The sequence below is a fragment of the Hemitrygon akajei genome, chromosome 2 (assembly GCF_048418815.1).
Source record: "Hemitrygon akajei chromosome 2, sHemAka1.3, whole genome shotgun sequence".
Lineage (NCBI taxonomy): Eukaryota > Metazoa > Chordata > Chondrichthyes > Myliobatiformes > Dasyatidae > Hemitrygon > Hemitrygon akajei.
The window spans coordinates 203,452,028-203,524,116 of NC_133125.1; the positions used below are offsets into that span (position 1 = coordinate 203,452,028).

Consider the following 72,089-nt stretch of genomic DNA (forward strand, 5'->3'; position numbering starts at 1 on the left):
CCTTCTACTGCTATCCAAATGTGTCGTAATTTCCTCTTTCATAATTGACTCCAGCATCTTTCCCACCACTGACGTCAGGCTAACCGGTCTATAATTCCCTGTTTTCTCCCTCCCTCCTTACTTGAAAAGTGGGACAACATCAGCCACCCTCCAATCAGCAGGAACTGTTCCTGAATCTATAGAACATTGGAAAATGATTACCAAATGCATCCACGATTTCTAGAGCCACCTCTTTAAATACCCTGGGATGCAGACCATCAGGTCCCAGGGACTTATCAGCCTTCAGACTCAACAGTCTATCCAACACCGTTTCTTGCCTAGTATAAATTTCCTTCAGTTCATCCTTTACCCTAATTCCTTTGGCCACTATTACATCTGGGAGATTGTTTCTGTCTTCCCTAGTGAAGACAGATCCAAATTACCTGTTCAACTCATCTGCCATTTCCTTGTTCCCCATAATAAATTCACACGTTTCTGTCTTCAATGGCCTAATTTTGGTCTTAACTATTTTTTTGCTATTCACATACCTAAAGAAGCTTTTACTATCCTCCTTTATATTCTTGGCTAGTTTACCTTCCTACCTCATTTTTTCTTGGCGTATTGCCTTTTTTGTTATCTTCTGTTGCTCTTTAAAAGCTTCCCAGTCCTCCAGTTTCCCGCTCATCTTTGCTATGTAATACTTCTCTTTTATTTTTATACTGCCCTTTACTTCCCTCGTCAGCCACGGCCGCCCCTTACTAAGCAACTTATTCTTCTGACCTGGAAGTCTACTACTCCACCTACCCTTGCACACTGGCTCAGGGAGATGTTGTCTAATATACAGATGGAAAGGCTGCGGCTGACAAACCCAATACACAAAATACATTTGAGAGAATACGGGGACCTTTCTTGGCTCAGTGTCATATTACCTCACATACAGAGTGACCTTGACCTGTCTAGTCTCATGAGTGGGTGTGGTGCCTAACCGGATTCCTTCACTCATTTTATTTTATATTGCTTCCGTGATACCACTGTTGTGTCAACTCTTTTTTTGAAAGTCTATTTACGTAATCTTGTAAATTGTCTGGCAGCCTTTTTGTTTTTGATTTGTTTTGTCTGTGCTCCACCTGGGGCTACATTTCCTTTGCATTGTTTTGTACGTCTTCAATATTGATTGAGGAAGACATAGCTGACCAAATTTGCTTGCCACCCGTTCCCTTTTGGCTTTTGCCAGAACCAGAAATAGACCTATTCCTCCTTTTACTGCTTCAAGGAAACAGAGCAATTTCAACAGCGTCGATCGTAAATGAATATTTAAATAATAAATGGGGATCATATCTGAAGATTTTTACTGATGGCTCAGTGGACCCAGACAGCAGTGAGGCATGATTTGGGATGTACACATATCAACTTGGAGTCAAGATTGGTCACCGGGTTTCAGATGGTATTTCTGTCTTTACAACAGAATTATTAGCAAACCTCTGGGCCTTATGGTGGATAGAAGACTCTCGACCATGCAGGGTTATCATCTGTTCAGATTCTGCATATTGTTCAAGAGGCTGTCTGACTTAAATGTATTTTGTTTTTCTATTAAATCTTTGTTCGTCCATCAAGAGAACCACCATCTGATTGAAGAATTTATTATTCAGTTTATATGTGCGACTAGTTTATATTCGAGAATCTGAGTTTCCTGAAATGATATAATTAATTATACATCCTGCAGAGGGCAGTAATACGCCCCGACGCGTAAACTGACGGAAATAGAAGAAGAAATGTCTGTGTGTGGAGCCATGGGAGGTTGGTGAGTTTTGATAACTTTCCTGTGTTTAAAGTGAAGATGGGTGTGGAAGCTGGGGAATTTGTTGAATTTTCAAACATCTACATTTCCGTCCTGACTGATGTTCTGCTGATTTGTAAAACCGTCGTTCATCGTTGTTAATATCCTGAATTCAGTGCTCTGCCAATCCAGATGGTAAGATGTGAGAAAATTCAATTTACAGCACTGACGTTATCAATGTACGGATAGGGATAGCGAACAGACTGAATATCTCCTTCGCGATTCCCCATTCCCTTTTCCCTCTCCACCTCATCTCCTTGCCTGCCCATCGCATCCTTCACCGCCTTATTTTTTCCCATGGCCTTCTGTCCTCTTCTACCAGACTCCCCGTCTCCAGCCCATGGCCTTCTGTCCTCTTCTACCAGACTCCCCGTCTCCAGCCCATGGCCTTCTGTCCTCTTCTACCAGACTCCCCGTCTCCAGCCCATGGCCTTCTGTCCTCTTCTACCAGACTCCCCGTCTCCAGCCCTGTGTCTTCTTCACTAAACATCTTCCCAGCGCTCTGCTTGATCCCTGCCCCTCTCGGTTTCTGTGACCTCGTGTTTCTCTCCCCCCTCCTCACACACCTTTTAACTCTACTCCTCATCCTGCCAAAGGGTCTCGGCGCGAACTGTCGACTGGGCTCTGCCCGGCCTGCTGAGTTTCTCCAGTATTTTGTGTGGGTTACGCAGATATCCAGCAAATGCACATTTTCTCTTGTTTGAGCCTGAATATCTGTCAGTTTCACGACACACTACCGCCACCCGCCGCTGTAAACCGGTACTGCAGGAAGGGCAGAAACAAAATACTGTACTGAAACTTTCAGCTGGAGCAAACTCAAAGTGATTTATTATCAAAGTACGCATGTGTCAAGATGAACAACAATGAAATTCATTTTCTTGGCAGCGTTTACAGCAAATCCAATAGAAATTTGGAAAGATAACAATAAACTAAAACAAGTAATTAATGTGCAAAAGGGGACAATTTCTGCCAATAGGCCTCGAATTATAGAGCACTACAATACAGAAACAAACCCTTCGGCCCATCTGTTCCAAAGTCTCATTCTGTCTCATTCTATCAACCTGCACCTGGACAATACCCCACCCATGCATGTACTTTTCCAAACTGAAACATCGACACTGAACCACTTCTGCAAGAAGCTTTTCTCCACTCGCACCACTCTCTCAGTGAACACGTTCCCCTTCGATATTTCACCCTTCACCTATGAACTCTACTTGTAGTCCCATCAAACACAGTGGGAAAGCCTGCATGTATTTCCCCTATATATACTGTACCACTCATAATTGTGTCTATCTCTATCAAATCGTGCCTCACTCACCGAAGCTCCAGGGAATTATGCCTCTAACTCAGGTCCTCAAATTCCTTCTGAATTTTCTCTGTACTCTTTCAATCTTACTTACGTCTTTCCTGCAAGTGGGAGACCAGAACCGCACACAATACTCCAAATTAGTCCTCACCAATGTTTTATCCCTCTGTTGTTCTGCACTCCTCAGACCACTGACATTCACCGTGTAAATCCTACCCTGGGTTGTCCTCCAGAATGTGCAGCACCTCACCTGTCTGGAATAAATTCCATCTGCCATTTTCACAACATTTTACCAGCTGAATGCTTGGAAGTTCTGCCTTGCTGTCCACTACGCTCAGAACTTGTCAGCTGCAAATTTGCTGATTCCGTTTACCAGAGTATCATCCAAATCGTTGAAATTGAAGACAAACAATGGACCCAGCATCGATCCCTGCAGCACACCACCAGTCACGGGCGTCCAATCAGAGAGGCAACCAAACGGCAAAGAAATAAATTGCAGAGTCCTTGAAAGCTGGTCTTTCACTTGTGGAATCAGTTCAGAGTTGAGGTGAGTGAAGTTATCCATGCTGATTCAGGAGGCAGAGTAAATTTATCATCAAAATATGAAGAGCAGGAGTAAGAATGTATTGTTTACGCAATGTGAACATTGAAAGCAGGACCAACATTGTCTGCCCACTAACTTTCCTTGAAAAGGTTGAAATGATCGACTCCAGCTGCTGCAGTCCGAGTGGTGTCATGCACTTAAATCAGTTCCTTAACAATGACATTGAATAGTCAGTATTCTATTAACAGAGGAAGTGATTGGATAATGAACACTACCGTTAAATGGTGCAATTTAATATTCCAACTTACACCCAATCAATGTGAAAAGCACCATTTCATCAGCTTGCTCCCTCTCCTGTCCCTTTCCCTCAGAATCCTGGATTTTGCTCCTGTCTCCGCTCCTCTCAGGTCAGTGAAGGGATCTAACATCGGAATCTGTTCACTTCCTCTGCTCCAATTTCCCTTTATCCCGGAAAACATTTCCAGCTGGTTAATAGTTCGGCCGTTCCTTCATGGTCGTGGAGTGCAAATCTCGCTGCCCAGCAACAATTTGGGACCTCCTTCACTATACAGTAAATGTTCATCTCCTGGCGCTGCCGAGATTCTGTCAACAATAACTTTTTGGCGCAAACACGAGGATATCTGCAGATGCTGGAAATTCAAGCAACTCACACAAAGTGCTGGTGGAACGCAGCAAGCCAGCAGAATCTATCGGAAGAAGTCAACGTTTCGGGCCGAGACCCTTCGTCAGGACTAACTGAAAGATAGTAAGAGATTTGAAAGTAGGAGGGGGAGGGGGAAATGCAAAATGATAAAAGAAGACCTGAGGGGATGGGGTGAAAAAGAGCTGGAAAGGTGATTGGCAAAAGGGATACAAGGCTGGAGAAGGGAAAGGATCATGGGACGGGAGGCCTCGGGAGAAAGAAAGGGGGAGGGGAGCAGCAGAGGGAGATGGAGAACAGGCAAAGAGTGATGGGCAGAGAGAGTAAAAAGAGGAGGGGGGAAAATAAATCAGGGATGGGGTAAGAAAGGGAGGAGGGTCTTTAATGGAAGTTAGAGAAGTCAATGTTCATGCCATCAGGTTGGAGGCTACCCAGCCGGTATATAAGGTGTTGTTCCTCCAACCTGAGTGTGGCTTCATCTTGACAGTGGAGGAGGCCATGGATAGACATATCAGAATGGGAATGGGTCGTGGAATTAAAATGTGTAGCCACTGGGAGATCCTGCTTTCTCTGGTAGACAGAGCATAGGTGTTCAGCGAAACGGTCTCTCAGTCTGCGTTGGGTCTCACCAATATATAAAAGGCCACACCGGGAGCACTGGATGCAGAGGACACCAGCCGACTCATAGGTGAAGTGTCGCCTCACCTGGAAGGACTGTCTGGGGCCCTGAATGGTGGTGAGGGGGGAAGTGTAAGGGCAGGTGTAGCACTTGTTCTGTTTACAAGGATAAGTGCCAGGAGGGAGATCGGTGGGAAGGGATGGGGGGGGGTGGGTGTCCAATGGACAAGGGATTCGCGTAGGGAGCGATCCCTGCAGAAAGCAGAAAGGAGGGGGGAAGGAAAGATGTGCTTGGTAGTGGGATCCCGTTGGAGGTGGCGGAATTATACGTTGGACCCGGAGGCTAGTGGGCTGTTAGCTGAGGACAAGTGGAACACTATCCAGAGTGGGGTGGTGGACGGATGGGGTCAGAGCAGATGTGCGGGAAATGGGAGAGATGTGTTTGAGAGCAGAGTTGATGGTGGAGGAAGGGAAGCCCCTTTGTTGAAAAAAGGAAGACATCTCCTTCATCCTAGAATGAAAAGCCTGAGAGCAGATGCGGCAGAGACGGAGGAATTGTGAGGAGGAGATGTTCCTCACCTACCACCCCACCAGCCTCAGGGTCCAACGAATAATTCCTCGTAACTTACGCCACCTCCAACGGGCATCCGCTTCTCGAATTCCTCCATCTCCATCGGCTGGTTGAAAGCCGCGTTACAACGAACTGAACGTTCATCCATCAGCCGGACTGGCGGAGTCATGAATCCAGGAGTGAAATTTAAACTGCTGGAAGAACTCAGCGGGTCAAACTGCACCAGTGGGGGAAAAGGGATGGGTTTGACCCTATTTCAGGAGGAAATTAGGCTTGACTGATGGATTCCAGCATCTACAGCTCCAGTCTCTCGGATTCGGGGCAGTAACAACGATGAACCAGAAGTAATAATAAAAAAGATTAGCTTCATCCACATCGGGATATCGAAACAAAACGGCCCCGTTCTGAGTGAACGACCGATGCAGTCCGACCGACGATTGTGCAGAGACACCCCGCAAGGGTCGGTATGCTTCCGGCGCCAAAATACCGTGCCCACAATTCACCAATCCTAACTGTCGGAAGATGGGAGGATACCAGTGAACACAAATGAAACGTTGTCCACTCCTCCCTCAACAATGACCTCCCACCTGCCACTCATTCCTGCTCCACCAGCCCCTACACCTCATCCCTCACCACTGTTCAGGTACCCATAGTCCTTCCAGGTGAGCCAACACTTCACCTGCGGGTCTGTCGGGGTCATCCACTGTATCCTGTGCTCCCGGGCCGGTCTCCACATCGCTGAGTGCCGACGTAGACTGCGGGAACACTCGGTTCCTTCCGCCTCGGAAAGCGATTTCTCGGTGGCCAGCCATTCCAATTCGACTTTTCATTCCCATTCTGACACGTCAGTCCAGAACTTCCTCTGCTGCTGTGACGAGACACACTCGGGAGGAGCAACACCTCATTCCGTTTGGGTCACATCCGACCTGATAATAGGAGCATCGGTTTCCCAAATGCTGATCGTTTATCCGGCTTCTCTCTTTATCCATTCCCATTCCAGCTCCCCTGTCAGGATTTTCCTTCCCCTCAACTGCCTAGTATGTACCTCTGGTACCCCTCCTCCTTCCCTTTCTACCCCTGTCCTCCCCCACCAGATTCCTTCTCCAGCTATCACCTCCCAGCTTCCCTCATTATTCCCCTCCCCATCTCCTATCACCTGCAAGCTTCCCTCATCCCTCCCCACCCCCTCTATCACCTCCCAGCTTCCCTCATCCCTCCCCACCCCCTCTATCACCTCCCAGCTTCCCTCATCCATCCATTCCCTCTCTCCTATCACATCCCAGCTTACCTCATCCATCCACCCCTCTCCTATCACCTCGCACCTTCCCTCATTCATCACTCTCCCTCTCCTATCATCTACCAGCTTCCCTCTTCCATCACTCCCCTCTCCTATCACCTCCCAGCTTCCCTCATCCATCACTCCCCCTGTCCTATCACTTCCCAGCTTCCCTCATCCATCACTCCCCGCTCCTATCACCTCCCAGCTTCCCTCATCCATCACTCCCCCTGTCCTATCACTTCCCAGCTTCCCTCATCCATCCCGCCCCCTCTCCTATCACCTCCCAGCTTCCCTCATCCATCACTCCCCTCTCCCATCACCTCCCAGCTTCCCTCATCCATCCAATCACCCTCTTATCACCTCCTAACTTCCCTCATCCATCACTCCCCCTCCCTATCACCTGCCAGCTTCCCTCATCCATCACTCCCCCTCTCCTATCACCTCCCAGCTTCCCTCATCCATCACTCCTCCTCTCCTATCATCTTCGCAGTGTTTCTGTTCCGTTGACGGATGCGGTGAACGAGTTAAAATTAATGCATCGATAATTCTCACATCGTGTTTATTTCACTCTCCGCACATTTATATTTACACTGACTTAGTCCTGACGCCGGTCACGGGACCCGACCCGTTTACAGACCCGGAGCGGAACCGGAGCAGATTCTCAGCCACTCGTTTTCATATCCAGTCCAGAAGAAAGGATAAAGTTTCTCCGTGAATTTATTCCCAGTGAAGGTGTGGAGATGGGACTTGGTCTCCGCGTTGTAAAATGAAACTGTCCCGGACTCGTAACTGAGATAAACTCCCACCCTCCCGGGGATGGGACGGGCAGGGAGACGGGGCTCAGGGGAGGTGTAAACCCGCATCACGTCATCAATCCGCGCGATGGTCCAGAATCCGTTCTCCGGACTCCGTGTGACCCGTCCCTTCCTCTTCACAGACTCTGCGGCGACTCCCAGACCCCACCACCGATTCCCCGTCACCTCCACCTCCCAGTAATGTCTCCCCGATGTGAATCCCTCCGATCCCAGCACACAAAACCAGTCTGTGAACCTCTTCCCGATGTCAGGGAGATTCCTCCGGGTCTCGGTCCGTCTCACACTCTTCCGATCCTCAGACACCTCGAGTTCCGGATGCGCCGTTTCCACATCCAGGGTGACAGAGACTGGGGGGAGAAGCAGAGAATTAGAGAGTCCCCGGGGATCGGGGGGAGACTCGGGCAGCGCGGCCCCGGGGATCGGGGGGAAACTCGGGCAGCGCGGCCCCGGGATCGGGGGGAGACTCGGGCAGCGCGGCCCCGGGGATCGGGGGAGACTCGGGCAGCGCGGCCCCCGGGATCGGGGGAAACTCGGGCAGCGCGGCCCCGGGATCGGGGGGGAGACTCGGGCAGCGCGACCCCCGGGATCGGGGGGAGACTCGGACAGCGCGGCCCCGGGATCGGGGAGACTCGGGCAGCGCGGCCCCGGGGATCGGGGGGAGACTCGGGCAGCGCGGCCCGGGGGATCGGGGGGAGACTCGGGCAGCGCGTCCCCGGGACCGGGGGATCGGGGGGGAGACTCGGGCAGCGCGGCCCCGGGGATCGGGGGGAGAGACTCGGGCAGCGCGGCCCCGGGATCGGGGAGACTCGGGCAGCGCGGCCCCGGGATCGGGGAGACTCGGGCAGCGCGGCCCCGGGGATCGGGGGGAGACTCGGACAGCGCGTCCCTGGGACCGGGGGGGCGGGGGAGACTCGGGCAGCTGGGCGACAGGACCCTTTCCCGGGGTTTTACCCAAACACAGCGGATGGACAACCGGCATCTTCCCGAGGTTTTTCCACCGGGATAAAGAGCGGAGTTCTCCCGAATAACACACACACAATTCTGTAGGAATTTAACGGATCGAGCAGCACGTTTGGAGGGATGTGGCCAGGCCACGTTTCAAGTCCCGATCTTTCCTCAAGAATGGAAAAAACCGGTGTGGGCAAGCGGTGGAAAACAACTCGATCCAGATGGGCAAACACGACGAAATCTGCAGATGCTGGAAATTCAAACAACACTCACAAAATGCTGTTGGAACACAGCAGGCCAGGCAGCATCTATAGGTAGAAGCATTGTCGACGTTTCGCCAGCATTTTGTGTGTGTTGTTTGATCCAGATGGGGATTGGGTGAGTGAATACTGGAAGGGTTTAAACAGGAGGTCAGGGAGCCTCTTCGGCCCAACACGTTTGTGCTAACCAACTTGCTTTAATGACCTAGTCCCATTTGCTGGGCATCTTCCTAGTTTGTGCGAGTTTATTACAACGTCACTGCTTTTTCAGTTCGGAGTTCAGTTCCGGTGTTGTCTGGAAGGGGTTTTCTATGACCCCCACCCACCACCGTGACTGTGTGTGTTTCCCCCAGATGCTCTGGTTTCCTCCAAAGGCGTACCAGTTACCAGGTTACTGAGATTATTGTGAACTGTCTTGTGATTAGGCTAATGATAAATTCTTGGGTTGCTCTACCCACCTCTACAGCTTCTTCTGGCAACCTCTTCAGTTCCAGAGAGAAGGACCCATCCTGTCCAGCGTCTCCTTATAATCCAAGCTCTCCAGCCTCCGTAACATCCTTGTAAATCTGTTTACACCCTCTCCAGCTGAGTTACATCCCAAGGTGACCAGAACAGTACACACTGCTCCAAATGTGGCCGGACCAACGACTTGTACACACATATCAGGAAGTCCCAGCTCCTGTACTCAGAATTCTGACTGATGAAGGCAAGCATGCTAAACTGTGTCACAGTGTTGAAGGAACTTTGTACCTGTGCCACTTGCTCTTTCTGTTTGACAACATCCTCCAGAGTGGTACAATTGCTGTGTCAGTCCTGTCCTGGTTTGATTTCCCAAAATACAACACCCCACATTTCCCTGAATTAAACTCCACCTGCCATTCCTCGGCCCACTGGCCCAGTTGATCGAGGGCCCGTTGTAAACTTAGATCACCCTCTTCACTGTCCACTCTACCACGAATTTTAGTATCATTCATAAACCTACTAACTCTGTCCCTACATTCTCATCCAAATCATTAATATGAACGACAAACAACCGCGGACCCAGCAGTGACACTTGCAGGTCACAGGCCTCCAGTCCACTGCGTTTAAGGTTCAATTGGACAGATATTTCAATAGACAAGGCACAGAAGGCGTGTCACCTAATACCAGCCACTGGGATGAGTGTAGATGGGTAAATAGGTCAGTACACAGATGATGGGATGATAGGCCCATTTATGTGCTGTACAAAGATGACTTTGTGACCTTAAATCAATGGAATGACTGAGACCCCACATCCCTCCGGTGCAGAGAACTCCAAAGATGCACCATCCTCTCGAGGGTACAACCACCCTGAGGCAGTGACCTCTGACCCTCGACTGCTTGACAGGGGAAACATCCTCCCTGCATCCTGTCCGTTGAGCCTGGGAAGAGTTTCGTGTTTCCCTGAGATCCCCTCTCATTCTTCTAAACAGGGAACAGACAACATGGAACAGTACACCACAGGAACAGGCCCTTCATTCAATGTGACAGAGACTGATCAATAACGGCATCCTTCCTCTTCTATGTCGGATCGCCAAAACCATCAATTCCCCAATCTTTCAAAAATTTCTCTGCCTCCGCCTTAAATATATCCAATAATCAGGCCTCACACAAACTGCTGGAGGAACTCACTGGGTCAAGCAGCATCTGTGGGAGGAACGGGGTGGGGGAGTCTGGGGACACTGGGAGGTGAATGATAGATGGAGATTGACACAGGGAAAAGTGAGAGGAAGATGGAGTGAGGTTGCAGGGGTGGGTGATGGAGAAGGGGAAGATCCTTGGAGCAGTGTGTATAGATGATTCTACAAGGTGGAGGGAATGAAGATGGCTGACGAGGATCTCTTTGTCTTCTTGCCTACGATCCCAACCCCACAGCCCCTCATGAGAACACGGATGAATTTGCAGAGACCCTGGCAGACATATTTGCTTGACAATTCACCACAGGTGAGTTGCTGGAAGACTGGAGGGGGCTCAGGTGATAGGAAGGAATCGATGAGCAAGCCGGGGAACTCCAGGCCACTGAGCCTAATATCAGTAGAGATAAAGTTTCTGAAAGACAGGATTGACAGCACGTGGAAAGGCAAGGACAGTCAGCACGGCATTGTGCATGAAAAAAATCATGGCTCACAAATCTGATTAGGTATATTAGATCAAATTTTCACTCTAAAGACAGTAATGCGGAAATTATTTGATGAGGAAATGTGAGATTGAAGAGGAGGAGTCTAGGCCTCGGCCTACAGACAATTTTCATAAGCTGAAGGATGAGGAACTACAATCTTCTGAGTCATTTCACGACCCTAATGCAACAAGGGACACAAAAAAGTCCGTCTTTACAATGAAAGCTACTCATCAATTGGTTTTACACGGACTGGTGATCCATTGAGTCTAATCTGTGGCAAACCACCCACAAATGTAGCAATGGCTCAAGCATAATTGAAAAGGCACTTAACTATAAATCAGTCACATGACACGTAAAAGAGTTGATTATTTTAAACGGCTACTGGAATATCAAAAGACACAGAGTAAAGCTTTTGTTAATAAAGTCACAGTCAGTGAGAGGATCCAGGACACAAGTTATTTGGTAGCAGAACTTATTACCCAGAAAGGGAAAAGTCACACAGTTGCTGAGAGCCTAATAATGCCAGCATGGCAGCGGAGTGAGAGACAGATAGGGCGGTAACGGGACAAGGCGAGGAAGGAAGTATGTGTGTGAGGCCAGTTTTCTGTGCTCAGTGTCAGATGTGGGAGGACCTGGAGTCTCCCAGACTCCCGCACCACCACATCTGCACCAGGTGTGTCGAGCTGCAGCTCCTCAGGGACTGAGTTAGGGAACTGGAGATGCAGCTCGATGGCCTTCGCCTAGTCAGAGAGAGCAAGGAGGTGATAGGGAGGAGTTCTAGGCAGGTGGTCACACCGGGGCCACGGAAGACAGACAAGAGGGTCACAGTCAGGAGGGGGAAGGGGAAGAGTCAGGTACTAGAGAGTACCCCTGTGGCTGTACCCCTTGACAATAAGTGCTCCTGTTTGAGTACTGTTGGGGGGGGGGGCATCCAACCTGGGGGAAGTGACAGTGGCCGTGCCTCTGGCACAGAGTCCGGCCCTGTGGCTCAGAAGGGTAGGGAAGGGAAGAGGAAGAAAGTAGTGATAGGGGACTCTATAGTCAGGGGGTCAGACAGGCGATTCTGTGGATGCAGGAAAGAAACTGGGATGGTAGTTTGCCTCCCAGGTGCCAGGGTCCGGGATGTTTCTGATCGCGTCCTAGATATTCTGCAGCGGGAGGGAGAACAGCCAGTGGTCATGGTACATATTGGTACCAATGACATAGGTAGAAAAAGGGAAGAGGTCCTGAAAAAATACTACAGTGAGTTAGGAAAGAAGTTGAGAAACAAGACAGCAAAGGTAGTAATATCGGGATTACTGCCTGTGCTACGAGACAGTGAGAATAGGAATAGGATGAGGTGGAGGATAAATGCGTGGTTGAGGGGTTGGAGCAGGGAGCAGGGATTAAAATTTCTGGATCACTGGAACCTCTTTTAGGGCAGCTGTGACCTGTACAAAAAGGACAGGTTGCACTTGAATCCTAGGGGGACCAATATCCTGGCAGAGAGGTTTGCTAAGGCTACTGGGGAAAGTTCAAACTGAAATTGTTGGGGGGTGGGAACCAAATTGAAGAGACTGGGGAAGAGGAGGTTAGCTCACAAATAGAGAAAGCTTGTAGACAGTGCGAGAGGGAGGATAGGCCGGTGATAGAGAAGGGAAATTTCTGAGGATGTGACTAAACACATTGATGAAGGAAGAGCAGTAGATGTAGTGTACATGGATTTCCTCAAGACATTTGATGAGGTACCCCATGCAAGGCTGATTGAGAAAGTAAGGAGGCATGGGATCCAAGGGGACATTGTGGATCCAGAACTGGCTTGCCCACAGAAGGCAAAGAGTGGTTGCAGACGAGTCATATTCTGCATGGAGGTCGGTCACCAGTGGAGTGCCTCAGGGATCTGTTCTGGGACCCTTACTCTTCGTGATATTTATAAATGACCTGGATGAGGAAGTGGAGGGATGGGTGAGAAAGTTTGCTGATGACACAAAGGTTGGAGGTGTTGTGGATAGTGTGCAGGGCTGTCAGAGATTACAGTGGAACATTGATAGGATGCAAAACTGGGCTGAGAAGTGGCAGATGGAGTTCAACCCAGATAAGTGTCAAGTATTAATGGTAAGACTCTTGGCAGTGTGGAGGATCAGAGGGATCTTGGGGTCCGAGTCCATAGGACACTTAAAGCAGCTGTGCAGGTTGACTCTGTGATTAAGAAGGCATATGGTGTATTGGCCTTCATCAATCATGGAATTGAATTTAGGAGCTGAGAGGTAATGTTGCAGCTATACAGGACCCTGGTCAGACCCCACTTGGAGTACTGTTATCAATTCTGGTCACCTCACTACAGGAAGGATGTGGAAGCCATAGAAAGGGTGCAGAGGAGATTTACAAGGATGTTGCCTGGATTGGGGAGCATGCCTTATGAAAACAGGTTGAGTGAACTCAGCCTTTTCTCCTTGGAACGACAGAGCATGAGAGGTGACCTGATAGATGTGTATAAAATGATGAGAGGCATTGATAGTCAGAGGCTTTTTCCCAGGGCTGAAATGGTTGCCACAAGAGGACACAGATTTACGGTGCTGGGGAGTAGGTACAGAGGAGATGTCGGGGTAAGTTTTTTTACTCAGAGAGTGGTGAGTGCATGAAATGGGTGGTAAAGACGGATACAATAGGGTCTTTTAAGAGGCTTTTGGAGAGGTGCATGGTGCTTAGTGAAATAGAGGGCTATAGGTAAGCCTAGTAATTTCTAAGGTAGGGACGTCTTTGGCACAACATTGTGGGCCGAAGGGCCTGTATTGTGCTGTAGGTTTTCTATGTTTTCCTATGGGTTTTTTCTATGTACAACTATTGTGGGTAAAATGCTAGGACAAGAATTTGAAGATGTTTCACTTTCAAACAGTCGACATACTGATGACACGTCACAGGATACTGAAAAGGTTTTGTGTGATAAACCGAAAAACAACAGCTTCTCTATCCAGGTTGATGAGTCCACAGATTTCACCAATAAATGTCATGTTGTAGCATTTGTAAGATTTGTAAATGATGGTGAAATTCAAAAATATTTCTTCGATTGCAAAGCGCTGCCTGAAAGAAGCAAAGGCCAAGATATATATATATCTACTGTTTTGTTTCATAGCTGAAAACAAAAGGTCTGTCTTGGAGGGACTGTGTTGATATCTGTGCTGAGGTGCCCCATCAATGGTTGGCTCCATGAGAAGTTTTGTTTCTCCTGTTAAGGAAAACCCTGATGTTGTCACAACACACTGCTCTCTTCACAGAGAGGTGCTGATGTCAAAAACGCTTGGTTGATGAAATGAAAAAAGTTCTGGATGATGCTACAAAAATGATTAACTTTATTAAGCAAAGACCAGTTCACCCGAGAATGTCTAAAAAACTGTGTGAAGACCTGGACAAAGTGCACATACAGAAATCCGGTGGCTTAGCGGAGGAAGATTTCTCAACAGGGTATTTGAGCTGAACGGTGAATTGCAGGAGGGCTATGGAGAAAATAGTAGGACAGATTTTGCTGAGTGCTTTGAAGATGAAGAATGGCTGCAGAAACTAGGCTACTTCAGACATTTTTCATCATACGAACAAGTCTCTGCAAGGCCATGAAGAATATGTTTTGACTTCAAGTGACAAGATTCTTGGATTTAAAAAAAAAGAGAATCTTTGGAAAAATCATATTGCAAAAGGAAATCTTGAAATGTTTCCACTGCTACTTGGACTTGAGAGTCTCATAAGAAACCACCTCGAAGAATTGCAGAACCAGTTATTTAACAGAAATTTATTATGTTTGCCTTCTGAGTTTTTTAAATTTATGAAAGGGAAAGAAAGGGATTAATTTCAAGAAATTGAAGCTAATCTTCACTACCTGTTCTTTTTTTTTCAAGAATGGTTGGCTACAAATTGATTCTCTACTTAAAACAATGCTGACAATTATTTTTAGATTATTATATCTGCAACTTACTGATTAAGTTAACGTACCATGAGCTACAGATATAATATTTTTTACACAGGTTCCTTGAGACCTGAAAATTATTTCAAGGGTTGGTCCAGGGCAAAATGGTGAGAAAGGATGATCTTGTCTGAGTCTGTGTCCTCTGGTCCTTGACTCACCCACTATATGAAATATCCTCCCTAAGTTGACTCTATCCACACCTTTCAATATTCAATAGGTTTCAGTGCAATCCTCCCTCACTCTTCTAAACTCCAGTGAGGACAGGATTAGAGTCATCAAACACTCCTCACATGTTAAACCTTTCATTTCTGGGATCAATCTTGTGAAACTCCTCTGGACCCTCTCCAATGCCAGCACATCCTTTCTTAGTTATCGGACTCAAAACTGCTCACAATACTCCCAGTGCAGCCAGAGCAATGTCTTATAAAGCCCTGATGTTATATCCATCCCTCTGAAAGTGAATGCTGACATTGCATTTGTCCTCCTTACCAACCCAACCGGCAAGTTAACCTTTAGGGAATCTTTCACAGGGTCTCCCAAATCCCCTTGCACCCTGACTTTTGAATTTTCTCCCCATTTAGAAAATAGTCTACACATTTCTTCTTTCAACCAAAGTGCACGATCATACATCTACCTACACGATTTTCTATATGCCAAATTTTCCCGATCAGACTTTCTGCTAATTTTTGCAATGTTGTATGCCCTCTCCTTTGCTTTCATGCTGTCCTTCATTTCCCTTGTTGGCTCTGGTTGCCTCAACGTCCCTTTAGCAAACTTCTTTTTCTTTGGGATTTATCTAAACTGCACCTTCCGAATTGCTTCCAGAAACCTCAGCTTTTGCTGCTCTGCTGTCATCCCTGCCAGTATCCACTTCCAATCAACTTTGCCATCTCCTCTCCCATGCCTCTGTAATTCCCTTTAGTTCACTGTAATACTGACACATCTGGTTTTATCTTATCCCTCTCAAACTGGGGGGTCAATTATATCACTGGCCCCTAAGGGCCACGAGTGGGCTCAACCACAAGGGGCTCTATAAAGCCATCTCATTGGCATTCTGCAATTGTGTATCACAAAGAAGGACAAATGAATCTTCGTAAGTCTTACCTTGATTAATGGCATCAAGTGTTTCTCTCAATGCTGTGTTCAACAAATAGGGGTGATAGAATCTTTCATCTGGCAGGGCTCCATCTGTCACTGACAATTCCTGGTCATCGTCACTAATCCTGTAAATATTAAACCAATGGTCACATTCTGCAATTTTGAATTATTTCACAAATCCATTAAGGGTTTCAGTAAAGAGCATGTCCTACCTCCTCTTCCGACGAGCTTGCTCCTGGAATAAATGAAACACAAATTGAGAAGATTTAGGCTCACTGTCCACATCCTGAATTTCAGCCAGGTCATTACAAGGTGTCGCAAGTTCCCACTCCCACAGTCACTCACACACACAAACAGTTCAGAACCACAGGGAAAATTACAAAGACTGTTTTTGAAAATTATGCCACAAATGAATGGATGCAACTGACAGGAAAGGCTGGACAGGTGGTGTATTTTTATCTGGATATGATGGCAGGATGATAAGATGGAGGAATTTAAAATGAGTGACAGATTAGATTGGAGAAACCATCTCTATTTCTGGGAGACCTTAAATTAAACATAAAATGCCAGGTGGTTTGGCAAGAGAACGTGGAACTCACAGCCACAGGAGTGGTTGAAGTGGAACAGCAGAGATTGATTGTAATGGGGAAGTTGGATAAACACATGAGGGACCATGGAGTTCGGGGCACTGTTGCTGGGTGTGGTGAGGAGGTGGGAGGAGGCTTGTGAAGCAGGGAAATTGATGGGAGAGAATGGACTGAAAGACCTGTCTATGATGTAAATTGGGATATAATCCGAAGAAGAATATATCTGAAAAGGAAAACAGACAGTGCAAAATTCTCTAAAACAGTGAATCTGATGCAATCTCGATATAGATGGTAAGTCTGATGTGTGGGTCACATTCTGCAATTCAACCTCAGTTCCCACTGATCGACAGAGAGACCCTCACACCCACCACACCAGACACACTCACAGCCTGTGACTGTAACTGGGTGTTACTCTGAGTCTCAGGGGATATTATACGTGGGAATCACAGAAACGATCACCAGCTCAGTGCTCTGATCAGAGTAACTCATTCCCGAGAAGGTTGCAGACTGTCCTGTGATGTACAGATGTTGTGGGAGGCCGGTTTGGGGACAACAACAATCTGGAACAGTCAAAACATCTGTCTGGTTTAAATCAGTTTACAGCTGCAATATTTGTAAAGACCACATTGATCAAAATACATTATTCTTTCACTGTGCCCTCTACAGAAACCAACTCAAATTTCGCACCATGAGAAACATCACATTTTCTTGTTGCTCCATCTGTTCCTGTAACTTTGTGATTTCCTCGTAGATGGAATTTAAATTCTCTTGAATCTCTCGAAGATTTTTCTCCATTGGATTTAGAATCCTCTCCTCTTCTTCCCTGAGATCTCGGAGTGTGTGCTGCTCTTTCTCGGAGATAATCCGGCGCAGTTCAGCAAACTGGGATGTGATGTGGGACTGAACACTGTGTGACTGTTCCTGTCGAATGAAAGGAGAGGCTGGTTTATTATTTGGCTGTGAAGTATTTCCTTATGACATGGACAGTGACCATTCAGTCCATTAAATTATTATGCTGGTTCTCAAGAGCTTCAACCCCACTCCCTCACTTTCCCTGAAACCCACTGTTCCTCACTGACCCATTCATTTACACTTGATTTACAGACCACCCACCTTCACAGGGTTAATTACGGTAGTGAATTAAACATTCAACCAGGATTTATGGCAATATCGGCCCATCGTGTTCACAAGGAGTACATGCTAACTCCCCACAGACAGCACAAAAGGCCAGGATCGAAAATGATCACCAAAGCTGATATTCTGCATTAAAGGGAACAAAACTACACAACGATTTATATTTAACTATGGATCATTGGAATAATGAAATATATAGTTGTATTCCACCTGAAAAAATTACATACAATCTAAGAAACGAATATGATATATTTTTGAAAATTTGGCTCCCATACCTACAAAATATAGGATTAAATACATAGGTCCTTTGAAGATAAAATTATAAAGTAATTGGGGAAAGTAAAAATCAAAATTAAAATTATTTTGAACTCCATGGAGCATGTGGGGATCCTCTGATATCCAGGCAATCTTTCTCTTCTTTCTTTCTTTTTTTCTTTCTTTAGACAAGGGTTAAGGGGGGAGGGTTAATATTATTTTTTCTCTCTCTTACTATTTTATCATTACATTTATTCTTTGTAATTTTCTAAAAATTTAATAAATAAATAAAAACTACACAACGACATTGGAAATTCTCCTCAAGAAGTCTCACCCGAACTCCGGAAATCTTCTCTTTCTGTTCCCACTCCATTTCCTCGAGCTTGGATTTCTTTTCTGTGAGAGAGTCTAACGCAGATTTAACCCGGTCCTGGGAAGCAGAGAGTGAAGGAATTAGACAATAAAGATGCAGTGCCGATTCAGGCAGTTTATTGTCATATACACCAGGGATTTAACCTTTGAGGCGGAGAGGGAAGAGGTAAAAGAAGCTAGGAGAGAAGCTGTTTTTTTAACTGATGGGGCAAAGAGGCTAGACTGCGCAGGCACGTGAAAATCAGCCTCTTAGATCAGCGGGGGAATTTTAAAAGTGAGCAGAGGCTGAGGACGAGCTTCACTCCAGGTGAGGTAAGGCCAGGTAAGCTCCTTAAATTAATCTAATTAGCTTAGGAGTAGGTAATGGAGGCAGCAGTTAGGGCAGTTGAGTGCTCCGTTTGCAGTATGTGGGAAGTCAGGGCGAGCACAGCTGTCCCTGATGACTACACCTGCAAAAGGTGCATCCAGCTGCACCTCCGGACAAACCGAGTTAGGGAACTGGAGCTGGATGAACTTCGGATCATTCGGGAGGCAGAGGCAGAAATAGACAGGAGTTTCAGGCAGATAGTCACCCCCAGGAGTTAGGAGACAGGTGACTGTCAGGAGAAGGAAGGGGAATAGACAGGAAGAGCAGAGCACCCCTGTGGCCGTTCCCATCAACAATAAGTATACATTTTGGATACTGGTGGTGGGGACGACCTACCAGGGACAAGTTGCAGTGGTTGAGTCTCTGGCACTGAGACTGGACCCTCAGCTCAGAAGGGAAGGAGAGAAAAGAGGAGAGCAGTAGTGATAGGGGATTCAATAGTTAGGGGGATAGATAGGAAGTTCTGTGGAATAGATCGGGAATCCCGGATGGTCTGTTGCCTCCCTGGTGCCAGGGTCCGCGATATCTCAGATCGAGTTCTCAGTATTCTCAAGAGGGAGGGTGAGCAGCCGGATGTCGTGGTCCATGTAGGGACCAATGATGTGGGTAGGAAGAGTGAGGCGGTCCTGAAAGGTGAGTTTCGGGAGCTAGGTGCCAAGTTGAAGGACAGGACCTCCAGGATAATCTCAGGATTGCTACCAGTGCCACGTGCAGGCGGGTTTAGAAATAATAAGATAGTGCAGATCAACATGTGGCTGAAGACATGGTGCAGGAGGGAGGGCTTCAGATTTATAGATAATTGGGCAGTTTTCCAGGGAAGGTGGGACCTGTTCCGGCAGGACGGTTTACATCTGAATTGGAGGGGGACAAGTATTCTTGCAGGTAGGTTTGCTAGAGAGGTTCCAGTGGATTTAAACTAGACACCAGGAGGGAGGGGAACCAGAGTGTAGGAACAGATGTATGGGAGAAGGAAGAAAAAGAAGACAGTAAAGTTCTTTGTACTGTTAGAGATAAACAGAGAGGAAGAGGTGGAGAATTTCTTAAATGCATCTATTTTAATGCTAGGAGCATTGTAAGAAAGGTGGATGAGCTTAAAGCATGGATTGATACCTGGAAATATGATGTTGTAGCTATTAGTGAAACATGGTTGCAGGAGGGGTGTGATTGGCAACTAAATATTCCTGGATTTCGTTGCTTCAGGTGTGATAGAATCGGAGGGACAAGAGGTGGAGGTGTTGCATTGCTTGTCCGAGAAAATATTACAGCAGTGCTTTGGCAGGATAGATTAGAGGGCTCACCTTGGGAGTCTATTTGGGTGGAATTATGGAATGGGAAAGGTGTAGTAACACTTATAAGGGTGTATTATAGACCACCAAATGGGGAGCAAGAATTGGAGGAGCAAATTTGCAAGGAGATATCAGATATTTGTAGTAAGCACAGGGTTGTGATTGTGGGAGATTTTAATTTTCCACACATAGACTGGGAAGCCCATACTGTAAAAGGGATGGATGGTTTGGAATTTGCAAAATGTGTGCAGGATACTTTTTTGCAGCAATACATAGAGGTTCCAACTAGAGAAGGGGCAGTGTTGGATCTTCTGTTAGGGAATGAAATAGGTCAGGTGATGGAGGTATGTGTTGGGGAGCACTTCGGGTCCAGTGATCACAATGCCATTAGTTTCAATATACCTAAGGAGAAGGATAGGACTGGACCCAGGGTTGATATTTTTGATTGGAGAAAGGCTAACTTTGAGGAGATGTGAAAGGATTTAGAAGGAGTGGATTGGGACCATTTGTTTTATGGGAAGGATGTAATAGAGAAATGAAAGTCATTTAAAGGTGAAATTTTGAGGGTACAGAATCTTTATGTTCCTGTTAGGTTGAAAGGAAAGGTTAAAAGTTTGAGAGAGTCATGGTTTTCAAGGGATATTGGAAACTTGGTTAGGAAAAAGAGAGATCTACAATAAATATAGGAGCTTGGAGTAAATGAGGTGCTCGAGGAGTATAAAGAATGCAGGAAGAATCTCAAGAAAGAAATTAGAAAAGCTAAAAGATACGAGGTTGCTTTGGCAAGTAAGGTGAAAATAAATCCGAAGGGTTTCTACAGGTATATTAATAGCCAAAGGATAGTGAGGGATAAAATTGCTCCCTTAGAAAATCAGGGAGGACAGCTATGTGTGGAGCCGAAAGAGATGGGGGAGATATTGAACAATTTCTTTTCTTCGATATTCACTAAGGAGAAGGATGTTGAATTGTGTAAGGTAAGGGAAACAAGTAGGGAAGTTATGGAAACTATGACGATTAAAGTGGAGGAAGTACTGGCGCTTTTAAGGAATATAAAAGTGGATAAATCTCCGGGTCCTGACAGGATATTCCGTAGGACCTTGAGGGAGGTTAGTGTAGAAATAGCAGGGGCTCTGACAGAAATATTTCAAATGTCATTAGTAACGGAGATGGTGCTGGAGGATTGGCGTATTGCTCAAGTGGTTTCATTGTATAAAAAGGGTTCTAAGAGTAAACCTAGCAATTATAGCCTGTCAGTTTGAAGTCAGTGGTGGGCAAATTAATGGAAAGTATTCTCAGAGATGGTATATATAATAATCTGGATAGACAGGGTCTGATTAGGAACAGTCAGCATGGATTTGTGCGTGGAAGGTCATGTTTGACAAACCTTATTGAATTTTTTGAAGAGGTTACAAGGAAAGTTGACGAGGATAAAGCAGTGGATGTTGTCTATATGGACTTCAGTAAGGCCTTTGACAAGGTTCCGCACGGAAGGTTAGTTAGGAAGGTTCAATCGTTAGGTATTAATATTGAAGTAGTAAAATGGATTCAACAGTGGCTGGATGGGAGATGCCAGAGAGTAGTGGTGGATAACTGTTTGTCAGGTTGGAGGCCAGTGACTAGTGGTGTGCCTCAGGGATCAGTACTGGGTCCAATGTTGTTTGTCATATACATTAATGATCTGGATAATGGGGTGGTAAATTGGATTAGTAACTATGCAGATGATACTACGGTAGGTGGTGTTGTGGATAATGAAGTAGGTTTTCAAAGCTTGCAGAGAGATTTAGGCCAGTTAGAAGAGTGGGCTGAACGATGGCAGATGGAGTTTAATACTGATAAGTGTGAGGTGCTACATTTTGGTAGGAATAATCTAAATAGGACATACATGGTAAATGGTAGGGCATTGAAGAATGCAGTAGAACAGAGTGATCGAGGAATAATGGTGCATAGTTCCCTGAGGGTGGAATCTCATGTGGATAGGGTGGTGAAGAAAGCTTTTGGTATGCTGGCCTTTATAAATCAGGGCATTGAGCATAGGAGTTGGGATGTAATGTTAAAATTGATCAAGGCCGAATTTGGAGTATTGTGTACAATTCTGGTCACCGAATTATAGGAAAGATGTCAACAAAATATAGAGAGTACAGAAAAGATTTACTAGAATGTTACCTGGGTTTCAGCAGCTTAGTTACAGGGAAAGGTTGAACAAGTTAGGTCTTTATTCTTTGGAGCGTAGAAGGTTGAGGGGGGGACTTGATAGAGGTATTTAAAATTATGAGGGGGATAGATAGAGTTGACGGATAGGCTTTTTCCATTGAGAGAAGGGGAGATTCAAACAAGTGGACATGAGTTGAGAGTTAGGGGGCAAAAGTTTAATGGTAACAGGAGGGGGAATTTCTTTACTCAGAGAGTGGTAGCTGTGTGGAACGAGCTTCCAGTAGAAGTGGTAGAGGCAGGTTCGGTATTGTCATTTAAAGTAATATTGGATAGGTATATGGACAGGAAAGGAATGGAGGGTTATGGGCTGAGTGCGGGCCAATGGGACTAGTAAGCGTTCGGCACGGACTAGAAGGGTACGGGTTAGAAAACAAAAATGCAATGAAAAAATACCAGGTGATCAATATCGATTTGTTTTACCCTATATACTTCAACGGCTTCTTTAATCGGCAGGAAGTTGTGAGACTTGTGCTCCCGCGTATCTCTGCAGATCACACAGAGCAGTTTCTTGTCGTTTTCACAAAACAGCTTCAGTTCTTCCTCGTGTTCCTCGCAGTGAAGTTTACTTTCCTTCCCTTTCGGATTCAGGTTTAGTTTTCGAGCTTTCTCAGACAGATTAGCTAAGGCCCGATTGACCCTGAGGGTGCGGTCTGCAAACTCCTCTCTACATTCCGGGCAGGAGTTTCTCTCCTCCCTTTCCCAACACCGTGTGATACAGGAGCGGCAGAAGTTGTGTCCACACTCCAGTATAACCGGATCGCTGAAGAAATCCAGGCAAATGGGACAAATTGCCTCGTCGGTCCAACTCTCGACCTGTCCTTTCGTAGCCATGTTAACTCCCGGTACTTCCGGGTTCAGGATCCTTTCACTTTCGGGGAGCTACTGAACCCTGCGGTACCGCGATTTTCCACTAGGGGCGCTGCGGTCTCGTGAATGACGGTTCTATTCCTACGAGTGTTCAAAGGGCCATTTCCACAACAAGGTGGGATCAGGAACACATTAAACAGGTGGGAACATAACGAAAGCCTCAGCCATGGACAGCCCCATGCCCGGCTGCGAAAAGAAGAGTGTTGTGCATGGGTTAACCCCGTCCTGCAAAACCGCAGTCTGACAGATGCATTAACTGAATGTCCACAGGCTCACCCCCGGGATAGGCAGGACCTTCGCCTGGAAGGTGATTGGATCGTCTGCTGTAAGGAGAAGCCAGACGGCAACACTCCACTGCAGCAGGGGCTTCCATCCACCACGGGATCGAGGCCTGTTGTCTGCTGCTGCCTCCTAAACCCACCACCTGCTGCTGGGTGATGGAGGCAGCGCCGCAGTGGCTGAAGGCCAAGGGAGAAGGCGGCACAAAGGTCGGACGTGGTCAGCTGTGACGTCCAGTGCCCCTGGAAGCAAAAGCTGCAACCCACGGAAAGCGAGGGAGGGTGAAGTCCCTCTGATGGTCCACTACTTCTCGGTTGGATTTTCCATTCACAGGCTTTGATGGTTCCATACCAGGCCATCACGTAACCCCTCCATATACTCTCCACCACACATCTGTGGAAGTTTGGTGAGGATTTAGATGTCTCGCTGAATCTCCACAAACTTTCGAGATATTAGAGACACAGACTTGCTCTCGTCACAATCGCACTTGTGTACCAGGCCCAGGACACATCCTCGGAAATGATAACATGGAGGAATTTAAGGTCGCTGGCCCTCTCCACCTTTGATTTCCCGATGAGGACTGGCTCATGGACCCCCTGAAGTCACTAATCAGCTCCTTGCTCCTGCTGGCATTGAATGAGGGGTTGTTATTGTGACAAGGCTCAGCCAGGTTTTCAGCCTCCCTCCTATATGCAGATTCGTCACCACCTTTAATGCGGCCAGCAGCAGTGGTATCCTCAACAAATGTAAATATGGCATTGGAGCTGTGCTGATCCTCACGGTCAGAGGGAAATAAAGAGTAGAGTGGAGAGGTCGGGAGCTAAGCACACAGTCGTGTGGAGACCTGTGCTGATGGAGACTGTGGAGGAGATGTTGCTGCCAATCTGAACTGACTGGGTAGAGGTCTGGGTGCGAAGGGGAATCCAGGGAAATGGCATCAGCACACTGAAGAGGCATTTGTCAGGTGAGGGGCTGAATGGCCTCCCCTTGATTCTGTTCTCCATGTTCTTCAGAGCTGTGGACCGACTGAACTGAGGGAGCATAGAGGGCGCTGGTGAATAAACAGAGGTGTGGAGCAGGAGGGTGGAAAGATGGGGAAGTATAAATAAATGGTCGGCACAGAGATGATGGGCTGAAGGGCCTGTTCCTGCTCTTACTGTTTTATCTTCTGTCCTGTGGTGAAATACAAATAACTGTCAGGCAAACAACTTTCTCCGTGAGATGGGGACATTGATGCAACGTGACATCGCGAGGTGTCGGAAACACTGGGATTACTGATGCAGCTGCAGCAAAACTTCCTGATTTCACCCCGTTGTGCTGCAAGGTCCTGCTCTTCCTAATCAGATGCAGAGAGGCAGACAGCACGGACCGAGGCCCTTTGGCCCAACGTGTCTCTGCAAACCGAGCTGTCTTCCTGAACACATCCCATTTGCCGACATCTTGTCCTCATCCCTCTAAACCTTTCCTATCAAGCACTTATCCATGTTGTAATTTGTTGTCTTTTAAATGTTTTAATTAGACACACCTCCACCATTCCCTCTGGCAGCTCATTCCACAACTAACCACACTTTCCCCTCACCTGAAACCTCTGTCCACAGGGTTTAGACTCCGTGACCCTTGGAAAAGGACTGTAACCATCCACCTTACCTGTGCATCTTGTAAACCTCAATAAGCTCAGCCCTCAGCCTCAGGGAAAACAGTCCAGGCTCGTCCGGGTTCTCCTCATCACTCAAGGAGTAGTTCTGACAACATCAGACTGAAATATTTCTGCACCATTTCCAGCTTCTTGTCATCCTTGCTGGCACCAGGTAACCAGGATTGTGTCCAACACTCTGAGTGTGTTTTCACCAATCTCTCGTACAGTTGCACCATGTCATGACAACTCTTGCACTTAATACCCTGACTGATGAAGACAAGGGTATCAAATGCCTTCTTCACCACTTTGCCTACCTACAGTGGTCCTAGCAAGTTTGTGAACCCTGTAGAATTTTCTATATGGCCTAAAGTGTGATCAGATCTTCACGCAAGTCCTAAAACAAGATAAAGAGAACCCAATTACATAAATAACACAAAAAACCTTATACTTGTTCATTTATTTATTGAGAAAAATTACCCAATATTACATGTATTTGTTGGAACAATTATGCGAATCTTTGCTTTCGGTAACTGATGTGACCCCCCTTCTACTGCAATAATTCCAACCAAACGTTTCCACTAACTGTTGATCAATCCTGCACAGCAGCTTGGAGGAATTTTAGGTCATTCCTCCTTGCAAAACAGCTTTAAACTCTGGGATATTGGTGGGCTTCCTTGCATGAGCTGCTTACTTCAGGTCCTTCCACAATATTTCTCATGGATTAAGGTCAGAAGTTTGACTCAGCCATTCCAAAACATAAATTTTCTTCTTTTTAAACCATTCTGTTGTCGATTTAGTCTTGTCTTTTGGATCATTGAATTCTTGCATAATCCACCTTCTCTTAAGCTTCAGGTGACAGACTGCAACCCTGACATTCTCCTGTAAAATGTCTTGAATTCATTGTTCCAAGCTGTCCAGGCCCTGAGTCAGCAAAGCAGCCCCAAACCGCGATGCTCCTTCCACCGAGCTTCACAGTGGGATGAGGTTTTGGTGTTGGTGTGCGGTATCCTTTTCCCTCCAAATGTAGCAATGTGCTTTTCTGCAAAAAGTGCAACTTTTGCCTGATCTATACACAGAACATTGTCCCAGAAGTGTTGTAGAACGTCCAGGTGATCTTTTGCCAACTTGAGACATGCATCAATTTTTTGAATAGGGCAGGGTACCTCATCTCATCTCATTGAATGGAACAACTAACTCCAAATGGTTTTTATAGAAGGCATTAGCACAGAGGTTCACATACTTGTTCCAACAAATACATGTAATATTTACGTTTATGTATTACCTATAAAGTGAGGCACCACTTCACCTGCGAGTCAACTGGGGTGATATACTGTATCCTGTGCTCCTGATTTATACATTGGGGAGACCCATCACAGACTGGGAGACCGTTTCACCAAACACCGGCACTCAGTCCTCCAGCAGTGGCGGGATCTCCCTGTGGCCACACACTTCAATTCCACAGACCACTCCCACTCCGGAAAGTCCGTCCTTGGCCTCCTCTACCGTCAAGATGAAGCCACACGCAGGTTGTTGGAGCAATACCTTATCTCCCGTCTGGGTAGCCTCCTACCTGCCGGCATGAACATTCAACTCACGGACCTCCATTGATACCCCTGCCCCCCACCGTACCCCATCCCTATCTATAATTTTATTCTGGTTCTCTCTCTCTCTCTTTTCCCCCCTCACTATAATCTCCCCCCAGCCCTACCTTTCTTTCTCTTTTATTTCCCATAATTCTCCACCTTCCCCCTAACCCATTTCCCTTCAGCCTATCACTTCCCAGCTCTCTACTTCATCCCTCCCCTCACCTCTTATCCCCCCTCGACCATCCCATGTTACTTCACTCCTGATGAAGGGTTTCGGCCCGAAACGTCGTCATTACCTCCTCCCATAGTTGCTGTCTGGCCTGCTGAGTTCTGCCAGCATTTTGTGTTTTTATTTATTTCCAGCATCTGCAGATTCACTTGTGTTGCCATGTAATATTGGATCTTTTTCCTCAATAAATAAATGAACAAGTGTAATGATTTTGTGTTATTTATTTAATTGGGCTCTCTTTATCTAATTTTAGGACTAGCATGAAAATGATCACATTTTAGGTCATACTTATACAGAAATAGACACAATTCTACAGGGTTCTACAGGTAGATCTACATTCTGTCATTACCATCTTCCCTGTCCAGCGCACCTCCAATGCTGGTGTCATCTGCAATTTTACTGATCAGTTCACTCACCTTCTCATCCAAATCATTAGTTCTCTATATATCAGAACATAAAAGGTTTATGTGATTGATTATTTGAAAATTAGATGAAAATGATTTGAGCTGGAGTTCTATTCCATTCCACCTCCACTTGTACTGTATTTTTTAAAATCTTTTGTGTGGAAGTTGTTTCCTTTCAGCTTTTCTTAAATATTTTTCTGCTCTCACCTCACATCCCTAACATTACCGACCACGGTACCAACCTCTCATGTAATGGGGAGGGTGGATTGTTCCTCGCTGCCATTTACGTGAGGGAGGGAGGGAATTGAGGGACTTTGGGGTTCTGACATTTAACTGTCGTTCATTCTTGGGGCACTCCCATTTTTGTGGACGTTTCCAAATAAAAAGCATTTCAGGATGTGAATTGTAAACATTTCTCTGACATTAAATGTACCTTTGACCCTGTGAACCAATCTGCAAAGCTATTCCCCCACTACCACCCTCTGCCTCCTACCACAAGCAAATGTTTTATCCAGTTAACACACAAAATGCTGACGGAGCTCAGCAGGCCAGGCACCAGCTATCGAAAAATGTACAGCTGACGTTTCAGACCAAGACCCTTCTCTAGTCGGGCATCTACACGTTGCTAGTGAAACCATTCCAGACGCACTTCACAAATTCTACCCTGTCCGAACCGTCGGCACTATGTCTGACCCAGTCAATGTTAGGGAAGCTGAAGTCTCTGACTATTACAGAGTTATCTGCATTCTCCTTACACATGGGCTCTTCTGATTCTCACTGACATTTGGCATCCAACAAATGCCAACAAAGTGATCATCTCCATATTTCTAACTCCTACCAATATACTCTCACTGGCCGTTCCCCACAAGGATCTCTCTGTGCTGTGGTGATGTTCTCCCTAATCAACATCACAACTCCCCCTCCTCTCTCACCCCCACTTCTGTCATGTCCTTTGTATCTGTAGCACAGTGAGGTGGTTTTGATCTTATTCAATGGGAGAACAGGTGTGAGGGGCTGAACAGCCTCCTCTTGCTGCTATTTCTGATGTTCAGAGCAGTGAACAGACTGAACTGAGGGAGGATAGAAGGGGTTGGGGAATAAATAGAGGTGTAGAACAAGAGGGTGGTTCCAATTGAACAGACATCTGGCAAGTGGGCGGCTCTGAAACTGAGTTTGGAAGGGTTCAGTATCAGCCTGTCCTTGTCAGAGTGAATGGTGGGACTGGCGGGATGAGGGAACCCTGGCTGATGAGGGTTGTTGAGGGTCTGGTCGGGATGGAGTTGTGTGTCAGGGGAAAGCAGCTGGGATCAGGTGAATCCCTCGAGGAGTAGGAGGGATGTAGGAGAACACTGAAGAGGGAACATCAGGAGGCCAAAGGGGGTGTGAGATAGCTTTAGCAGGTAAGATGAAGGAGATTCTACAGAAGATTCTATGAGTCTCTGAAACAAAAAGGGTAATGAGTGAGGTATCCTTGGAGGATCAGTGTGGTCATCTATGTGTGGAGACACAGCAGATGGGTGAGGTCTGAAATAAATACTTCTCATCTGTATTTACTGTGGAGAAAGTGGTGGAAGTTTGGGAATTCAGGGAGGGGAATAGTAATCTCCAGAAACACATCCTCTGACATGTTAGGGATCCAGGGAAGAAATTGTAGGAACGCTGGCCACACAGGGAAATGTACCTTCTTCTCCAGGAGTCTCCCAGAATTGGCTTGAGAGCAAAGTATAATGAGGGAAATAAAATGCCCGTTTCAGGATCAGTGTCTGTGTGGGCAGGTAGCGGCGTACAGAGGATGTGAGTATATTATCGAGACAAAGCAGATTCAGGTTGTTAGTAACCAACAAAAATGCTGAGGCAGTAAAGAAAGTTGACAGAGAGCAAAGGACAAGTAAAGAAAAGATTGGAACGATGCGGAGTCAGCACATTCCGCGTTCTCCAACTATGGTTCCTTCAGAGATGTTGCTGATGACTAAAGAGTCTTTTTTGACGTTTGTTGATGAGGTACTGGTTGGGGCTACAACTTCAAACAAGAGGACGGATATGATAAAAGTAGCTGTTGGAGCTGCAGAGAGATTCCTTGATATGAAACAGGATTTACTGGAAAAATTACATGAGTATGTGACAGAGAAATAATCACTGAATACTTCCCAGTTGTCGGGGTCAGAGAGTATGGAGGAGCTTTATGTGGATGAAGAGGCCGATAATTAGTATTTGGATGTTTTTAATACTACAATGGAATGACAGAAGTTTAGTTGCAAATGGTCAAGAATTTAAAAGATTTGTTGGAACTTTAAAAGACAAGCCTGATTTGATCTGGATACAGGAGACATGGTTAAAGCCTCATTTAGATTTTGTGATCCCTGGATATGATAGTTTGACAGCTGACAGAACGGGTAAATCTGGTGGAGGGTGAGCAACTTTCATAAAAACAAGACTTCAGTTTAGACGACTTGATTTTAAATCTAACCTTGAAATTGTGCCTGAGGAGGTTTGGAGCTCTCGTGGTCAAACAACTTTGATTAACTTTTATAATCCATGTAATGTGATGATGTTATCAGATTTTGATGAAAATATGAATAAAGTAAGATCCCCAGTAATCTGGGTTGGAGATTTCAATGCCCATAATCCTGTGTGGGGTAGTGAAAGTAAAGATAGTAATGGAGCGGGAGTAGAGGAGTTTCTAGATAAATACAACATGGTACTTCTAAACGACGGAAGGCCTACAAGATTTAATATTGTAAAGAATACTTGCAGTCACTTAGACTTATCAATCACTTCCTCAAACTTAGCCAGGGTTGGGGAATGGGATGTTATGGACAGATACACACTAGGAAGTGATCTCTATCCTATGTTATGTAGATTTGGTAGAAATTTGATAGTAGAAGTTGAGGAGAGGGCTGCTGGGTATAATTTTTCTTTTGCCCTTTGGGATGAGTACCAGGAGAAAGCTGTGGATATGATAGAAGAGATTGAAAGCGAGGTCTCCATAGACGAGTGGAATGAATCCCTCTGTTCTGAAATTCATAAAGTTGCTCAGTTGACTATTCTGCTGCGGAATGCTCCTAAGCCTCGAGCATTAGTTCCGTGGTGGAATAAAAACTGTGACATAGCAGTCAGAAACAGAAACGGAGCTTACAGGAAATTAAGAAAGTACCCAGTGTTAGATAATGTTATGGAGTATAAAAAGGAAAGAGCAGTAGCAAGGAGAGTAATTAAAAATGCAAAGAGGGATAGTTGGAGAACCCTGGGCCCTGAGACACCTATAAAGCAGCTACGGAGGATCGTTCACAGAAGGTCAGGGACATACAGAAAACCATCTATCCCAGCTTTGCTGGAAGGACATATTGAATCTGTAACCAACAGGGAAAAGGCTGATCTGTTTGTAGTGGTGTTCCAAGCTTTGTACAGTTCTGGAGAGCCAGGTGATTTGAGAAAGGAAATTATGTTAAAGGAAAGATGGAAATTGGACAAGAGTTTGGATGATAACAGCTCCATGAATTTGTTTTTCTCACTTCAGGAATTGCAGGAAGCTGTCCAATCAGGTTCAAACTCTTCTCCTGGTAGGGATGGACTGTGTTATGAATTGCTTAAGCATTTAGATGACTCTGTGTAATAGAAATGCTAGCTTTGTTTAATTTAGTGAGGAAAGGAGGAAAATTACCAGTCGAATGGAAGCATTCAGTGGTAGTTCCAGCTTTAAGCCAGGTAAAGACGCATCTAGACTGAGTTCGTATCGGCCTATAGCTTTAACATCAGTGCTTTGTAAAACTATGGAACGAATGGTCACCAACAGACTTGTTTATTTTTTAGAAAATAAGGGACATTTTGCAGCCTATCAAAGTGGTTTTAGAACTGGAAGATCAACAGTGGAATCTGTTGCCCTTTTAGATCATGATATTAAAAAAGCGTTTCAAAATAGAAAAGTAATGTAAAGTGTATTTCTAGATATTGAAAGAGCATATCACTCACTATGGTTTATTAATTAAACCCCATGATGTGGGAATTAGAGGTAGAATGTTTAATTGGATCAAAGATTTTCTTAAGGAAAGGACAATTCAAGTAAGAATAGGTGGAACAAGCTCCAAGTCAGTTAAAATAGATAATGGTACCCCTCAAGGAAGCGTCATTAGTTCAGTTCTTCTTAATGTCATGATAAACAATATATTTGATCAGGTAGGGACAGGATTTGGCAAATCATTGTTTGCAGACGATGGTGAAATCTGGAAAAGAGGAAGAAACATCAAGTATATATTAAAGCAGGTACAAAAGGCTTTAAGATCAGTTGAAAACTGGGCAAATAAATGGGGTTTCAGTATTTCTTCTTTTAAATTTTTTTATATAGTTTTTAAATACTTTAAAGTCTGTGTCTCCTGATTGCGACAAGTGCCGCTCTGCTGAGGGCTCACAGGCACATCTTCTCTGGTTTTGCCCGACATTATACAACTTTTGGACTGCAATTTCTGAGTGGCTCTCAAAAGCCTCTTCTAGAGACATTCAGCCCAATCACGACCTCGCCATCTTTGGATGTTCTGCAGTGACTCTTGAGCTGCCACACGACCTGCAGATTGCTCTGCATCTCGGAATGGTGGTGGCTAAGAAACTTATTCTTCTGACCTGGAAGTCTACTACTCCACCTACCCTTGCACACTGGCTCAGGGAGATGTTGTCTAATATACAATGGAAAGATTGCGTCTGCACAAACCCAATACACAAAATACATTTGAGAGAATACGGGGACCTTTCTTGGCTCAGTGTCATATTACCTCACATACATAGTGACCTTGACCTGTCTAGTCTCATGAGTGGGTGTGGTGCCTAACCGGATTCCTTCACTCATTTTATTTTATATTGCTGCCCTGATACCACTGTTGTGTCAACTCTTTTTTTGAAAGTCTATTTACGTAATCTTGTAAATTGTCTGGCAGCCTTTTTGTTTTTGATTTGTTTTGCCTGTGCTCCACCTGGGGCTACATTTCCTTTGCATTGTTTATTACGTCTTCAATATGTTTTGTCTTTGTAAAACTGAAAATTCTAAATAAAGGGTTTCAGTATTTCTGCTTCTAAGTCCAAATATATGATTTTTGGCTTTGGAAGAAAGATTCCTGTTTGTGAATTCTGTCTATATGATTCTCCATTAGAAAAAGTCAAGGTATTCAAGTTTTTAGGTGTCTGGTTTAATGAAAGACTTACTTGGAGGGTTCATATAGATAAAACAATTGGAAAGTGTGAGAAGGTTTTAGATGTTATGAGAAGTATTGCTGGATGTGACTGGGGAGCAGGGCAGGAAACTATGTACTTAATATCTCTAGCTATGAAAAGATCAGTTATTGATTATGGTTGTATTGCTAATGTTTCCGCTGCTATGGCAGTGCTTGAAAAATTAGACCCTGTGCAGTGAAAAGCACTTAGACTCTGTTGTGGAGCTTTTAGAACATCAGTCCCTGAATTATGTGTGGAGATGGGAGAAGCGCCTCTACATTTAAGACGAGTTCAGTTGGGCCTGCAGTATTGGACAAAACTAAATGGCTTCAATCACAGCTGTCCATTAAAATGTCTTTTGCAGGTGAAATCGGAGCGCCAAAGTGAAATTAAAAGATATTCATTTTTAAATTTAGTTAATAACTGGGCTGTGAAATTGAAACTGATTGAGGAAGACATAGCTGACCAAATTTACTTGCCACCCGTTCCCTTTTGGCTTTTACCAGAACCAGAAGTAGACCTATTCCTCCTTTTACTGCTTCAAGGAAACAGAGCAATTTCAACAGCGTCGATGTTAAATGAATATTTAAATAATAAATGGGGATCTGATCTGAAGATTTTTACTGATGGCTCAGTGGACCCAGACAGCAGTGAGGCAGGATTTGGGATGTACACATATCAACTTGGAGTCGAGATTGGTCACCGGATTTCAGATGGTGTTTCTGTCTTTACAACAGAATTATTAGCAATCCTCTGGGCCTTATGGTGGATAGAAGACTCTCGACCATGCAGAGTTATCATCTGTTCAGATTCTGCATATTGTTCAAGAGGCTGTCTGACTTAAATGTACTTTGTTTTTCTATTAAATCTTTGTTCGTCCATCAAGAGAACCACCATCTGATTGAAGAATTTATTATTCAGTTTATATGTGCGACTAGTTTATATTCGAGAATCTGAGTTTCCTGAAATGATATAATTAATTATACATCCTGCAGAGGGCAGTAATACGCCCCGACGCGTAAACTGACGGAAATAGAAGAAGAAATGTCTGTGTGTGGAGCCATGGGAGGTTGGTGAGTTTTGATAACTTTCCTGTGTTTAAAGTGAAGATGGGTGTGGAAGCTGGGGAATTTGTTGAATTTTCAAACATCTACATTTCCGTCCTGACTGATGTTCTGCTGATTTGTAAAGCAGTCGTTCATCGTTGTTAATATCCTGAATTCAGTGCTCTGCCAATCCAGATGTTAAGATGTGAGAAAATTCAATTTACGTCAGTGACGTTTTCAATTTACGGATAGGGATAGCGAACAGACTGAATATCTCCTTCGCAATTCCCCATTCCCTTTTCCCTCTCCACCTCATCTCCTTGCCTGCCCATCGCATCCTTCACCGCCTTATTTTTTCCCATGACCTTCTGTCCTCTTCTACCAGACTCCCCGTCTCCAACCCTGTGTCTTCTTCACTAAACATCTTCCCAGCGCTCTGCTTGATCCCTGCCCCTCTCGGTTTCTGTAACCTCGTGTTTCTCTCCCCCCCTCCCCACACACCTTTTAACTCTACACCTCATCCTGACAAAGGGTCTCGGCGCGAACTGTCGACTGGACTCTGCCCGGCCTGCTGAGTTCCTCCAGTATTTTGTGTGGGTTACGCAGATATCCAGCAAATGCACATTTTCTCTTGTTTGAGCCGGAGTATCTGTCAGTTTGACGACACACTAACGCCACCCGCTACTGTAAACCGGTACTGCAGGAAGGGCAGAAACAAAATACTGTACTGGAACTTTCAGCTGGAGCAAACTCAAAGTGATTTATTATCAAAATACGCACGTGTCAAGATGAACAACAATGAAATTCATTTTCTTGGCAGCGTTTACAGCAAATCCAATAGAAAATTGGAAAGATAACAATAAACTAAAACAAGTAATTAATGTGCAAAAGGGTACAATTTCTGCTAATAGGCCTCGAATTATAGAGCACTACAGCACAGAAACAAACCCTTCGGCCCATCTGTGCCAAACTCTCATTCTGTCTCATTCTATCAACCTGCACCTGGACAAAACCCCACCCATGCATGTACTTTTCCAAACTGAAACATTGACATTGAACCACTTCTGCAAGAAGCTTTTCTCCACTCGCACCACTCTCCCAGTGAACACGGTCCCCTTCGATATTTCACCCTTCACCCTTCACCTATGAACTCTACTTGTAGTCCCATCAAACACAGTGGGAAAGCCTGCATGTATTTCCCCTATATATACTGTACCACTCATAATTGTGTCTATCTCTATCAAATCGTGCCTCACTCACCGAAGCTCCAGGGAATTATGCCTCTAACTCAGGTCCTCCAATTCCTTCTGAATTTTCTCTGTACTCTTTCAATCTTACTTACATCTTTCCTGCAGGTGGGAGTCCAGAACCGCACACAATACTCCAAATTAGTCCTCACCAATGTTTTATCCCTGTGTTGTTCTGCACTCCTCAGACCACTGATATTCACCGTGTAAATCCTACCCTGGGTTGTCCTCCAGAATGTGCAGTACCTCACCTGTCTGGAATAAATTCCATCTGCCATTTTCAGAACATTTTACCAGCTGAATGCTTGGAAGTTCTGCCTTGCTGTCCACTACGCTCAGAACTTGTCAGCTGCAAATTTGCTGATTCCGTTTACCAGAGTATCATCCAAATCGTTGAAATTGAAGACAAACAATGGACCCAGCATCGATCCCTGCAGCACACCACCAGTCACGGGCGTCCAGTCAGAGAGGCAACCAAACGGCAAAGAAATAAATTGCAGAGCCCTTGAAAGCTGGTCTGTCACTTGTGGAATCAGTTCAGAGTTGAGGTGAGTGAAGTTATCCACGCTGATTCAGGAGGCAGAGTAAATTTATCATCAAAATATGAAGAGCAGGAGTAAGAATGTATTGTTTACGCAATGTGAACATTGAAAGCAGGACCAACATTGTCTGCCCACTAACTTTCCTTGAAAAGGTTGAAATGATCGACTCCAGCTGCTGCAGTCCGAGTGGTGTCATGCACTTAAATCAGTTCCTTAACAATGACATTGAATAGTCAGTATTCTATTAACAGAGGAAGTGATTGGATAATGAACACTACCGTTAAATGGTGCAATTTAATATTCCAATTTACACCCAATCAATGTGAAAAGCTCCATTTCATCAGCTTGCTCCCTCTCCTGTCCCTTTCCCTCAGAATCCTGGATTTTGCTCCTGTCTCCGCTCCTCTCAGGTCAGTGAAGGGATCTAACATCGGAATCTGTTCACTTCCTCTGCTCCAATTTCCATTTATCCCGGAAAACATTTCCAGCTGGTTAATAGTTCGGCCGTTCCTTCATGGTCGTGGAGTGCAAATCTCGCTGCCCAGCAACAATTTGGGACCTCCTTCACTATACAGTAAATGTTGATCTCCTGGCGGTGCCGAGATTCTGTCAACAATAACTTTTGGCGCAAACACGAGGATATCTGCAGATGCTGGAAACTCAAGCAACTCACACGAAGTGCTGGTGGAACGCAGCAAGCCAGCAGAATCTATCGGAAGAAGTCAACGTTTCGGGCCGAGACCCTTCGTCAGGACTAACTGAAAGATAGTAAGAGATTTGAAAGTAGGAGGGTGAGGGGGAAATGCGAAATGATAAAAGAAGACCTGAGGGGGTGGGGTGAAAAAGAGTTGGAAAGGTGATTGGCAAAAGGGGTACAAGGCTGGAGAAGGGAAAGGATCATGGGACGGGAGGCCTCGGGAGAAAGAAAGGGGGAGGGGAGCAGCAGAGGGAGATGGAGAACAGGCAAAGAGTGATGGACAGAGAGAGTAAAAAGAGGAGAGGGGAAAAAATAAATCAGGGATGGGGTAAGAAAGGGAGGAGGGTCTTTAATGGAAGTTAGAGAAATCAATGTTCATGCCATCAGGTTGGAGGCTACCCAGCCGGTATATAAGGTGTTGTTCCTCCAACCTGAGTGTGGCTTCATCTTGACAGTAAAGGCGGCCATGGATAGACATATCAGAATGGGAATGGGACGTGGAATTAAAATGTGTGGCCACTGGGAGATCCAGCTTTCTCTGGCGGACAGAGCGTAGGTGTTCAGCGAAACGGTCTCCCAGTTTGCGTCGGGTCTCACCAATATATAAGAGGCCACACCGGGAGCACCGGATGCAGTATACCACACCAGCCGACTCACAGGTGAAGTGTCGCCTCACCTGGAAGGACTGTCTGGGGCCCTGAATGGTGGTGAGGGGGGAAGTGTGAGGGCAGGTGTAGCACTGGTTCCACTTACAAGGATAAGCAGCTTTCCTCATTCATCACTCTCCCTCCTCTATCACCTCCCAGCTTCCCTCTTCCATCACTCCCCTCTCCTATCACCTCCCAGCTTCCCTCATCCATCACTCCCCCTCTCCTATCACCTCCCAGCTTTCCTCATCCATCCATTCCCCCTCTCCTATCACCTCCCAGTTTCCCTCATCCATCACTCCCCCTTTCCTATCACCTCCCAGCTTCCCTCATCCATCCATTCCCCCTCTCCTATCACATCCCAGCTTACCTCATCCATCCACCCCACTCCTATAATCTCCCAGCTTCCCTCATCCATCCTGCCCCCTCTCCTATCACCTCCCAGCTTCTTCCCTCATCCATCCATTCCCCCTCTCCTATCACCTCCCAGTTTCCCTCATCCATCACTCCCCCTCTCCTATCACATCCCAGCTTCCTTCATCCATCAATCCCCCTCTCCTATCACCTCACAGCTTCCCTCATCCATCACTCCCCCTCTCCTATCACCTCACAGCTTCCCTCATCCATCACTCCCCCTCTCCTATCACCTATCAACTTCCCTCATCCATCACTCCCCTCTCCTATCACCTCACAGCTTCCCTCATTCATTACTCCCCCTCTCCTATCATCTCCCAGCTTCCCTCATCCATCACTCCCCCTCTCCTATCACCTCTCAGCTTCCCTCATCCATCCACTCTCCCTCTCCTATCACCTCTCAGCTTCCCTCATCCATCACTCCCCCTCTCCTATCACCTCCAAGCTTCCCTCATCCATCACTCCCCCTCTCCTATCACCTCTCAGCTTCCCTCATCCATCACTCCCCCTCTCCTATCACCTCCAAGCTTCCCTCATCCATCACTCCCCCTCTCCTATCACCTCTCAGCTTCCCTCATCCATCACTCCCCCTCTCCTATCACCTCCAAGCTTCCCTCATCCATCACTCCCCTCTCCTATAACCTCCCAACTTCCCTCATCCATCACTCCCCCTCTCCTATCACCTCCCAGCTTCCCTCATCCATCCCTCCCCTATCACCTCCCAGCTCCTTCCCTCATCCATCCCCTCCCCTTTACCTCCGAGCTTCCCTCATCCATCACTCCCCTCTCCTATCACCTCCCAGCTTCCCTCATCCATCACTCCCCCTCTCCTATCACCTGCCAGCTTCCCTCATCCATCACTCCCCTCTCCTATCACCTCCCAGCTTCCCTCATCCATCACTCCCGCTCTCCTATCATCTTCGCAGTGTTTCTGTTCCATTGACGGATGCGGTGAACGGGTTAAAATTAATGGATCGATAATTCTCACATCGTGTTTATTTCACTCTCCGCACATTTATATTTACACTGACTTACTCCTGACGCCGGTCCCGGGACCCGACCCGTTTACAGACCCGGAGCGGAACCGGAGCAGATTCTCAGCCACTGGTTTGTATCCCAAGTCCAGAAGAAAGGATAAAGTTTCTCCGTGAATTTATTCCCAGTGAAGGTGTGGAGATGGGACTTGGTCTCCGCGTTGTAAAATGAAACTGTCCCGGACTCGTAACTGAGATAAACTCCCACCCTCCCGGGGATGGGACCGGCAGGGAGACGGGACAAAGGGGAGGTGTAAACCCGCATCACGTCATAATCCCGCGCGATGATCCAGAATCCGGTCTCCGGACTCAGTGTGACCTTTCCCTTCCTCTCCACAGACTCTGCGGCGACTCCCAGATCCCACCACCGATTCCCCGTCACCTCCACCTCCCAGTAATGTCTCCCCGATGTGAATCCCTCCGATCCCAGCACACAACCCCAGTATGTGAACCTCTTCCCGGTGTCAGGGAGATTCCTCCGGGTCCCGGTTCGTCTCACACTCTTCCGATCCTCAGACACCTCGAGCCGCGGATGCGCCGTTTCCACATCCAGGGTGACAGAGACTGGGGGGAGAAGCAGAGAATTAGAGAGTCCCCGGGATCGGGGGGAGACTCGGGCAGCGCGGCCCCGGGGATCGGGGGGAGACTCGGGCAGCGCGGCCCCGGGGATCGGGGGGAGACTCGGGCAGCGCGGCCCCGGGGATCGGGGGGAGACTCGGGCAGCGCGGCCCCGGGACCGGGGGGAGACTCGGGCAGCGCGGCCCCCGGGATCGGGGGGAGACTCGGGCAGCGCGGCCCCGGGACCGGGGGGAGACTCGGGCAGCGCGGCCCCGGGGATCGGGGGGGAGACTCGGGCAGCGCGGCCCCGGGATCGGGGGAGACTCGGGCAGCGCGGCCCCGGGATCGGGGGGAGACTCGGGCAGCGCGGCCCCGGGGATCGGGGGGGGGGGGCGGGGGAGACTCGGGCAGGTGGCCAACAGGACCCTTTCCCGGGGTTTTACCCAAACACAGCGGATGGACAACCGGCATCTTCCCGAGGTTTTTCCACCGGGATAAAGAGCAGAGTTTTCCTGAATAACACACACACAATTCTGTAGGAATTTAACGGATCGAGCAGCACGTTTGGAGGGATGTGGCCAGGCTATGTTTCAAGTCCCGATCTTTCCTCAAGAATGGAAAAAACCGGTGTGGGCAAGCGGTGGAAAACAACTCGATCCAGATGGGCAAACACGACGAAATCTGCAGATGCTGGAAATTCAAACAACACTCACAAAATACTGGTGGAACACAGCAGGCCAGGCAGCATCTATAGGTAGAAGCATTGTCGACGTTTCGCCAGCATTTTGTGTGTGTTGTTTGATCCAGATGGGGATTGGGTGAGTGAATACTGGAGGGGTTTAAACAGGACGTCAGGGAGCCTCTTCGGCCCAACACGTTTGTGCTAACCAACTTGCTTTAATGACCTAGTCCCATTTGCTGGGCATCTTCCTGGTTTGTGCGAGTTTATTACAACGTCACTGCTTTTTCAGTTCGGAGTTCAGTTCCGGTGTTGTCTGGAAGGGGTTTTCTACGTCCCCCACCCACCACCGTGACTGTGTGTGTTTCCCCCAGATGCTCTGGTTTCCTCCAAAGGCGTACCAGTTACCAGGTTACTGAGATTATTGTGAACTGTCTTGTGATTAGGCTAATGATAAATTCTTGGGTTGCTCTACCCACCTCTACAGCTTCTTCTGGCAACCTCTTCAGTTCCAGAGAGAAGGACCCATCCTGTCCAGCGTCTCCTTATAACCCAAGCTCTCCAGCCTCCGTAACATCCTTGTAAATCTGTTTACACCCTCTCCAGCTGAGTTACATCCCAAGGTGACCAGAACAGTACACACTGCTCCAAATGTGGCCGGACCAACGACTTGTACACACGTATCAGGAAGTCCCAGCGCCTGTACTCAGAATTCTGACTGATGAAGGCAAGCATGCTAAACTGTGTCACAGTGTTGAAGGAACTTTGTACCTGTGCCACTTGCTCTTTCTGTTTGACAACATCCTCCAGAGTGGAACAATTGCTGTGTCAGTCCTGTCCTGGTTTGATTTCCCAAAATACAACACCCCACATTTCCCTGAATTAAAGTCCACCTGCCATTCCTCGGCCCACTGGCCCAGTTGATCGAGGGCCCGTTGTAAACTTAGATCACCCTCTTCACTGTCCACTCTACCTCGAATTTTAGTATCATTCATAAACCTACTAACTCTGTCCCTACATTCTCATCCAAATCATTAATATGAATGGCAAACAACCGCGGACCCAGCAGTGACACCTGCAGGTCACAGGCCTCCAGTCCACTGTGTTTAAGGTTCAATTGGACAGATATTTCAATAGACAAGGCACAGAAGGCGTGTCACCTAATACCAGCCACTGGGATGAGTGTAGATGGGTAAATAGGTCAGCACACAGATGATGGGTTGATAGGCCCATTTATGTGCTGTACAAAGATGACTTTGTGACCTTAAATCAATGGAATGACTGAGACCCCACATCCCTCCGGTGCAGAGAACTCTAAAGATGCACCATCCTCTCGAGGGTACAACCACCCTGAGGCAGTGACCTCTGACCCTCGACTGCTTGACAGGGGAAACATCCTCCCTGCATCCTGTCCGTTGAGCCTGGAAAGAGTTTCGTGTTTCCCTGAGATCCCCTCTCATTCTTTGAAACAGGGAACAGACAACATGGAACAGTACAGCACAGGAACAGGCCCTTCATTCAATGTGACAGAGACTGATCAATAACGGCATCCTTCCTCTTCTATGTCGGATCGCCAAACCGGCAATTCCCCAATCTTTCAAACATTTCTCTGCCTCCGCCTTAAATATATCCAATAATCAGGCCTCACACAAACTGCTGGAGGAACTCAATGGGTCAAGCAGCATCTGTGGGAGGAACGGGGTGGGGGAGTCTGGGGACACTGGGAGGTGAATGATAGATGGAGATTGACACAGGGAAGAGTGAGAGGAAGATGGAGCGAGGTTGCAGGGGTGGGTGACGGAGAGCGTCAGGAAGTGAAAAACAGGAAACCAAAGGCTGCCTTGTTTTGTAATCTTCTCAGTAACGGAGATGATAATGGGAACCATTCCGGGAAAGATGAATGGCAGGTGGAACCAGAGGCGGATGGGAGAGGGGTGGAAAGCCTGTTAGCGAACAGTGTTTTTGGCCAGGAGGAGGAACTACAGGCTACAAATGAGTCAATCTGAATGCATCAAGGACAGTGGAAGCAAACAGACCAATTGTCTTTGTTCTTGCCATGAGTTGGAAGGAGATAGAGGCTGCCGTTTTATGAAAAAATATGTCCTCCATTTTGTGAACTTAAGTTGCTTGGCTTGAGAAGTGCTTTAAAGTAGACACAATGCTTCGGGTAATCTGCTGGGCTAAGGCTCATTTCCAAATAAGAAGTTATTTCTGATATGTTCTTTGGCTGGAGGTTTGTGACTGCTGGGGTCTGTATCTGTTCTTCATGATTCTCCACGGATACTGAAGAGAACAATGAGCCAGAAATTACTAGTTGTCATTTGCTGGCAAAAGGGCAATGAATGAATGCTGTTTGGAGTAGAACCAGTACGAATGAGTTAAAAGTCAGTCACATGACCCACAGCCGATAACACTGAGATGCAACATTTGAATTGGTAAGGAATGAATACAAAAGCAGATGATTCGAGTGTGCTGGCTACATTGACTCTCTGAGAGCCACCATCGTGGATTTGAAATGCCCCACCGATGTTGAGATTGAAAACGGGACTATGAGGAACACATGGCCAGCAGAGACTCTTATTCACTGGGAGAACCTTTTCTATTCTGTGACTGTTCATGGAGGATCAGGTGAGCACTCAGGTAATCGGTTGTGTAAGTTGATGTGTGCTTACGTGGAGACAATAAAGGTACTTGTTGGGAATTACAGATTCTTTCTGTGCCTCCCTGATCATTATTACTAAGGGGAAGATCCTTGGAGCAGTGTGTATAGATGAATCTACAAGGTGGAGGGAATGAAGATGGCTGACGAGGATCTCTTTGTTTTCTTTCCTACGATCCCCTACGAACACCACAGCCCCTCATTAGAACACGGATGAATTTGCAGAGACCCTGGCAGACATATTTGCTTGACAATTCACCACAGGTGAGTTGCTGGAAGACTGGAGGGGGCTCAGGTGATAGGAAGGAATCGATGAGCAAGCCGGGGAACTCCAGGCCACTGAGCCTAATATCAGTAGAGATAAAGTTTCTGAAAGACAGGATTGACAGCACGTGGAAAGGCAAGGACAGTCAGCACGGCATTGTGCATGAAAAAAATCATGGCTCACAAATCTGATTAGGTATATTAGATCAAATTTTCACTCTAAAGACAGTAATGTGGAAATTATTTGATGAGGAAATGTGAGATTGAAGAGGAGGAGTCTAGGCCTCGGCCTATGGACAATTTTCATAAGCTGAAGGATGAGGAACTACAATCTTCTGAGTCATTTCACGACCCTAATGCAACAAGGGACACAAAAAAGTCCGTCTTTACAATGAAAGCTACTCATCAATTGGTTTTACACGGACTGGTGACCCATTGAGTCTGATCTGTGGCAAACCACCTACAAATGTAACAATGGCTCAAGCATAATTGAAAAGGCACTTAACTATAAATCAGTCACATGACACGTAAAAGAGTTGATTATTTTAAACGGCTACTGGAATATCAAAAGACACAGAGTAAAGCTTTTGTTAATAAAGTCACAGTCGGTGAGAGGATCCAGGACACAAGTTATTTGGTAGCAGAACTTATTACCCAGAAAGGGAAAAGTCACACAGTTGCTGAGAGCCTAATAATGCCAGCATGGCAGCGGAGTGAGAGACAGATAGGGCGGTAATGGGACAAGGCGAGGAAGGAAGTATGTGTGTGAGGCCAGTTTGCTGTGCTCAGTGTCAGATGTGGGAGGACCTGGAGTCTCCCAGACTCCCGCACCACCACATCTGCACCAGGTGTGTCGAGCTGCAGCTCCTCAGGGACTGAGTTAGGGAACTGGAGATGCAGCTCGATGGCCTTCACCTAGTCAGAGAGAGCAAGGAGGTGATAGGGAGGAGTTACAGGCAGGTGGTCACACCGGGGCCACGGAAGACGGACAAGTGGGTCACAGTCAGGAGGGGGAAGGGGAAGAGTCAGGTACTAGAGAGTACCCCTGTGGCTGTACCCCTTGACAATAAGTGCTACTGTTTGAGTACTGTTGTGGGGGGGGGGGGCAGCCTACCTGGGGGAAGCGACAGTGGCCGTTCCTCTGGCACAGAGTCTGGCCCTGTGGCTCAGAAAGGTAGGGAAGGGAAGAGGAAGGAAGTAGTGATAGGGGACTACTAGTCAGGGGGTCAGACAGGCGATTCTGTGGACGCAGGAAAGAAAGTGGGATGGTAGTTTGCCTCCCAGGTGCCAGGGTCTGGGATGTTTCTGATCGCGTCCTAGATATCCTGCAGTGGGAGAGAGAACAGCCAGTGGTCATGGTACATATTGGTACCAATGACATAAGTAGAAAAAGGGAAGAGGTCCTGAAAAAATACTACAGTGAGTTAGGAAAGAAGTTGAGAAACAAGACAGCAAAGGTAGTAATCTTGGGATTACTGCCTGTGCTACGTGACAGTGAGAATAGGAATAGGATGAGGTGGAGGATAAATGCGTGACTGAGAGATTGGAGCAGGGGGCAGGGATTCAGATTTCTGGATCACTGGGACCTCTTTTAGGGCAGGTGTGACCTGTACAAAAAGGACGGGTTGCACTTGAATCCTATAAGGGACCAATATCCTGGCGGGGAAGTTTGCTAAGGCTCCTGGGGAGAGTTTAAACTAGAATTGTTGTGGGGTGGGAACCAAATTGAAGAGACTGGGGAAGAGGAGGTTGGCTCACAAATAGAGAAAGCTTGTAGACAGTGCGAGAGGGAGGATAGGCCGGTGATAGAGAAGGGAAATTTCTGAGGATGTGACTAAACACATTGATGAAGGAAGAGCAGTAGATGTAGTGTATATGGATTTCAGCAAGGCATTTGATAAGATACCCCATGCAAGGCTTACTGAGAAAGTAAGGAGGCATGGGATCCAAGGGGACATTGTGGATCCAGAACTGACTTGCCCACAGAAGACAAAGAGTGATTGCAGATGGGTCATATTCTGCATGGAGGTCGGTCACCAGTGGAGTGCCTCACGGATCTGTTCTGGGACCCTTACTCTTCGTGATATTTATAAATTACCTGGATGAGGAAGTGGAGGGATGGATGAGAAAGTTTGCTGATGACACAAAGGTTGGAGGTGTTGTGGATAGTGTGCAGGACTGTCAGAGATTACAGTGGAACATTGATAGGATGCAAAACTGGGCTGAGAGGTGGCAGATGGAGTTCAACCCAGATAAGTGTCAAGTATTAATGGTAAGACTCTCGGCAGTGTGGAGGATCAGAGGGATCTTGGGGTCCGAGTCCATAGGACACTTAAAGCAGCTGTGCAGGATGACTCTGTGATTAAGAAGGCATATGGTGTATTGGCCTTCATCAATCGTGGAATTGAATTTAGGAGCTGAGAGGTAATGTTGCAGCTATACAGGACCCTGGTCAGACCACACTTGGAGTACTGTGGTCAGTTCTGGTCACCTCACTACAGGAAGGATGTAGAAGCCATAGAAAGGGTGCAGAGGAGATTTACAAGGATGTTGCCTGGATTGGGGAGCATGCCTTATGAAAACAGGTTGAGTGAACTTGGCCTTTTCTCCTTGGAGTGACGGAGGATGAGAGGTGACCTGATACAGGTGTATCAGATAATGAGAGGCATTGATAGTGTGGAGAGTCAGAGGCTTTTTCCCAGGGCTGAAATGGTTGCCACAAGAGGACACAGGAATAAGGTGCTGAAGAGGAGGTACAGAGATGTCGGGATAAGTTTTTCACTCAGAGAGTGGTGAGTGCGTGGAATGGGCTGCCGGCAATGGTGGTGGAGGCGGATACGATAGGGTCTTTTAAGAGGCTTTTGGAGCGGTGCATGGAGCTTAGTGAAATAGAGGGCTATAGCTAAGCCTAGTAATTTCTAACGTAAGAACGTGTTTGGCACAACATTGTGGGCCGAAGGGCCTGTATTGTGCTGCAGGTTTTCTATGTTTTCCTATGGTTTTTTTTTCTATGTACAACTATTGTGGGTAAAATGCTAGGACAAGAATATGAAGATGTTTCACTCTCAGTCAACGTACTGATGACACGTCACAGGATACTGAAAAGGTTTTGTGTGATAAACTGAAAAACAACAGCTTCTCTATCCAGGTTGATGAGTCAATAGATTTCACCAATAAATGTCATGTTGTAGCATTTGTAAGATTTGTAAACGATGGTGAAATTCAAAAATATTTCTTCTATTGCAAAGCGCTGCCTGAAAGAAGCAAAGGCCAAGATATATATATATATATATATATATATCTACTGTTTTGTTTCATAGCTGAAAACAAAAGGTCTGTCTTGGAGGGACTGTGTTGATATCTGTGCTGAGGTGCCCCATCAATGGTTGGCTCCATGAGAAGTTTCGTTTCTCCTGTTAAGGAAAACCCTGATGTTGTCACAACACACTGCTCTCTTCACAGAGAGGTGCTGATGTCAAAAACGCTTGGTGATGAAATGAAAAAAGTTCTGGATGATGCTACAAAAATGATTAACTTTATTAAGCAAAGACCAGTTCACTCGAGAATGTCTAAAAAACTGTGTGAAGACCTGGACAAAGTGCACATACAGAAATCTCGTGGCTTAGCGGAGGAAGAGTTCTCAACAGGGTATTTGAGCTGAACGGTGAATTGCAGGAGGACTATCGAGAAAATAGTAGGACAGGTCTTGCTGAGTGCTTTGAAGATGAAGAATGGCTGCAGAAACTAGGCTACTTCAGACATTTTTCATCATACGAACAAGTCTCTGCAAGGCCATGGAGAAAATGTTCTGCCTTCAAGTGACAAGATTCTTGGATTTTAAACAAAAGAGAATCTTTGGAAAAATCATGTTGCAAAAGGAAATCCTGAAATGTTTCCACTGCTACTTGGACTTGAGAGTCTCATAAGAAACCACCTCGAAGAATTGCAGAACCAGTTATTGAACAGAAATTTATTATGTTTGCCTTCTGAGTTTTTAAAATTTATGAAAGGGAAAGAAAGAGATTAATTTCAAGAAACTGAAGCTAATCTTCACTACCTGTTTTTTTTTCAAGAATGGTTGGCTACAAATTGATTATCTACTTAAAACAAAGCTGACAATTATTTTTAGATTATTATATCTGCAACTTACTGATCAAGTTAACGTACCATGAGCTGCAGATATAATATTTTTTGTACAGGGGTTCCTTGAGACCTGAAAATTATTTCAAGGGTTGCTCCAGGGCAAAATGGTGAGAAAGGATGATCTTGTCTGAGTCTGTGTCCTCTGGTCCTTGACTCACCCTCTATATGAAATATCGTCCCGATGTTGACTCTAACCACATCTTTCAATATTCAATAGGTTTCAGTGCAATCCTCCCTCACTCTACTAAACTCCAGTGAGGACAGGATTAGAGCCATCAAACACTCCTCACATGTTAACCCTTTCGTTTCTGGGATCAATCTTGTGAAACTCCTCTGGACACTCTCCAATGCCAGCACATCCTTTCTTAGTTATCGGGCACAAAACTGCTCACAATACTCCCAGTGCAGCCAGAGCAAAGTCTTATAAAGCCCTGCTGTTATATCCATCCCTCTGAAAGTGAATGCTGACATTGCATTTGTCCTCCTTACCAACCCAACTGGCAAGTTAACCTTTAGGGAATCTTTCACAGGGTCTCCAAATCCCCTTGCACCCTGACTTTTGAATTTTCTCCCCATTTAGAAAATAGTCTACACATTTCTTCTTTCAACCAAAGTGCACGATCATACACCTACCTACACGATTTTCCATATGCCAAACTTTCCCAATCCTCAGACTTTCTACTAATTTTTTTTTTGCAATGTTGTATGCCCTCTCCTTTCCTTTCATGCTGTCCTTCATTTCCCTTGTTGGCCATGGTTGCCTCAACGTCCCTTTAGTAAACTTCTTTTTCTTTGGGATTTATCTAAACTGCGCCTTCCGAATTAACCATATAACCATATAACAATCACAGCACGGAAACAGGCCATCTCGGCCCTCCTAGTCTGTACCGAACTCTTAATCTCACCTAGTCCCACCTACCCGCACTCAGCCCAAAACCCTCCATTCCTTTCCTGTCCATATACCTATCCAATTTTACCTTAAATGACACATCTGAACTGGCCTCTACTACTTCTACAGGATGCTCATTCCACACAGCTATCACTCTCTGAGTAAAGAAATACCCCCTCGTGTTTCCCTTAAACTTTTGCCCCCTAACTCTCAAATCATGTCCTCTCATTTGAATCTCCCCTACTCTCAATGGAAACAGCCTATTCACGTCAACTCTATCTATCGCTCTCAAAATTTTAAATACCTCGATCAAATCCCCCCTCAACCTTCTACGCTCCAATGAATAGAGACCTAACTTGTTCAACCTTTCTCTGTAACTTAAGTGCTGAAACCCAGGTAACATCCTAGTAAATTGTCTCTGCACTCTCTCTAATTTATTGATATCTTTCCTATAATTCGGTGACCAGAACTGTACACAATATTCCAAATTTGGCCTTACCAATGCCTTGTACAATTTTAACATTACATCCCAACTTCTGTACTCAATGCTCTGATTTATAAAGGCCAGCGTTCCAAAAGCCTTCTTCACCACCCTATCTACATGAGACTCCACCTTCAGGGAACTATGCACTGTTATTCCTAGATCTTTCTGTTCCACTGCATTCCTCAATGCCCTACCATTTACCCTGTATGTTCTATTTGGATTATTCCTGCCAAAATGTAGAACCTCACACTTCTCAGCATTAAACTCCATCTGCCAACGTTCAACCCATTCTTCTAACCGGCATAAATCTCCCTGCAAGCTTTGAAAACCCACCTCATTATCCACAACACCTCCTACCTTAGTATCATCGGCATACTTACTAATCCAATTTACCACCCCATCATCCAGATCATTTATGTATATTACAAACAACATTAGGCCCAAAACAGATCCCTGAGGCACCCCGCTAGTCACCGGCCTCCATCCCGATAAACAATTATCCACCACTACTCTCTGGCATCTCCCATCTAGCCACTGTTGAATCCATTTTATTACTCCAGCATTAATACCTAACGACTGAACCTTCTTAACTAACCTTCCATGTGGAACTTTGTCAAAGGCCTTGCTGAAGTCCACATAGACTACATCCACTGCCTTACCCTCGTCAACATTCCTCGTAACTTCTTCAAAAAATTCAATAAGGTTTGTCAAACATGACCTTCCACGCACAAATCCATGCTGGCTACTCCTAATCAGATCCTGTCTATCCAGATAATTATAAATACCGTAGATACTGGATTATAAGCCGCTACTTTTTCCCCACGCTTTGAACAGCTTTGAACACTGCGGCCTTTACTACGGTGCGGCTAATGCATGGTTTTTTTTCATGCCGCCAAAAACATTTTGCCTCGTAACAGTAGACCAATAAAATTGATGAGTAGTTCACAGAGGTCCAATGAAATTGTACGATAAATCAAGCGCACTTTCACAATTAAATTATTGTAAATCAGTCATTTGTACTCACCCTCATCAACATGGAAAACACTCGAAGAAAAGCATATGATGCAGCTTTTAAGTTAAAGGCGATCAATCTGGCGGTTGAAGAAGGAAATCGAGCTGCTGCACGTAATCTTGGCATAAATGAATCGATGGTGAGACAGTGGAGACGCCAGCGTGAAGAACTGAGTCAATGCAAAAAGACGACAAAAGCTTTCAGAGGTAATCATAGCAGATGGCCCGAACTTGAAAACTTTCTTGAAGACTGGGTTAACACACAGAGAGCAGGCGGCCGCGGTGTTTCCACCGTGCAGATCAGACTGAAGGCTAAAGCAATCGCCACCAAAATGAAAATCGAATATTTTAGAGGTGGGCCATCGTGGTGTTTTAGATTTATGAGACGAAAAGGCCTGTCCATCAGGGTACGCACGACTCTGTGTCAGCAGCTCCCTCCCGACCACGAGGAAAAACTTGCTAACTTCCGCACATTCACTCAAACAACGATAGCGGAGAATTCCATCGGGCCAGATGAAATCATAAATATGGATGAAGTACCTTTGACGTTTGACCTGCCTCTCACTCGGACTGTTAATAAAAAAAGGTGACTCGTCCATCATACTGAAAACAAGTGGCCATGAGAGAACGCATTTTACTTGTGTTCTGAGCTGCACAGCATCCGGACTAAAGCTTCCACCGATGGTGATTTTTAAGCGGCTGACAATGCCAAAGGAAAAATTCCCAAAATAAATCATGGTGAAAGTCAATAAGAAAGGTTGGATGATGGAGAGTCTAATGAAGGATTGGCTGAGAGAGTGCTACGCCAAGCGACCGGGGGGATTTTTTCACAGAAAAAAAGCGTTGCTCGTTATGGACAGCATGAGGGCTCATATAACAGATTCAGTGAAAGCTGCCATCAAGAGTACAAACTCAATTCCAGCTGTGATTCCTGGGGGCACCACGAAGTATTTGCAGCCACTGGACATCAGCGTGAACCGGGCATTTAAAGTGGCGCTGCGCGTTGAGTGGGAGACTTGGATGACGAGCGGCGAGAAATCCTTTACCAAAACAGGCCACATGTGAAGAGCATCTTTAACTCAAGTCTGCCAGTGGATCCTAAATGCGTGGAGCCGTGTCACAACATCCACCATCACCAACGGGTTTCGAAAGGCTGGACTGCTGCGTGATGAAGAGGATCGCGTGCGCTCAAGTGAGAGCGACAACGAAGAGACTGAAGTGAGTGACGAGATCCTGAGGTTGTTCAATTCAGACACTGAAGAAGAGGACTTTGATGGTTTTAGTGCACAGGAGGAAGATGAAGAAGGCGATCAATAACTTTTCCTGGTAGGCTGCAGTATATATATTTTTTTTACCAATCGTTAGGAGATGTTGGAATGTTGTTCGTGCACTGTTCAGTGAAAAAGTATATGCAACGTAATTTGTGTGTTACCGATACGTATGTATATTTAAAAGTAGCCGTGTTACAGGCACGGTTCGAAAAAAAGCATTTGCAATATGTATTTGTTTATGTTACCATACGGATTTAATTAAAAGTTAAAAAATCCTCACGTGTAATATCTTTCTGTGTAAATATCTCATATTACAACATGGGACACCTGCGGCTTAAAATCCAGTGCGACTTGTACAAGTACAAAATTGATTTTCTTTCTAAAATTAGAGCCTGCGGCTTTTAATCAGGTGCGCTCTGTAGTGCGGAATCTACGGTACTATCTCTAAGAATACTTTCCATTAATTTACCCACCACTGATGTCAAACTGACAGGTCTATAATTGCTAGGCTTACTTCTAGGACCCTTTTTAAACAATGGAACCACATGAGCAATACGCCATTCCTCCGGCACAATTCCCGTTTCTAATGACATCTGAAAGATCTCCGTCAGAGCTCCTGCTTCCAGAAACCTCAGCTTTTGCTGCTCTGCTGTCATCCCTGCCAGTATCCACTTCCAATCAACTTTGCCATCTCCTCTCCCATGCCTCTGTAATTCCCTTTAGTTCACTGTAATACTGACACATCTGGTTTTATCTTATCCCTCTCAAACTGGGGGGTCAATTATATCACTGGCCCCTAAGGGCCACGAGTGGGCTCAACCACAAGGGGCTCTATAAAGCCATCTCATTGGCATTCTGCAATTGTGTATCACAAAGAAGGACAAATGAATCTTTGTAAGTCTTACCTTGATTAATGGCATCAAGTGTTTCTCTCAATGCTGTGTTCAGAAAATAGGGGTGATAGAATCTTTCATCTGGCAGGGCTCCATCTGTCACTGACAATTCCCGGACATCGTCACTAGTCCTGTAAATATTAAACCCATGGTCACATTCTGCAATTTTGAATTATTTCACAAATCCATAAAGGGTTTCAGTAAAGAGCATGTCCTACCACCTCTTTCGACGAGCTTCCTCCTGGAATAAATGAAACACAAATTGAGAAGATGTAGGCTCACTGTCCACATCCTGAATTTCACCCAAGTCATTACAAGGTGTCGCAAGTTCCCACTCCCACAGTCACTCACACACAAACAGTTCAGAACCACGGGGAAAATTACAAGGAATGTTTTTGAAAATTATGCCACAAATGAATGGATGCAACTGACAGGAAAGGCTGAACAGGTTGTGTATTTTTATCTGGATATGATGGCAGGATGATAAGATGGAGGAATTTAAAATGAGTGACAGATTAGATTGGAGAAACCATCTCTATTTATGGGAGACCTTAAATTAAACATAAAATGCCAGGTGGTTTGGCAAGAGAACGTGGAACTCACAGCCACAGGAGTGGTTGAAGTGGAACAGCAGAGATTGATTGTAATGGGGAAGTTGGATAAACACATGAGGGACCATGGAGTTCGGGGCACTGTTGCTGGGTGTGGTGAGGAGGTGGGAGGAGGCTTGTGAAGCAGGGAAATTGATGGGAGAGAATGGACTGAAAGACCTGTCTATGATGTAAATTGGGATATAATCCAAAGAAGAATATATCTGAAAAGGAAAACAGACAGTGCAAAATTCTCTAAAACAGTGAATCTGATGCAATCTGGATATAGATGGTAAGTCTGATGTGTGGGTCACATTCTGCAATTCAACCTCAGTTCCCACTGATCAATAGAGAGACCCTCACACCCACCACACCAGACACACTCACAGCCTGTGACTGTAACTGGATGTTACTCTGAGTCTCAGGGGATATTATACGTGGGAATCACAGAAACGATCACCAGCTCAGTGCTCTGATCAGAGTAACTCATTCCCGAGAAGGTTGCAGACTGTCCTGTGATGTACAGATGTTGTGGGAGGCTGGTTTGGGGACAACAACAATCTGGAACAGTCAAAACATCTGTCTGGTTTAAATCAGTTTACAGCTGCAATATTTGTAAAGACCACATTGATCAAAATACATTATTCTGTCACTGTGCCCCTCTACAGAAACCAACTCAAATTTCTCACCATGAGAAACATCACATTTTCTTGTTGGTCTATCTGTTCCTGTAACTTTGAGATTTCTTCCTGGATGGAATTTAAATTCTCTTGAATCTCCTGAAGATTTTTCTCCATTGGATTTAGAATCCTCTCCTCTTCTTCCCTGAGATCTCGGAGTGTGTGCTGCTCTTTCTCGGTGATAATCCGGCGCAGTTCAGCAAACTGGGATGTGATGTGGGACTGAACACTGTGTGACTGTTCCTGTCGAATGAAAGGAGAGGCTAGCTTATTATTTGGCTGTAAAGTATTTCCTTATGACATGGACAGTGTTAATGGACATTCAGTCCATTAAATTATTATGCTGGTTCTCAGAGCTTCAACCCCACTCCCTCACTTTCCCTGAAACCGATTGTTCCTCACTGACCCATTCATTTGCACTTGATTCACAGACCACCCACCTTCACAGGGTTAATTACGGTAGTGAATTAAACATTCAACCAGGATTTATGGCAATATCGGCCCATCGTGTTCACAAGGAGTACATGCTAACTCCCCACAGACAGCACAAAAGGCCAAGATCAAAAATGATCACCAAAGCTGATATTCTGCATTAAAGGGAACAAAACTACACAACAACATTGGAAATTCTCCTCAAGAATCCTCACCCGAACTCCGGAAATCTTCTCTTTCTGTTCCCGCTCCATGTCCTCGAGCTCGCATTTCTTTTCTGTCAGAGAGTCTAACGCAGATTTAACCCGTTCCTGGGAAGCAGAGAGTGAAGGAATTAGACAATAAAGATGCAGTGCTGAGTCGGGCCAATTGATTGTCATATACAAATAAATACAAAATGAAAAAAACATCAGGTGATCAAAATCGATTTGTTTTACCCTATATACTTCAACGGCTTCTTTAATCGGCAGGAAGCGGTGTTCCCTGTGTTCCCGCGTATCTCTACAAATCACACAGAGCAGTTTCTTGTCGTTTTCACAAAACAGCTTCAGTTCTTCCTCGTGTTCCTCGCAGTAAAGTTTATTTTCCTTCTCTTTCGGATTCAGGTTTAGTTTTCGAGCTTTCTCAGACAGATTTGCTAAGGCCCGACTGGCCCTGAGGGTGCGGTCCGCAAACTCCTCTCTACATTCCGGGCAGGAGCTTCTCTCCTCCCTTTCCCAACACCGTGTGATACAGGAGCGGCAGAAGTAGTGACCACACGCCAGTATAACCGGATCGGTGAAGAAATCCAGGCAGATGGGACAAATTACCTCCTCGGTCCAACTCTCGACCTGTCCTTTCGAAGCCATGTTAACTCCCGGTACTTCCGGGTTCAGGATCCTTTCACCTTCAAGAGCTGCTGAACCCTGCAGTACCGCGGCTGTCCAGTCGGTGGCGCTGCAGCCTCGGGAATGAACTTTCCGATCCTCCGAGTGTTCAAAGGGCCATTTCCACAACATTAAACAGGTGGGAACATAACTGAAGCCTCAGCCATGGGCAGCCCCATGCCTGGTTGCGGAAAGAAGAGTGTTGGGCATGGGTTACACCCGTCCTGCAAAACCCTAGTGTGACAGATGCGACAACTGAATGTCCACATGCTCACCACGGGATAGGAAGGACCTTCGCCTGGAAGATGATTGGAGTCGTCTGGTGTAAGCAGAAGCCAGACGAGCGATCGGTTTTCGGCCCAGCTCAGAGGCCTCTGGCGAGCTGCTGTTGGCAGTGCAGAGGGCGTGATTGGCATAAGAGGCAGAAGATGACTGAAGCCGGAGAGAAGAGCCTGGCTCAGTCTGAGGCAGGACTGAAAGGGACGAGTTCTGAAAATAGAGACACTGGAGACTGCAGATGCTGGAATCTCGAGCAAGAATCGAGATGCTGGAGGAACTGAGCGGCTGTTAACCCGAAATGTCGATGTTCCGTTTCCCTCCACAGATGCTGCCTCACCCGCTGAGTTCCTCCAGCGGCTCGTTTTCAATCTTTTCGAGGTCTGAAGAGAGCCAGACTGGAGTTTAAAACTGTGGCTGAGTAAACATTTAAAGCAAGGATAACTGAGTTCATGCCATGAAACCGGGGATGTGGAGAGAATATTGTGCTGTGAGGAGACAGCAGTGTGTGGCTGAAGGAAAAACACAGGACTGGACGTTATACATCACAGGGTGGAAAGCATTCGATTTTTCAGTGAAGCTCTGATTTCCACTGCCGTTCATATGAAGAGGCTTCCTCACTTCACTATGTCCAACCCGGCTCCAATGGCAGGTAATATTGGATCTTTCTTTTCAATAAATTAATGAACAAGTATAATGGTTTTTCCTGTTATTTATTTAATTGGGTTCTCTTTACCTAATTTTAGGACTTGCATGAAGATATGATCACATTTTAGGTCATATGGAGAAATAGAGACAATTCTACAGGGTTCACAAACTTTCTAGCACCAATGTGCATCTTCATTCAGGCAATGAAATACTTGTTTCCATCGGTATCTCCGTTCCTCAACACTCCCCAGGGTCCTGTCATTCACTGGATTAACTTCCCACACTTGTCTGAGTTGAATTCCTTCTGCCGTTCCTTGTCCACTTTCCCAGTTGATCTAAACGTAGATCTACATTCTGTTGTTACCATCTTCCCTGTCCACCACACCTCCAATGCTGGTGTCATCTGCCAGTTTACTGATCAGCTCACCCACATTACCATCCAAATCATTAGTCCTCTATATATCAGAACAGAAAAGAAACAGGTTTATGTGATTGGTGATTTGATAATTAGATGAAAATGATTTGAGCAGGAGTTCTATTCCATTCCACCTCCACTTGTACTGTATTTTTAAAAATCTTCTGTGTGGAAATTGTTTCTTTACAGCTTTTCTTATACTTTTCTGCTCTCCCCTCACATCCCTAACATTACCGACCACGGCACCAACCTCTCATGTAAATCGTTAATGTAAGTGACAAATAATAGAGACCCAGCATCGATCCCCATCACACACCACTAATCACAGGCCTCCACGTAATGCCTCTCCCACTCGCTGGAAAATGGAGTCTCCTCTTTCTCCCTTATTAGGGAGAGAGAGCCTGCAGAATGTCGAATTACCGGGTGAACATTATAGTCTCTGGGGGTAACTGCTGGTGTGTGTATTTGCTATTACCTTGCTCATGTATAAGTGCTGGTAGTGGGTGCACTTTTGTTGCCAGTGGGGGGAGAGGGGGGATTGTTTCTCGCTGCTGACACAAGGGAGGGAGGGAGGGAACTGGGGGACTTTGGGGTTCTGACATTTAACTGTCGTTCATTCTTGGGGCACTCCTGTTTTTGTGGATGTTTGCAAATAAAAAGCATTTCAGGATGTGAATTGTAAACATTTCTCTTACATTAAATGTACCTTTGACCCTGTGAACCAATCTGCAAAGCAATTCCCCCACTACCACCCTCTACCTCCTACCACAAGCAAATGTTTTATCCAGTTAGCACACAAAATGCTGACGGAGCTCAGCAGGCCAGGCAGCAGCTATCGAAAAATGTACAGCTGACGTTTCAGACCAAGACCCTTCTCTAGTCGGGCATCTACACGTTGCTTGTGAATCCATTCCAGACGCACTTCACAAATTCTACCCTGTCCGAACCGTCGGCATTATGTCTGACCCAGTCAATGTTAGGGAAGCTGAAGTCTCTGACTATTACAGAGTTATCTGCATTCTCCCTACACATGGGCTCTTCTGATTCTCACTGACATTTGGCATCCAACAAATGTCAACAAAGTGACCATCTCCATATTTCTAACTCCTACCAATAAACTCTCACTGGCCGTTCCCCACAAGGATCTCTCTAAGTGCTGTGGTGATGTTCTCCCTAATCAACATCACAACTCCCCCTCCTCTCTCACCCCCACTTCTGTCATGTCCTTTGCATCTGGAGCACAGTGAGGTGGTTTTGATCTTATTCAATGGGACAGCAGGTGTGAGGGGCTGAACAGCCTCCTCTTGCTGCTATTTCTGATGTTCAGCGCAGTGAACAGACTGAACTGAGGAAGGATAGAAGGGGTCGGGGAATGAATGGAGGTGTAGAACAGGAGGATGTTCCCAAGTAAACAGACATCTGGCAAGTGAGCGGCTTTAAAACTGAGTTTGGAAGGGTTCCGTATCAGCCTGTCCTTGTTAGAGTGAATGGTGGGACTGGAGGGATGAGGGAACCCTGGCTGAAGAGGGTCTGGCCAGGATGGAGTTATGTGTCAGGGGAAATCAGCTGGGATCAGGTGAATCCCTCGAGGAGTAGGAGGGATGTAGGAGAACACTGAAGAGGGAACATCAGGAGGCCACACATCAGGGGGTGTGAGATAGCTACAGCAGGTAAGGTAAAGGAGATTCTACAAATGATTCTATGATTCTCTGAAACAAAAAGGGTAACGAGTGAGGTATCCTTGGAGGATCAGTGTGGTCATCTATGTGTGGAGACACAGCAGATGGGTGAGGTCTGAAATAAATACTCTCATCTGTATTTACTGTGGAGAAGGTGGTGGAAGCTGGGGAATTGAGGCAGGAGAATAGTAATGTCCTGAAACATATCCTCCGACATGTTAGGGGTCTAGGGAAGAAATTGCAGGGTCCTTGGCTGTCATATTTCAAACGCTGAACACAGAACAGTACAGCACAGGAACAGGCCATTCTGCCCACGCTGTCTATGCTGACCATGATGTAATCACATTTGCCTGCAAAAGATCCAAACCCTCCATTCCCTGTCTGTTCATTTCCCTGTTTAAATGTCTGATAAACATCACGATCGTATCTGATTTCACCACTCCCCAACCCGGCCGAGCATTCCAGGAAGATACCACTCATTGTGTCCAAAAACATGCCTTGGACATTGTTGTGATGGAAATAACTGGTTCTTTGAGTCTCAACAGTAGAGGCCTGGACTCATACAGTTTTAATAATAAGGAATTTATTTACAAGGGGAAGTAGGGTCAACACAAGCAACTACAATACACAGGAAGCGGTGTGGGGACAGGGTACGGTTATACATACAAAGAACAAGGGAAAAGCACTACAACAGCTATCCCCCTTGACCTTGGATAGCTGTGGCTCCCTTACCAGGACAAACGATAGACCTTCCCAAACATAAATCAATGCACTTACCTTCAATGTGGTGGTCTGTAAGAGAGATCGAGCCAGGGACAAGTCTCACCTTTTATAGCATGGGGCTGGGCGAGATAATCCAATTAAGGTGACCAATAATTTAGGTGTGCATTGATTAGTTGGGAGGGACCAAATGTTGATTGGCATGTGGTGTGTCCTCCGACCAGCCAGGTGGCAGTGCGTCTATCACGTGGCCGGTATCTCTGGATACAAACATCCAGTTCAACTTTGACCCTCTTAATTTCAAACTTTACCCTTCATATAGTGTCCTCGGGGAGATTACCCTGACTGAGACTGTCTCATAATTAGAAGAATAAGAGGTGTTCTCACTGGCACAGACACAGTCTCGCTGGGTATTGACAGGGTAGAGGCAGGAATGATGTTTCCCCTGGATGGGGTGTGGAACCAGGGGTCACAGACTCACAATCAGAGGTCTCCTCAGCAGGACCGAGATCAGGAAAATTCCTCTCCCAGTGTGTGGTGAATCTTTGGAATTCTCTACAAAAGATTTCTGGATTTAAGGGGAACAGCGATGATGGGATGGTGCAGGAAATTGGCACTGAGGTCAATGATCAGCCATGTTCTGAGTGACGGGCAGAGCAGGAGCAAGGGCCGGTTGGAGGTGTCAGAAGTTACGGAGAATTATACGGTGAGGAACATCCCCTTCTCGCAATCTCTCCATCTCCGCCACATTTGCTCTTAGGATGAGACTTTTCATTCCAGGACGAAGGAGATGTCTTCCTTTTTTAAAGAAAGTTCTTCCCTTCCTCCACCATCAACTCTGCTCTCAAACGCATCTCTCCCATTTCACACACATCTGTTCTCACCCCATCTGTCCACCACTACACTTGGGATAGGGTTCCCCTTGTCCTCACCTACCACCCTACCAGCCCCCGTGTCCAACGTATAATTCTCTGTAACTTCTGCCACCTCCAACGGGATCCCACTACCAAGCATATCTTTTCCTCCCAGCACATCCCAGTCTCTCGGATTCGGGGCAGTAACAACGATGAACCACAAGTAATAATAAACAAGATTAGCTTCATCCACATCGGAATATCGAAACAAAACGGCCCTGTTCTGAGTGAACGACCAATGCAGTCCGACCGACGATTGTGCAGAGGGTCGTTATGCTTCCGGCGCCAAAATACCGTGCCCACAATTCACCGATCCTAACTGTCGGAAGATGGGAGGATACCAGTGAACACAAAGGAAACGCGGGAAGCATGTGTCTGTGATTACCGGCGCTGTAAAGCGAATGCCCAAACCGCCAGGCTGCCGTGTCTCCCAACTTCCTGAACTGCTAGCACAAAAAATCACCAGCAAATTTCCGTCGGGAGCTTTGTCTCCTCCTACCTCAGTGATTGCTCTCTGAATATTCCTCTGTCCACTCCTCCCTCAACAATGACCTCCCACCTGCCACTCATTCCTGCTCCACCATCCCCTACACCTCATCCCTCACCACTGTTCAGGTACCCAGAGTCCTTCCAGGTGAGACAACACTTCACCTGCGGGTCTGTCGGGGACATCCACTGTATCCTGTGCTCCCGGGCCGGTCTCCACATCGCTGAGTCCCGACGTAGACTGAGGGAACAGCCGGTTCCTTCCGCCTCGGAAAGCGAGTTCTCGGTGGCCAGCCATTTCAATTCGACTTTTCATTCCCATTCTGACACGTCAGTCCAGAACTTCCTCTGCTGCTGTGACGAGACACACTCGGGAGGAGCAACACCTCATTCCGTTTGGTTCACATCCGACCTGTTTCCCAACTGCTGATCGTTTATCCGGCTTCTCTCTTTATCCATTCCCATTCCAGCTCCCGTCAGGATTTCCCTTCCCCTCAACTGCCTAGTATGTACCTCTGGTACCCCTCCTCCTTCCCTTTCAACCCCTATCCTCCGCCAACAGACTCCTTCTCCAGCTATCACCTCCCAGCTTCTTCCCTCATCCATTCCCAACCTCTCCTGCCACCTCCCAGCTTCCCTCATCCATCCCCACCCCCTCGTACCACCTCCCAGCTTCCCTCATCCAGCCCCTCCGCATCTCCTATCACCTCCCAGCTTCCCTCATCCATTACTCCCCCTCTCCTATCACCTCCCAGCTTCCCTCATTATTCTCCTCCCCATCTCCTATCACCTCCCAGCTACACTCATTATTCTCCTCCCCATCTCCTATCACTTGCAAACTTCCCTCATCCCTCCCCACCCCCTCTATCACCTCCCAGCTTCCATCATCCATAACTCCCCCTGTCCTATCACCTCCCAGCTTCCCTCATGCATCCCGCCCCCTCTCCTATCACCACCCAGCTTCCCTCATCCATCCATTCCCCCTCTCCTATCACCTCACAGCTTCCCTCATCCATCACTCCCCCTCTCCTATCACCTCCCAGCTTCTTCCCTCATCCATCACTCCCCCCTCTCTTATCACATCCCAGCTTACCTCATCCATCCACCCCACTCCTATCACCTCCCAGCTTCTTCCCTCATCCATTACTCCGACTCTCCTATAATCTCCCAGCTTCCCTCATCCATCACTCCCCCTCACCTATAATCTCCCAGCTTCCCTCATCCATCACTCCCCCTCTCCTATAATCTCCCAGCTTCACTCATTAATCACTCCCCCTCTCCTATAATCTCCCAGCTTCCCTCATCCATCACTCCCCCTTTCCTATCCCCTCCCAGCTTCCCTCATCCATCACTCCCCTCTCCTATCACCTACCAGCTTCTTCCCTCATCCATCACTCCCCCTCTCCTATCACCTACCAGCTTCTTCCCTCATCTATCCCTCCCCCTCTTCTATCACCTCCCAGCTTCCTTCATGCATTCCGCCCCCACTCCTATCACCTCCCAGCTTCCCTCATCCATCCATTCCCCCTCACCTATCACCTCACAGCTTCCCTCATCCATCACTCCCCCTCTCCTAGCACCTCGCAGCTTCCCTCATCCATCACTCCCCCTGTCCTATCACCTCCCAGCTTCTTCCCTCATCCATCACTCCCCCTCTCCTATCACCTCCCAGCTTCCCTCATCCATCCATTCCCCCTCTCCTATCACCTACCAGCTTCCCTCATCCATCACTCCCACTCTCGTATCACCTCCCAGCTTCTTCCCTCTTCCATCACTCCCCCCCTCTTATCACATCCCAGCTCCTTCACTCATCCATCCCCTCACCCATCACCTCCGGGCTTCCCTCATCCATCCACCCCACTCCTATCACCTCCCAGCTTCTTCCCTCATCCATTACTCCAACTCTCCTATAATCTCCCAGCTTCCCGCATCCATCACTCCCGCTCTCCTATAATCTCCCAGCTTCCCTCATCAATCACTCCCCCCTCTCCTATAATCTCCCAGCTTCCCTCATCCATCACTCCCCCTTTCCTATCCCCTCCCAGCTTCCCTCATCCATCACTCCCCTCTCCTATCACCTACCAGCTTCTTCCCTCATCCATCACTCCCCCTCTCCTATCACCTACCAGCTTCTTCCCTCATCTATCACTCCCCCTCTTCTATCACCTCCCAGCTTCCGTCATCCATCACTCCCCCTCTCCTGTCACCTCCCAGCTTCCCTCATCGATCACTCCCCTCTCCTATCACCTACCAGCTTCTTCCCTCATCCATCACTCCCCCTCTCCTATCACCTCCCAGCTTCCCTCATCCATCACTCCCCCTCTCCTATCACCTCCCAGCTTCCCTCATCCATCACTCCCCCTCTCCTATCACCTCCCAGCTTCCCTCATCCATCCGTCCCCCTCTCCTATCACCTCCCAGCTCCTTCCCTCATCCATCCCCTCCCCATCACCTCCGAGCTTCCCTCATCCATCATTCCCCTCTCCTATCACCTCCCAGCTTCCCTCATCCATCACTCCCCCTCTCCTATCACCATCCCTCACCCATCAATCCCCCTCTCCTATCACCTCCAAGCTTCCCTCATGCATCCCGCCCCCTCTCCTATCACCTCCCAGCTTCCCTCATCCATCATTCCCCCTCTCCTATCACCTCGCAGCTTCCCTCATCCATCACTCCCCCTCTCCTATCACCTCCCAGCTTCTTCCCTCATCCATCACTCCCCCCATCACCTACCAGTTTCCCTCATCCATCACACCCCCTCACCTATCAGCTCTCAGCTTCCCTCATCCATCACTCCCCCCTCTCCTATCACCTCCCAGCTTCCCTCATCCATCCCTCCCCCTCTCCTATCACCTCCCAGCTCCTTCCCTCATCCATCCCCTCCCCATCAACTCCGAGCTTCCCTCATCCATCACTCCCCTCTCCTATCACCTCCCAGCTTCTTCCCTCATCCATCACTCCCCGCCCCATCACCTCCGAGCTTCCCTCATCCATCACTCCCCCTCTCCTATCACCTCCCAGCTTCTTCCCTCATCCATCACTCCCCCTATCACCTACCAGTTTCCCTCATCCATCACTCCCACTCTCCTATCACCTCCCAGCTTCTTCCCTCATCCATCACTCCCCCCTCTCTTATCACATCCCAGCTTACCTCATCCATCCACCCCACTCCTATCACCTCCCAGCTTCTTCCCTCATCTATCACTACCCCTCTTCTATCACCTCCCAGCTTCCCACATCCATCACTCCCCCTCTCCTATCACCTCCCAGCTTCCCGCATGCATCCCGCCCCCTCTCCTATCACCTCCCAGCTTCCCTCATCCATCCATTCCCCCTCTCCTATCACCTCACAGCTTCCCTCATCCATCACTCCCCCTCTCCTATCACCTACCAGCTTCCCTCATCCATCCATTCCCCCTCTCCTATCACCTCGCAGCTTCCCTCATCCATCACTCCCCCTCTCCTATCACCTCCCAGCTTCTTCCCTCATCCATCACTCCCCCCTCTCCTATCACCTCCCAGCTTCCCTAATCCATCACTCCCCCTCACATATGAGCTCTCAGCTTCCCTCATCCATCAATTCCCCCTCTCCTATCACCTCCCAGCTTCCCTCATCCATCCCGAACCCCTCCTATCACCTCCCAGCTTCCCTCATCCATCCATTCCCCCTCTCCTATCACCTCCCAGCTTCCCTCATGCATTCCGCCCCCTCTCCTATTACCTCGCAGCTTCCCTCATCCATCCATTCCCCCTCTCCTATCAACTCACAGCTTCCCTCATCCATAACTCCCCCTCTCCTATCACCTCGCAGCTTCCCTCATCCATCACTCCCCCTCTCCTATCACCTCCCAGCTTCTTCCCTCATCCATCACTCCCCCTATCACCTACCAGCTTCCCTCATCCATCACTCCCACTCTCCTATCACCTCCCAGCTTCTTCCCTCATCCATCACTCCCCCTCTCCTATAATCTCACAGCTTCCCTCATCCATCCATTCCCCCTCTCCTATAATCTCCAAGCTTCTTCCATCATCCATCACTCCCCCTTTCCTATCACCTACCAGCTGCTTCCCTCATCTATCACTCCCCCTCTTCTATCACCTCTTAGCTTCCCTAATCCATCCATTCCCCGACTCCTATCACCTCCCAGCTTCTTCCCTCATCCATCACTCCCCCTCTCCTATAATCTCCCGCCTTCCCTCATCCATCACTCCCCCTCTCCTATAATCTCCAAGCTTCTTCCATCATCCATCACTCCCCCTTTCCTATCACCTACCAGCTGCTTCCCTCATCTATCACTCCCCCTCTCCTATCACCTCCCAGCTTCCCGCATGCATCCCGCCCCCTCTCCTATCACCTCCCAGCTTCCCTCATCCATCCATTCCCCCTCTCCTATCACCTCCCAGCTTCCCGCATGCATCCCGCCCCCTCTCCTATCACCTCACAGCTTCCCTCATCCATCACTCCCCCTCTCCTATCACCTCGCAGCTTCCCTCATTCATCACTCCCCCTCTCCTATCACCTCCCAGCTTCTTCCCTCATCCATCACTCCCCCCCATCACCTACCAGCTTCCCTCATCCATCACTCCCACTCTCCTATCACCTCCCAGCTTCTTCCCTCATCCATCACTCCCCCTCACCTATCAACTCTCAGCTTCCCTCATCCATCACTCCCTCCTCTCCTATTACCTCCCAGCTTGCCTCATCCATCCCTCCCCCTCACCTATCACCTACCAGCTCCTTCCCTCATCCATCCCCTCCCCATCACCTCCGAGCTTCCCTCATCCATCACTCCACTCTCCTATCACATCCGAGCTTCCCTCATCCATCACTCCCCTCTCCTATCACCTCCCAGCTTCCCTCATCTATCCCGCCCCCTCCAATCACCTCCCAGCTTCCCTCATCCATCCATTCCCCCTCTCCTATAACCTCCCAGCTTCCCTCATGCATTCCGCCCCCTCTCCTATCACCTCGCAGCTTCCCTCATCCATCCATTCCCCCTCTCCTATCACCTCACAGCTTCCCTCATCCATCACTCCCCCTCTACTATCACCTCCCAGCTTCTTCCCTCATCCATCACTCCCCCTATCACCTACCAGCTTCCCTCATCCATCACTCCCACTCTCCTATCACCTCCCAGCTTCTTCGCTCATCCATCACTCCCCCTCTCCTATAATCTCACAGCTTCTTCCATCATCCATCACTCCCCCTTTCCTATCACCTACCAGCTTCTTCCCTCATCTATCACTCCCCCTCTTCTATCAACTCTTAGCTTCCCTAATCCATCCATTCCCCCACTCCTATCACCTCACAGCTTCTTCCCTCATCCATCACTCCCCCTCTCCTATAATCTCCCACCTTCCCTCATCCATCACTCCCCCTCTCCTATAATCTCCAAGCTTCTTCCATCATCCATCACTCCCCCTTTCCTATCACCTACCAGCTTCCCTCATTCATCACTCCCCCTCTCCTATCACCTACCAGCTGCTTCCCTCATCTATCACTCCCCCTCTTCTATCACCTCCCAGCTTCCCTCATCCATCCATTCCCCCTCTCCTATCACCTCCCAGCTTCCCGCATGCATCCCGCCCCCTCTCCTATCACCTCCCAGCTTCCTTCATCCATCCATTCCCCCTCTCCTATCACCTCCCAGCTTCCTTCATCCATCCATTCCCCCTCTCCTATCACCACACAGCTTCCCTCATCCATCACTCCCCTTCTCCTATCACCTCGCAGCTTCCCTCATCCATCACTCCCCCTGTCCTATCACCTCACAGCTTCTTCCCTCATCCATCACTCCCCCGCATCACCTACCAGCTTCCCTCATCCATCACTCCCACTCTCCTATCACCTCCCAGCTTCTTCCCTCATCCATCACTCCCCCTCACCTATAAACTCTCAGCTTCCCTCATCCATCACTCCCTCCTCTCCTATCACCTCCCAGCTTCCCTCAATCCATCACTCCGCCTCTCCTATCACCTCCCAGCTCCTTCCCTCATCCATCCCTCCCCCTCACCTATCACCTCCCAGCTCCTTCCCTCATCCATCCCCTCCCCATCACCTCCGAGCTTCCCTCATCCATCATTCCCCTCTCCTATCACCTCCCAGCTTCCCTCATCCATCCCGCCCCCTCTCCTATCACCTCCCAGCTTCCCTCATCCATCCATTCCCCCTCTCCTATCACCTCCCAGCTTCCCTCATGCATTCCGCCCCCTCTCCTATCAGCTCACAGCTTCCCTAATCCATCACTCCCCCTCTCCTATCACCTCGCAGCTTCCCTCATCCATCACTCCCCCTCTCCTATCATCTCCCAGCTTCTTCCCTCATCCATCACTCCCCCCCTATCGCCTAGCAGCTTCCCTCATCCATCACTCCCACTCTCCTATCACCTCCCAGCTACTTCCCTCATCCATCACTCCCCTTCTCCTATCATCTCGCAGCTTCCCTCATCCATCACTCACCCTCTCCTATCACCTCCCAGCTTCTTCCCTCATCCATCACTCCCCCCCTATCGCCTACCAGCTTCCCTCATCCATCACTCCCACTCTCTTATCATCTCCCAGCTTCTTCCCTCATCCATCACTCCCCCTCACCTATCACCTACCAGCTTCCCTCATCCATCACTCCCCCTCTCCTATCACCTCCCAGCTAATTCCCTCATCCATCACTCCCCCTCTCCTATCACCTCCCAGCTACTTCCCTCATCCATCACTCCCCCCTCTCTTATCACATCCCAGCTTACCTCATCCATCCACCCCTCTCCTATCACCTCCCAGCTTCTTCCCTCATCCATCACTCCCCCCTATCACCTACCAGCTTCCCTCATCCATCCACCCCACTCCTATCACCTCCCAGCTTCTTCCCTCATCCATTACTCCGACTCTCCTATAATCTCCCAGCATCCCTCATCCATCACAACCCCTCTCCTATAATCTCCCAGCTTCTTCCATCATCCATCACGCCCCCTCTCCTATCACCTACCAGCTTCTTCCCTCATCTATCACTCCCCCTCTTCTATCACCTCCCAGCTTCCCTCATCCATCCATTCCCCCTCTCCTATCACCTCCCAGCTTCCCTCATCCATCCATTCCCCCTCTCCTATCACCTCCCAGCTTCCCTCATGCATCCCGCCCCCTCTCCTATCACCTCCCAGCTTCCCTCATCCATGCATTCCCCCTCTCCTATCATCTCACAGCTTCCCTCATCCATCACTCCCCCTCTCCTATCACCTCCCAGCTTCTTCCTTCATCCATCACTCCCCCATCACCTACCAGCTTCCCTCATCCATCACTCCCACTCTCCTATCACCACCCAGCGTCTTCCCTCATCCATCACTCCCCCTCTCCTATCACCTCCCAGCTTCCCTCATGCATCCCGTCCCCTCTCCTATCACCTCCCAGCTTCCCTCATCCATCACTCCCCCTCTCCTATCACCTCCCAGCTTCTTCCCTCATCCATCACTCCCCCCCTATCACCTCCCAGCTTCTTCCCTCATCCATCACTCCCCACTCTCTTATCACATCCCAGCCTACCTCATCCATCCAACCCACTCCTATCACCTCCCAGCTTCTTCCCTCATCCATCACTCCCCCCTCCTATCACCTCCCAGCTTCCCTCATCCATCCATTCCCCCTCTCCTATAACCTCCCAGCTTCCCTCATGCATTCCGCCCCCTCTCCTATCACCTCGCAGCTTCCCTCATCCATCCATTCCCCCTCTCCTATCACCTCACAGCTTCCCTCATCCATCACTCCCCCTCTACTATCACCTCCCAGCTTCTTCCCTCATCCATCACTCCCCCTATCACCTACCAGCTTCCCTCATCCATCACTCCCACTCTCCTATCACCTCCCAGCTTCTTCGCTCATACATCACTCCCCCTCTCCTATAATCTCACAGCTTCTTCCATCATCCATCACTCCCCCTTTCCTATCACCTACCAGCTTCTTCCCTCATCTATCACTCCCCCTCTTCTATCAACTCTTAGCTTCCCTAATCCATCCATTCCCCCACTCCTATCACCTCACAGCTTCTTCCCTCATCCATCACTCCCCCTCTCCTATAATCTCCCACCTTCCCTCATCCATCACTCCCCCTCTCCTATAATCTCCAAGCTTCTTCCATCATCCATCACTCCCCCTTTCCTATCACCTACCAGCTTCCCTCATTCATCACTCCCCCTCTCCTATCACCTACCAGCTGCTTCCCTCATCTATCACTCCCCCTCTTCTATCACATCCCAGCTTCCCTCATCCATCCATTCCCCCTCTCCTATCACCTCCCAGCTTCCCGCATGCATCCCGCCCCCTCTCCTATCACCTCCCAGCTTCCTTCATCCATCCATTCCCCCTCTCCTATCACCTCCCAGCTTCCTTCATCCATCCATTCCCCCTCTCCTATCACCACACAGCTTCCCTCATCCATCACTCCCCTTCTCCTATCACCTCGCAGCTTCCCTCATCCATCACTCCCCCTGTCCTATCACCTCACAGCTTCTTCCCTCATCCATCACTCCCCCGCATCACCTACCAGCTTCCCTCATCCATCACTCCCACTCTCCTATCACCTCCCAGCTTCTTCCCTCATCCATCACTCCCCCTCACCTATAAACTCTCAGCTTCCCTCATCCATCACTCCCTCCTCTCCTATCACCTCCCAGCTTCCCTCAATCCATCACTCCGCCTCTCCTATCACCTCCCAGCTCCTTCCCTCATCCATCCCTCCCCCTCACCTATCACCTCCCAGCTCCTTCCCTCATCCATCCCCTCCCCATCACCTCCGAGCTTCCCTCATCCATCATTCCCCTCTCCTATCACCTCCCAGCTTCCCTCATCCATCCCGCCCCCTCTCCTATCACCTCCCAGCTTCCCTCATCCATCCATTCCCCCTCTCCTATCACCTCCCAGCTTCCCTCATGCATTCCGCCCCCTCTCCTATCACCTCGCAGCTTCCCTCATCCATCACTCCCCCTCTCCTATCATCTCCCAGCTTCTTCCCTCATCCATCACTACCCCCCTATCGCCTAGCAGCTTCCCTCATCCATCACTCCCACTCTCCTATCACCTCCCAGCTACTTCCCTCATCCATCACTCCCCTTCTCCTATCATCTCGCTGCTTCCCTCATCCATCACTCACCCTCTCCTATCACCTCCCAGCTTCTTCCCTCATCCATCACTCCCCCCCTATCGCCTACCAGCTTCCCTCATCCATCACTCCCACTCTCTTATCATCTCCCAGCTTCTTCCCTCATCCATCACTCCCCCTCACCTATCACCTACCAGCTTCCCTCATCCATCACTCCCCCTCTCCTATCACCTCCCAGCTAATTCCCTCATCCATCACTCCCCCTCTCCTATCACCTCCCAGCTACTTCCCTCATCCATCACTCCCCCTCTCTTATCACATCCCAGCTTACCTCATCCATCCACCCCTCTCCTATCACCTCCCAGCTTCTTCCCTCATCCATCACTCCCCCCTATCACCTACCAGCTTCCCTCATCCATCCACCCCACTCCTATCACCTCCCAGCTTCTTCCCTCATCCATTACTCCGACTCTCCTATAATCTCCCAGCATCCCTCATCCATCACAACCCCTCTCCTATAATCTCCCAGCTTCTTCCATCATCCATCACGCCCCCTCTCCTATCACCTACCAGCTTCTTCCCTCATCTATCACTCCCCCTCTTCTATCACCTCCCAGCTTCCCTCATCCATCCATTCCCCCTCTCCTATCACCTCCCAGCTTCCCTCATCCATCCATTCCCCCTCTCCTATCACCTCCCAGCTTCCCTCATGCATCCCGCCCCCTCTCCTATCACCTCCCAGCTTCCCTCATCCATGCATTCCCCCTCTCCTATCATCTCACAGCTTCCCTCATCCATCACTCCCCCTCTCCTATCACCTCCCAGCTTCTTCCTTCATCCATCACTCCCCCATCACCTACCAGCTTCCCTCATCCATCACTCCCACTCTCCTATCACCACCCAGCGTCTTCCCTCATCCATCACTCCCCCTCTCCTATCACCTCCCAGCTTCCCTCATGCATCCCGTCCCCTCTCCTATCACCTCCCAGCTTCCCTCATCCATCACTCCCCCTCTCCTATCACCTCCCAGCTTCTTCCCTCATCCATCACTCCCCCCCTATCACCTCCCAGCTTCTTCCCTCATCCATCACTCCCCACTCTCTTATCACATCCCAGCCTACCTCATCCATCCAACCCACTCCTATCACCTCCCAGCTTCTTCCCTCATCCATCACTCCCCCTCTCCTATAATCTCCCAGCTTCCCTCATCCATCACTCCCCCTCTCCGATAATCTCCAAGCTTCTTCCATCATCCATCACTCCCCCTTTCCTATCACCTACCAGCTTCTTCCCTCATCTATCACTCCCCCTCTTCTATCACCTCCCAGCTTCCTTCATCCATCACTCCCCCTCTCCTATCACCTCGCAGCTTCCCTCATCCATTACTCCCCCTCTCCTATCACCTCCCAGCTTCTTCCCTCATCCATCACTCCCCCCCATCACCTACCAGCTTCCCTCATCCATCACTCCCACTCTCCTATCACCTCCCAGCTTCTTCCCTCATCCATCACTCCCCCTCACCTATCAGCTCTCAGCTTCCCTCATCCATCACTCCCCCCTCTCCTATCACCTCCCAGCTTCCCTCATCCATCACTCCCCTCTCCTATCACCTACCAGCTTCTTCCCTCATCCATCACTCCCCCTCTCCTATCACCTACCAGCTTCTTCCCTCATCTATCCCTCCCCCTCTTCTATCACCTCCCAGCTTCCTTCATGCATCCCGCCTCCACTCCTATCACCTCCCAGCATCCCTCATCCATCCATTCCCCCTCTTCTATCACCTCCCAGCTTCCGTCATCCATCACTCCCCCTCTCCTATCACCTCCCAGCATCCCTCATCCATCCATTCCCCCTCTCCTATCACCTCGCAGCTTCCCTCATCCATTACTCCCCCTCTCCTATCACCTCCCAGCTTCTTCCCTCATCCATCACTCCCCCCCATCACCTACCAGCTTCCCTCATCCATCACTCCCACTCTCCTATCACCTCCCAGCTTCTTCCCTCATCCATCACTCCCCCTCACCTATCAGCTCTCAGCTTCCCTCATCCATCACTCCCCCCTCTCCTATCACCTCCCAGCTTCCCTCATCCATCACTCCCCTCTCCTATCACCTACCAGCTTCTTCCCTCATCCATCACTCCCCCTCTCCTATCACCTCCCAGCTTCCCTCATCCATCCGTCCCCCTCTCCTATCACCTCCCAGCTCCTTCCCTCATCCATCCCCTCCCCATCACCTCCGAGCTTCCCTCATCCATCATTCCCCTCTCCTATCACCTCCCAGCTTCCCTCATCCATCACTCCCCCTCTCCTATCACCATCCCTCACCCATCAATCCCCCTCTCCTATCACCTCCAAGCTTCCCTCATGCATCCCGCCCCCTCTCCTATCACCTCCCAGCTTCCCTCATCCATCACTCCCCCTCTCCTATCACCTCGCAGATTCCCTCATCCATCACTCCCCCTCTCCTATCACCTCCCAGCTTCTTCCCTCATCCATCACTCCCCCCATCACCTACCAGTTTCCCTCATCCATCACACCCCCTCACCTATCAGCTCTCAGCTTCCCTCATCCATCACTCCCCCCTCTCCTATCACCTCCCAGCTTCCCTCATCCATCCCTCCCCCTCTCCTATCACCTCCCAGCTCCTTCCCTCATCCATCCCCTCCCCATCAACTCCGAGCTTCCCTCATCCATCACTCCCCTCTCCTATCACCTCCCAGCTTCTTCCCTCATCCATCACTCCCCGCCCCATCACCTCCGAGCTTCCCTCATCCATCACTCCCCCTCTCCTATCACCTCCCAGCTTCTTCCCTCATCCATCACTCCCCCTATCACCTACCAGTTTCCCTCATCCATCACTCCCACTCTCCTATCACCTCCCAGCTTCTTCCCTCATCCATCACTCCCCCCTCTCTTATCACATCCCAGCTTACCTCATCCATCCACCCCACTCCTATCACCTCCCAGCTTCTTCCCTCATCTATCACTACCCCTCTTCTATCACCTCCCAGCTTCTTCCCTCATCTATCACTCCCCCTCTTCTATCACCTCCCAGCTTCCCTCATCCATCCATTCCCCCTCTCCTATCACCTCCCAGCTTCCCTCATCCATCCATTCCCCCTCTCCTATCACCTCCCAGCTTCCCTCATGCATCCCGCCCCCTCTCCTATCACCTCCCAGCTTCCCTCATCCATGCATTCCCCCTCTCCTATCATCTCACAGCTTCCCTCATCCATCACTCCCCCTCTCCTATCACCTCCCAGCTTCTTCCTTCATCCATCACTCCCCCATCACCTACCAGCTTCCCTCATCCATCACTCCCACTCTCCTATCACCACCCAGCGTCTTCCCTCATCCATCACTCCCCCTCTCCTATCACCTCCCAGCTTCCCTCATGCATCCCGTCCCCTCTCCTATCACCTCCCAGCTTCCCTCATCCATCACTCCCCCTCTCCTATCACCTCCCAGCTTCTTCCCTCATCCATCACTCCCCCCCTATCACCTCCCAGCTTCTTCCCTCATCCATCACTCCCCACTCTCTTATCACATCCCAGCCTACCTCATCCATCCAACCCACTCCTATCACCTCCCAGCTTCTTCCCTCATCCATCACTCCCCCCTCCTATCACCTCCCAGCTTCCCTCATCCATCCATTCCCCCTCTCCTATAACCTCCCAGCTTCCCTCATGCATTCCGCCCCCTCTCCTATCACCTCGCAGCTTCCCTCATCCATCCATTCCCCCTCTCCTATCACCTCACAGCTTCCCTCATCCATCACTCCCCCTCTACTATCACCTCCCAGCTTCTTCCCTCATCCATCACTCCCCCTATCACCTACCAGCTTCCCTCATCCATCACTCCCACTCTCCTATCACCTCCCAGCTTCTTCGCTCATACATCACTCCCCCTCTCCTATAATCTCACAGCTTCTTCCATCATCCATCACTCCCCCTTTCCTATCACCTACCAGCTTCTTCCCTCATCTATCACTCCCCCTCTTCTATCAACTCTTAGCTTCCCTAATCCATCCATTCCCCCACTCCTATCACCTCACAGCTTCTTCCCTCATCCATCACTCCCCCTCTCCTATAATCTCCCACCTTCCCTCATCCATCACTCCCCCTCTCCTATAATCTCCAAGCTTCTTCCATCATCCATCACTCCCCCTTTCCTATCACCTACCAGCTTCCCTCATTCATCACTCCCCCTCTCCTATCACCTACCAGCTGCTTCCCTCATCTATCACTCCCCCTCTTCTATCACATCCCAGCTTCCCTCATCCATCCATTCCCCCTCTCCTATCACCTCCCAGCTTCCCGCATGCATCCCGCCCCCTCTCCTATCACCTCCCAGCTTCCTTCATCCATCCATTCCCCCTCTCCTATCACCTCCCAGCTTCCTTCATCCATCCATTCCCCCT

At 47.9% G+C, this 72,089-nt stretch overlaps 1 protein-coding gene across 4 annotated transcripts; it reads right to left on the bottom strand.

Moving 5' to 3' along the window:
- Positions 1-7,337: 7,337 nt before the first annotated feature.
- LOC140720072 (zinc-binding protein A33-like) lies at positions 7,338-54,043 on the bottom strand. Of its 4 annotated transcripts, XM_073034988.1 has the most exons (7): positions 53,020-54,043; positions 52,798-52,893; positions 18,301-18,396; positions 17,265-17,498; positions 16,203-16,225; positions 15,997-16,115; positions 7,338-7,957 (listed from the first exon to the last, which is right to left on the bottom strand). In XM_073034988.1, the coding sequence occupies exons 1-7, from the start codon at positions 53,578-53,580 to the stop codon at positions 7,425-7,427; spliced, it is 1,662 nt and encodes a 553-aa protein (XP_072891089.1). In that variant the 5' UTR covers positions 53,581-54,043; the 3' UTR covers positions 7,338-7,424. The 4 variants fall into 4 exon arrangements, with proteins under 4 accessions (XP_072891089.1, XP_072891085.1, XP_072891080.1 ...); XM_073034984.1 differs by lacking the exons at positions 52,798-52,893; positions 53,020-54,043 and adding an exon at positions 22,623-23,037; XM_073034979.1 differs by lacking the exons at positions 7,338-7,957; positions 15,997-16,115; positions 16,203-16,225; positions 17,265-17,498; positions 18,301-18,396 and adding exons at positions 37,977-38,593; positions 50,893-51,011; positions 51,102-51,121; positions 52,160-52,393 and having other exon boundaries at positions 53,020-54,032.
- Between the last annotated feature and the right edge of the window lie 18,046 nt (positions 54,044-72,089).

Excerpts from the sequence above, each read along its gene's own strand:
- LOC140720072 (XM_073034988.1), bottom strand. The coding sequence starts at position 53,580 with ATGTTGTGGAAATGGCCCTTTGAACACTCGGAGGATCGGAAAGTTCAT. Across the intron at positions 18,397-52,797 it reads AGAAGATTTCCGGAGTTCGG|GACCGGGTTAAATCTGCGTT; the intron begins GTGAGGATTCTT and ends TCTGCTTCCCAG. Across the intron at positions 7,958-15,996 it reads ACTTGATGCCATTAATCAAG|TCTCTGTCACCCTGGATGTG; the intron begins GTAAGACTTACG and ends TTCTCCCCCCAG.